Here is a 72,089-nt window from a genome sequence, read left to right as displayed (position 1 = left end):
TGGGAGCAGGTGGGTAAAGTGTCTTGCTCAAGGACACAACGGCATTGACTAGGATGGCGGAAGCGGGAATCGAACCTGCAACCCTCAAGTTACTGGCACGGCCGCTCTACACACCGAGCTATACCGCTATAAAAAGTTTTCCGTTTCGAATGTTAAATATCTTGACTTTGCAGTCTATTCAATTGAATATAGGTTGAAAAGGATTTGCAAATCATTGTATTCTTTTTTATTTACCATTTACACAACGTGCCAAATTCACTGGTTTTGGGTTTTGTAGAATGTATAAGCATTGAAATATGTCAGGAAAAAAGTAAACACATATTCATCAGTTGTATATATAGATTAAGTATAGAAACATTTGAAGATTGGATCAAGGCAAATTACATGGACAATGGTCAAAAAATAATGTTCTTATGTGGTGACTTTAATATTGACTCATTGAACCCTAACTAACAAAAGTCCATTGATGACTTCATTGATACAATGTACAGCATCAGTTTATATCCTAAAATCACAAAGCCAAGCAGCATCACAGGACACTGTGCCACGCTTATTGATCATATCTTTACCAATGATTTTGATAACAACATTACAAGTGGTCTACTTATAACCAACAATTGTGATCATCTGCCAGTTTTTACAATATATGATGGAAACTCCAAGAAGAAGAACATGGGGGCATCCTCAATAGCTTTATTAAAAATGGCACAAAGAGGGATAGGCCCTAATAATTCTTAGACACACTGATAGTAAACAATACAATGAATAATATTAAACAGGAGTTGAACATGATCAGTAAAAAGTCTGATTAAAAAGGTGTGTCCTTAGCCCTTTTAAAAAATATATCAACGATCTCGAGTGGGGGAAGAGTGGATGGTGAGATCGACAGGCGGATCGGTGCGGCGTCTTCAGTAATGCGGACGTTGTATCGATCCGTTGTGGTGAAGAAGGAGCTGACCCGGAAGGCAAAGCTCTCAATTTACCGGTCGATCTACGTTCCCATCCTCACCTATGGTCATGAGCTTTGGGTCATGACCGAAAGGATAAGATCACGGGTACAAGCGGCCCAAATGAGTTTCCTCCGCCGTGTGGCGGGGCTCTCCCTTAGAGATAGGGTGAGAAGCTCTGTCATCCGGGAGGAACTCAAAGTAAAGCCGCTGCTCCTCCACATGGAGAGGAGCCAGATGAGGTGGTTCGGGCATCTGGTCAGGATTTAGGGCACGTCCAACCGGTAGGAGGCCACGGGGAAGACCCAGGACACGCTGGGAAGACTATGTCTCCCGGCTGGCCTGGGAACGCCTCGGGATCCCCGGGAAGAGCTAGATGAAGTGGCTGGGGAGAGGGAAGTCTGGGCTTCCCTGCTTAGGCTGCTGCCCCCGCGACCCGACCTCAGATAAGCGGAAGATGATGGATGGATGGATGGATCAACGATCTCTGCAGTCCTGCGGCTCTCTGGCAGGCTGTTCCACAGGTGGGGGCCATAAGAGAATATAACACCCACTCTCTGTCAAATAGTCAAAAACCCATCAATCAAAATGGTTTATGACCTCTAAGCCACGCCCCCGGATTTTGATGTGATCAGTAGGTCACTGACAGTATGATTTGACTGATCCATCCATTAAAGATGACCATGTATTTTACAGTCTGATACTAACTGTCTGATTTGTCAGATGTCAGTTGTTTTGAAAATCTATGAAGGACTTGTCTGTCATCTCTGTACATCTAATATATTTCATTTAACAGTAGTGTGTATGTCAACTATACACTCTATAAAACTCTTAAAAAATGGAGAGGCTACTATGTTAGACATGTTAATGTGTGTGTGTGTGTGTGTGTGTGTGTGTGTGTGTGTGTGTGTGTGTGTGTGTGTGTGTGTGTGTGTGTGTGTGTGTGTGTGTGTGTGTGCGTGCCCACCCAGGAAGGATAGAAAAATGTCTTGTGCTACCATGAGGGTTTGTGTGGGCTCAGTTTGTTCCTTGCGTGCAACTTCAGAGTTGAAACAAACACATTAGGAAAAGTTCTGTTTATTTCTCATAAAAGTCATTATAATGTGTCTTGCAGACGTCTGTGAAGAACATCTTCTCTCTGAGCAACAGGAGTGGAGCTCCAGGATGGTGAAGGAGGAGCCTCAACCCTCTTACTTGAAAGAGGAAGACAAGGACCCACTCTTCCTCCATTTTAAAGAGGAAGAGGAGGTACCAGAGACCCCACACTTTATAAAGAAAGTGAATGATCCACTGACCCCCAACATTAAACTGAACATGGAGGAGCCACTGACCGACCACTTTAAAAAGGAAGAAGAGGCGCCACAGATCTCACACATTAAAGAAGAAGAGGAGGAACACAGCGTCAGTCAGGAGGGAGAGCATATTGAAGGACTGATGTTCCCAGTGACTGGTGTCCCTGTGAAGAGTGAAGATGATGAGGTGAAAGGTGAAAGTGAGGAGAGGGGAGGGGGGGAGCCTCCAAGCAGCAGCTCAACACAACACATGACAACAGAAGCTGATGGAGACCACTGTGGAGGATCACAAGCAGACAAGCTCTTAGCTCCACTATCAGATAGTGAGGACACAACGTCACACTCTCCTGACACTGATGATGAAGACTCTAAAGATGATAAGACATGTCACACTGACAACACTCACTTCACATGTCCTCACTGTCACAAAACTTTTAAATACCGTCATAGTCTGAAAAGACACATGAGAACACACACTGGAGAAAGACATTTTTTGTGTTCAATCTGCGGTAAAGATTTTACTCAAAGGTACATTTTGAAAATACACATGAGAATACACACCGGAGAAAAACCTTTTTCCTGTTCAACCTGTGGTAAAGGTTTTACACAAAGTCAGAGTTTGAAAAGACACATGAGAACACACACTGGTGAAAAACTTTTTTCCTGTTCAACCTGTGGTAAAGGTTTTACAAGAAGTACAGATGTGAAAAGACACATGCAAATGCACACTGGTGAAAAATCACTTTCCTGTTCAATCTGCAACAGAAGTTTTCGTCATCGATCAACCCTTGTAGCACACACATAAGAAGACACCCAGGAGAGAAAGTGTTGAGTTGCAGTGTGTGTGGTGAAAGATTGTCTTCTAAGTACCAGTGTAAGAAACACAAGTGTGCTGGTGAGAACAGCAGCAGCAAATGAAACTGCAGGATTTGAAATAAACTGTCCAGACTTTCATTTTGACTTTCTAACAACATCAGCACATATAACATGTGTGGCATTGTTGTTTGTCTAACACAATCTTGTTAACATGCTTCTATATTTATACAACATTTTAGCAGCCCATTGTATGCATTATTGTGCAACATTGTTTAGTTTTATATTGACATACATTTTTGCAAGAGGAACAATTTTACTAAAATGGTCAGTAAATCCAAAACAGTATAAAACATGTGATACATTCAAATTCCATTTAATGTACAAACAATTTATACAAAATTATTCCCTTTTAAAATGTGTGACTGTATGTGTAACATTGTTGTTTGTGTAACAATATTTTAATATGATTCTACATTTAAAGATTAGATATTTTGTATTAGTGTTTTTTTAGTCGAGTACCTGCATTAATATGCAACATTGTGTACTTTCATAAAAAATTGAACAGAACAATTTGACTGAAAAGGTGAGAGTAAACAGTACAAGACATATTTTACATACATTAAAAAAAATGTAAGTGTATATATATTCATCATACAACATTAGACTTATTCATAATAGTGTTTTTATAGGTGTTTGAAATATTGAAGTTTGACATATTTGTATTTGTAATTGTTAATAATCCCATAGATTATCACCTTTATATGATATACATATGTACTGGTTCACATCTGAAACATCTTCTGGACCACTTCAGGAAGCATATTATTATTTACTTTATACATCATTTAAACAGTTGTCTTTTATACAATTTTAAAATGTGTGACTTTATGAATTATTTGTTGGGTCTCTATAGTTAATGTTATTAATTATCTTTATTACTCTCTTTTGTAATATGATAATTGTGTTGTGATTGTTTTAAATGTATGTCCCCAGACCTTTATGCAATATAAAAGTGAGAGAAAATGACTGAATTGTTTGTGGAAGGATGGTTTTGTTTTTACTTACATTTGTGGATAAAATCAAGCATTCCATTATTGTCTCTTAAACATGTTGTACATTTTTTTTTCTTTTTTAACATCCCGAAAACATTATTAATTTCAGTAAACAAGTTTGGAGTGTCAGGCAAAAGCCGATATTGTACATCATCCAGCTGATATTTCCTTTGCATACATTCTTATAATAAACACTTCATTTTGTTTTGCTATCACAGAAAGAACGAATGTTGTCTTCAATGGCAAAACTTCTTAAAAATTATTTTAAGTGGTGAATTCCGTTTTTTTTTTTTGTTTTTTTTATGAACTCCTTTGCCTTTGGAAGAATGAAAAATTTACAGTTATTTGTATTTTTGTTTGTTTTTTTGTTCTAGAGAAAATACAGCAAATAAGAAATATTAAATAATTGTCTAATTTCAGAGTTTCAAATCTGTAATATTGTGTCCATCCACCAAAAGCCCGGAACATTTAGAAAAGAGCTCTGAAAAACATTACATGCTGTATTTAGAATATTTTGAACCTTTATATTTGTTTTTAAATATGTTTGTCTATTTACAGGTCGTACTTACTGAAATCTTGAAATATTATAATACTTTTATCACTCAATAAGTGCATCAGCAACCAAATGCCTTTTTCAAACCACTTGGGTTGCCAGCACACAGCCTTTGAAATAAGGGACATCTCGCGGGTGGTTGGAACATTTTTGGTGTCCCTTATAAAACTTGGAAGTCCCCTATTTCAGTCCGGGCCTGAAAAAATGCTTAGAAAATGCTTTAAAAATGCAATATCTGTGCCAGTGCAGTTTGCAGAGGAAGTCCTCCCAGAAAGAATCATGAATGGGTATTTAAGCTTCTACTTTAGAGCTTACGTGCCACCCCTAGTACCTTGTTTTAAGTGCCAACGCTATGGGCACATAGTAGTGTGTGTCATGCCAAGATGAGATGTGGACGGTGTGGAGGGGAGCATGAATATGGACAATGTGGAAGTCATGAACAGGTCAAGTGTTGTAATTGTGGCGGGAATCACACAGCAGCGTGTGGGGGCTGCATCATAAGGAAACAGGCAACAGGAGTACAGCAAATCAGAGTTGAAAGAAATATTACATACGCAGAGGCAGTTAAAATAAGAAATCAAAAAAGTGCAGAACAGGACAGAAGTGAGAATATTTCAAGAAATAAAAAACAAGAGGCAGCAAATACAGGAATCTCCATGGACAAACTAGTTGTATTCCTGGCTTACGTAATAAACTGTACAGAACAGGCTAGAAACAAGACTGAGAAGATCAAAAATAATTGTCAAAGCAGCAGCAAAGTTTTTAAATGTAAAAGAACTATCCTGGGAACAGGTGCAAGGTGAGCTACAGAGAGGAGACGAGACCGAGTCATGTGACCACAATCCAACACCATGTTCATTGTTCAGTGGAATGCCAGAAGTTTGATAGCAAACGGACAGGAATTAAAGGGATATATTAATAATATGAAAAGTAAACCACAAATAATATGTTTTCAAGAAACATGGCTGAAGCCAAAATGAAACTTTATAATAAAAGGATATATAACGATACGTAAAGATAGGAATGATGGGCAAGGAGGAGGATGTGCCATATTTATTAAGGAAGACATGCAATATTCAATATTAAAAGTAAAACAAGAACTAGAGATAGTAGGAGTAGAAGTATGGAATAATAAAGAAAGATACAAAGTACTAAACTTCTATAATCCATGCAAGGAATTAGAAATTCACCAACTAGAAACAATAATGGAGCACTGGAGTGGCAATATTATTTGGTGTGGTGACTTTAATGCACATAGCACAATGTGGGGTGAAAGGGATGACTGGAATGGGGAAACATTGGAAGCACTTTTGGAGGAAAAAGAAGTGGTGTGTGTGAATGATGGGTCGGGAACAAGGTTAGATGTCGTCACGGGTAAAGAAACAGCAATAGATTTAACACTAGTGTCACAAGGGTTAGCAGGAAAGGTGGAGTGGGAAGTAAATAAATACAGCACAATGGGAAGTGATCACTATCCAATCTTCATTCACATAAACATAAATCATAGGACAGAAAGCACTAGGATAGAAGGAAGATGGAAGTATAATCATGGTGACTGGGGGAAATTTAGGGAAATTACCGACATAACTTTAAAGGAAGTAGATATAAATCAAGATATTGAACAATTAAATACAGATATTACGGGGTGCATAATAGAAGCAGCCGAACAGAGCATACCAAGGAATAGTATAGGGAGAAGAAGGAAGATAGTGCCGTGGTGGACACAAGAGTGCACAGATGCAATACAAGAACGGAATAGAGCATTTAGAATATTGAGAAGAACACATCATTTCCAAGACATGATCCAATATAAAAGGCATCAAGCTAGAGTAAGGTATGTTATTAAAAAAACAAGAAAACACCATTGGAGAACTTTTTGTGAAACACTAAATAGAACTACTCCTTTAAGCCAGGTGTGGGGAATGATCAAGAGAATGTCAGGGCTCAGAAAAGAACATAATAATCATGTGATGAAAGATGGAACGCGGAGTGTGGGAGGAAATAAAGAAAAAGCAGAACTTTTAGCAAAAACCTTTGTTAAAGTGCACAGTAATGATCATTTGAGAAATGTAGAAAAACAAAAGAGAGAAGAAACAATTAGTTTAAATATTGAGGATATGAAGGAAGACAACGATAATAGTTTTACCAACACTATGGATATGACATTTTCTTTGGATGAAATGGTTCCAATTTTAAAAAAAGTTAAAAATACGACGCCAGGGAAAGACCTGGTGAGTTATCAAATGATCAAAAATGTAGGTAGCATCGGCAAAGAAGTGGTCTTGAAATTATATAATAGGATATATGAAGAAGGAAAATGAGCAGCTGAGTGGAAAACAGCTGTAATAATTCCAATATGCAAGCCAGGGAAAGATCCGGAAGAGGCAGGAAATTATAGGCCGATAGCATTGACCTCAAATTTGGGCAAAGTAATGGAAAAAATGATTAATGAAAGATTAATACATTATCTAGAGTCAAAAGAAATGATAAAAAACTACCAAATAAATAAAGAAATTATAATTGCGGTATTTTTTGACATAGAGAAAGCGTATGATATGTTGTGGAAACAGGGGTTGCTGATGAAACTAAATAAGATTGGGATTAGAGGAAGAATGTACAGATGGATAAAAGACTTTTTAACAAGTAGAACATTATTAGTAAAAATAGAGAATGAATATAGCAGAGAATACGAAGTGGAAAATGGGACCCCACAAGGGAGTATAATAAGTCCACTACTATTTTCCATCATGATAAATGAAGTTTTTAGTGAAGTGGAAGGGTTAGTGGAGGTGGCATTGTTTGTGATGATGGAGTGATGTGGAAGAGAGGTAGAAATACAAATCATATAGAAAAGAAGATTCAAAGAACGGTAAATAATGTTCAAGACTGGGGGACGGCTTGGGGTTTAAGATTCTCTGTTGGAAAGACAAAAGTCATACATTTTACGAAGAGGAAAGTACAAAACAAGCTCCAAATAAAACTCTATGGAGAAAACATAGAAGAGGTACAAGTATTTAAATATTTAGAAATATGGTTTGATAAAAATATGAACTGGTCAACCCACATCAGCAAGATAGTGGAGAAAAGTAAAAAGGTGTTAAATATAATGAGGGCTTTGAGGGGTAAAGATTGGGGGGCTGATAGGTTGACATTGAAAACAATATATATCACTTTAATTCCATCTGGTATCGACTACGGATGCATTATTTATCAATCTGCTTCAAAAACACTACTTGGGAAAATAGACCGGATCCAGTCGCAGGCGTTAAGGTTATGTTGTGGAACTACTAAATCTACTCCAGTGGCAGCATTACAAGTAGAAATGAATGAAAAACCTTTGGACATGAGGAGAGATCAACTCTCAGCAGTGTATTGGGCAAACTTAAAAGGATCCAAGCAAGGACATCCAACCCGTCAAGTGCTAATAAACTGTCAAGAAAAAGGGAAGAAAAAAATGAATAGTTTTGGGTGGATAATAGGAGATATATGTAACAAAACACAAATTGACAATATTAAAGTTAGCCCTACAGTACCAATTCCTGCAATACCACCGTGGATGCATGACAACCCAAAGGTAAACATGCAGTTACTGAAGAATAGACATTTAAATAGTTACCAAATAGAACAATGGATTGAGGAAATGTTTTTTGACAACATCATGATATTCACAGATGCATCAAAAACTATAAATAGTAAAGTAGGAGCTGCTGCAGTTATCCCACAAGGAAATATAGTGTTGAATAAAAGAATTAGTGATAAACTATCTGTTTTTACGGGGGAATTGGTAGCAATTTATATGGCAGTTAACTGGATACAGGAAAACAAAGCAAGGAAAGTAGTCGTGTGCTCGGACTCCAGCAGTGCATTGACGAGCATAAAAAACATAGCATCAGAAACAAGACAAGATATAGTTTATGAAATAGTTCAGGCAATCTACAGGATGAATAAAGCGGGAGGTGTGGTAACATTTCTCTGGGTTCCTGCTCATGTAGGAGTTGAGGGAAATGAGTTAGCTGATAGATACGCAAAACAAGTAAGCACTAAAACAGAAGTAAACATGGAAATGAAGCACAGTAAAGAAGAAGTGAAGAACATCATTAAGATAGAACACAATAAAAAGTGGCAGGATAATTGGAATAAGGAAACAAAAGGTAGAGAGTTTTACAAAGTCCAGAGGAGAGTAGGTGTCATGAGAGGAGGAATAGAAATAGGAAGGAAGAAGACATTATTACTAGAATGAGATTAGGACATACATATGTAAATAGTTCACTAAAATTGATTGGAAACATAATACAGGGCTGTTTGATTTTTGCCATCAGATAAAAAATAATGACCATGTTTAAATTAATTAAGAAATACAATAGAGGAAGTGATCAATACTGGAAAGTAGGCTGGCGAAAGAAAATATTAGGTTAGCAGTGGGAGATATATTAGGATTTAATTCAGAACACATAGGATATAAAGCAATATAAACATATTTAAAAAAACACTGGGTTAAATAAAAGAAAATACAGTAGGGATCCATCTCGGTCCACACTCCATTACAGTAGGTGGCGCTAATGCACACCACAAGGTTGCTTGCCAACCGCCATAAAAACATAAGAAAAAGGAGTGATGGGATCAGCAGTTATTTTGACTATACTGAATAACTAGAATCATTTCCTGAGATTGATTCGTTCAAAAAATTCGATCACTGAATCACTTCTGCAGCAGCAGTTCTGTGTGCAGGTCGGCGAATCATGAGTCAGTCAGTAACAGCTTCCCCAGCGGCAGATCTCGGTGTGTGTCAGTTGGCGAACATCACAAGCCCTCGGCACCCAATGAACGACACAAGCCCTCGGCGCCCAATGAACGACACAAGCCCTCGGCGCCCAATGAACGACACAAGCCCTCGGCGCCCAATGAACGACACAAGCCCTCGGCGCCCAATGAACGACACAAGCCCTCGGCGCCCAATGAACGACACAAGCCCTCGGCGCCCAATGAACGACACAAGCCCTCGGCACCCAATGAAGGACACAAGCCCTCAGCGCCCAAAGAACAACACAAGCCCTCGGCGCCCAAAGAACGACACAAGCCCTCGGCGCCCAATGAACGACACAAGCCCTCGGCGCCCAATGAACGACACAAGCCCTCGGCGCCCAATGAACGACACAAGCCCTCGGCGCCCAATGAACGACACAAGCCCTCGGCGCCCAATGAACGACACAAGCCCTCGGCGCCCAATGAACGACACAAGCCCTCGGCGCCCAATGAACGACACAAGCCCTCGGCGCCCAATGAACGACACAAGCCCTCGGCGCCCAATGAACGACACAAGCCCTCGGCGCCCAATGAACGACACAAGCCCTCGGCGCCCAATGAACGACACAAGCCCTCGGCGCCCAATGAACGACACAAGCCCTCTGCTCCCAATGAACGACACAAGCCCTCGGCGCCCAATGAACGACACAAGCCCTCGGCGCCCAATGAACGACACAAGCCCTCGGCGCCCAATGAACGACAAAAGCCCTCGGCGCCCAATGAACGACACAAGCCCTCGGCGCCCAATGAACGACACAAGCCCTCGGCGCCCAATGAACGACACAAGCCCTCGGCGCCCAATGAACGACACAAGCCCTCGGCGCCCAATGAACGACACAAGCCCTCGGCGCCCAATGAAGGACACAAGCCCTCGGCACCCAATGAAGGACACAAGCCCTCGGCACCCAATGAACGACACAAGCCCTCGGCACCCAATGAACGACACAAGCCCTCAACACCCAATGAAGGACACAAGCCCTCGGCACCCAATGAACGACACAAGCCCTCGGCACCCAATGAAGGACATAAGCCCTCGGCGCCCAATGAACGACACAAGCCCTCGGCGCCCAATGAACGACACAAGCCCTCGGCGCCCAATGAACGACACAAGCCCTCGGCGCCCAATGAACGACACAAGCCCTCGGCGCCCAATGAAGGACACAAGCCCTCGGCACCCAATGAAGGACACAAGCCCTCGGCACCCAATGAACGACACAAGCCCTCGGCACCCAATGAACGACACAAGCCCTCAACACCCAATGAAGGACACAAGCCCTCGGCACCCAATGAACGACACAAGCCCTCGGCACCCAATGAAGGACATAAGCCCTCGGCGCCCAATGAACGACACAAGCCCTCGGCGCCCAATGAACGACACAAGCCCTCGGCACCCAATGAAGGGCACAAGCCCTCGGCACCCAATGAACGACACAAGCCCTCGGCACCCAATGAACGACACAAGCCCTCGGCGCCTAATGAATGACTCGCACAGTGACTGAACGAGAACCTCAATGTGACGTCATCCTCCGCGACACAGTCAGTTCTCTGTGTCAGTAGGTCCGCAAATCCTGATTCTGAATAAGTGAGTGAGTGCAGCGCGAACGTGAGTCACGTCCTCAGCGACAACCAGTCAGTTCTTGTAGGTCCGTGAAGCGAGCCTGAATCACTCAGCTACGGTTCTGTGGGCCAGAGAGCGACAAACTTGAATCGCTCTCTGCAAAAGCAAATATTAAATTAAGAAACCCTTAACAAATGCCAACATAAAAACTAAATGTTCCGTAGCAAAGAAAATGTAAACTTAAATATGCAAACAAAACATAAATATATACCTTCAAAATAAAACAAATAAATTAAGAGACATAAATGCCAACATAAAAACTAAATGTTCTGTAGCCTAAGTTTAAAAATATAACAAAGAAAATGTAAAGTTAAATATGCAAACAAAAAAAATACCTTCAAAACAAAACAAATGAATTAAGAGGCAGAAATGCCAACATAAAAACTAAATCTTCTGTAGCCTACGTTTAAAAATATAACAAAGAAAATATCAACTTAAATGTGCAAACTAAAATAAAAGGCCACCTTAAATAAAACAAAACAAATATTAAACCAAGTGCCCGAAATGCCAACATAAAAACAAAAAATTCTGTAGCTTACATTTAAAAATATACAAATCGAAATATTGCCTTCCGCCCGATTGTAGCTGAGATAGGCGCCAGCGTCCCCCGCGACCCCGAACGGGAATAAGCGGTAGAAATGGATGGATGGATGGATGGATATCAACTTAAATATGCAATAAAAATGTTATGTGTTGAGATGTGGCTTGAGTCAACATTAGCCGTTATCTTGGAGAATGAATGGAGAAGGGATGCCAATGGCATGAAACATATCTTGGAGAATGAATGGAGAAGGGATGCCAATGGCATGAAACATATCTTGGAGAATGAATGGAGAAGGGAGGTCAATGGCATGAAACATATCTTGGAGAATGAATGGAGAAGGGATGCCAATGGCATGAAACATATCTTGGAGAATGAATGGAGAAGGGAGGTCAATGGCATGACACATATCTTGGAGAATGAATGGAGAAGGGATGTCAATGGCATGAAAAATATCTTGGAGAATGAATGGAGAAGGGATGCCAATGGCATGAAACATATCTTGGAGAATGAATGGAGAAGGGAGGTCAATGGCATGAAACATATCTTGGAGAATGAATGGAGAAGGGATGCCAATGGCATGAAACATATCTTGGAGAATGAATGGAGAAGGGATGCCAATGGCATGAAACATATCTTGGAGAATGAATGGAGAAGGGATGCCAATGGCATGAAACATATCTTGGAGAATGAATGGAGAAGGGAGGTCAATGGCATGAAACATATCTTGGAGAATGAATGGAGAAGGGATGCCAATGGCATGAAACATATCTTGGAGAATGAATGGAGAAGGGATGTCAATGGCATGAAACATATCTTGGAGAATGAATGGAGAAGGGATGCCAATGGCATGAAACATATCTTGGAGAATGAATGGAGAAGGGATGCCAATGGCATGAAACATATCTTTGAGAATGAATGGAGAAGGGATGTCAATGGCATGAAACATATCTTGGAGAATGAATGGAGAAGGGAGGTCAATGGCATGAAACATATCTTGGAGAATGAATGGAGAAGGGATGTCAATGGCATGAAACATATCTTGGAGAATGAATGGAGAAGGGAGGTCAATGGCATGAAACATATCTTGGAGAATGAATGGAGAAGGGATGCCAATGGCATGAAACATATCTTGGAGAATGAATGGAGAAGGGATGCCAATGGCATGAAACATATCTTTGAGAATGAATGGAGAAGGGATGTCAATGGCATGAAACATATCTTGGAGAATGAATGGAGAAGGGAGGTCAATGGCATGAAACATATCTTGGAGAATGAATGGAGAAGGGAGGTCAATGGCATGAAACATATCTTGGAGAATGAATGGAGAAGGGATGTCAATGGCATGAAACATATCTTGGAGAATGAATGGAGAAGGGAGGTCAATGGCATGAAACATATCTTGGAGAATGAATGGAGAAGGGATGTCAATGGCATGAAACATATTCCCGCGACGGGAGGACAATCACTTGCGGCATTTGGGCAAGCTGAGCAGAGAGCGAGAGAGTTGTCGTTCACTGAGTGATTCATGTCGTTAATCCGCGGTGAACGAATCGTTCGCTCAGTCCCTCCCCCGCCCACATGACGAGTAGCTGGCTGCGTCGTTCGCCGACGTCGAGGGTTCAGTGAGTCACAGAATGCGGAAGTTCCACTCATACCGGCATGGTTGCGGCGGAGCTCAACTGAACTGAGAAAAGAACGAATCAGTTCATGAAGTGATTCGGTTCAGTACGTTCACTCAAAAGATTCGTTCGTTTGAACGAATCGTTCGTGAACGACACAACACTAGAAGGCGGCCGAACAGAGCAATTCGAAGGAGAAAGACGTGAGCCATACGCTAATAAGTCAGTCTTACTATTTGTTATCCAGTTTGAAATATTTACGTCGTATAAAATACATATTTGATTCTTGATTTAAGGATAAAGTGGTCTCGGTGCGCTAGAAGCACTGTGCCGCTTCTCCTGCTATCTTTGCTTGTTAGTTAGCTTAGCTCGCTAGTTAGCTTAGCTTGTTAGCTGCTAACAGAAGACACAGAAGTTATCAACACATCGCTAAGTAGAGATCAAGTGTGAGAGTAAAGTGTTGTGATTGTGTGAAAATGTCTACATTACAAATGTTGAGAGCGTTGGTGGATCAGCGACTAACTGCTGCTGTTGAAGAAATATTTGTAGTGTTAGAAAGAACGATAGCAGAATACCAGGCGGAACTTTCTAGAACAAAAGAGGATTACAATCAACTACTGGACGCTGTTTTCAAGAAACATCAAGTTGTGTCACACAGAACAGGTTTGTTGACTTCTTACTCTCACATCTTTAATAACTTTATATTTGATTAATAACAGGAAAAATACATTTGGAATATATAATATAATCACGATGAGCAGTGGAACTGTGTCTTCTTACATCACACCTTCAACCATCCTCCATTGCAGCAAATACATTACATTTCCTACAGGTATTATTATCACTGAAGGACTGTAGAACATGTCTAAACATGTTACACACAAAGGACGGACAAGCTAATAGTTAAGCTAGCCGCTAAAGTAGCTTGAAACAAGAATAAATACGTGCTTAGTCATTTTTCCCGTACAACATGAATTGGCTGTTTTTCAAACTTCCACTTTTTTCAAGTGACTCAAATCATTCCATCTTCTACATGTTTCACTAAACCTGGACATTCAAACTATCATTTTTCCAAGTTAAATTATTTTCGAAGAATGCCCAAAATTCCCGTTTTTTCATACCCTTTTTTCACCCTTTTTTGTGTCGACCACATTTTTCAACCCACTTCAACCGTTCCACCAGCAAATCATTCCTCTTAATGATGACAAAAAACAAAGATGTTTTTTTCTCTGAAAAAATTATTGGTTTTCCCAAAAATCCGGGAATTCCATAATACTATTTCTCAACAAAAAATGTTACTACTTCAACATTTCTCGACTGATTTGAAAAATTCCAACACCAACCATTCACTCCTTCAGAACATTCACAAATTTTAGCATTTTCTAAAAACCCCGTTTCCATATGAGTTGTTAAATTGTGTTAGATGTGAATATAAACGGAATACAATGACTTGCAAATCATTTTCAACCCATATTCAATTGAATGCACTTCAAAGACAAGATATTTGATGTTCAAACTCATAAACTTTTTTTTTTTTAAAATAATAATTCACTTAGAATTTCATGGCTGCAACACGTGCTAAAGTAGTTGGGAAAGGGCATGTTCACCACTGTGTTACAAACCCCAATTCCATATGAGTTGGGAAATTGTACATCCATCCATTTTCTACCGCTTATTCCCTTTTTGGGGTCGCGGGGGGCGCTAGCGCCTATCTCAGCTACAATCGGGCGGAAAGCAGGTTATACCCTGGACAAGTCGCCACCTCATCGCAGGGCCGACACAGACAGACAGACAACATTCACACTCACATTCACACACTAGGGACCATTTAGTGTTGCCAATCAACCTATCCCCAGGTGCATGTCTTTGGAAGTGGGAGGGGCTTATCCCCAGGTGCATGTCTTTGGAAGTGGGAGGAAGCCGGAGTACCCGGAGGGAACCCACGCATTCACGGGGAGAACATGCATACTCCACACAGAAAGATCTCGAGCCTGGGATTGAACCCAGGACTGCAGGACCTTTGTACTGTGAGGCAGACGCACTAACCCCTCTCCCACTGTGAAGCCGTTGGGAAATTGTGTTGGATGTAAATATAAACAGAATACAATGACTTGCAAATCCTTTTCAACCCATATTCAGTTGAATGCACTACAAAGACAAGATGTTTGATGTTCAAAATCATAAACTTTATATTTATAGATCCAGATACAAATGTTTTCTCCCACATCGGTAATAAATAGTTTTTATTATCCAGATGAACAATATAATGAAATAGAATAATATAGTAAAAAGAGAATACAATGATTTGTTAATTATTTTCAACTTATATTCAATTGAATAGACTGCAAAGACAAGATATTTCATGTTCAAACTGAGAAACTTGTTTTTTTTTTTGCAAATAATAATTAACTTTGAATTTCATGGCTGCAACACATGCCAAAGTAATTGGGAAAGGGCATGTTCACCACTGTGTTTCATCACCTTTTAACAACACTCAATAAACGTTTGGGAACTGAGGAAACTAATTGTTGAAACTTTGAAAGTGGAATTCTTTCCCATTCATGTTTTATGTAGAGCTTCAGTCATTCAACAGTCCGGGGTCTCCGCTGTCCTATTTTACGCTTCATAATGTGTCACACATTTTCCATGGAAGACAGGTCTGGACTGCAGGCGGGCCAGGAAAGTACCCGCACTCTTTTACTACGAAGCCACGCTGTTGTAACACGTGGCTTGGCATTGTCTTGCTGAAATAAGCAGGGGCGTCCATGATAACGTTGCTTGGGTGACAACATATGTTGCCCCAAAACCGGTATGGACCATTCAGCATTAATGGTGCCTTCACAGATGTGTAAGTTACCCATGCCTTGGGCACTAATACACCCCCATACCATCACACATGTGTAAGTTACCCATGCCTTGGGCACTAATACACCCCCATACCATCACACATGCTGCCTTTTGAACTTTGCGCATGTAACAATCCGGATGGTTCTTTTCCTCTTTGTTCTGGAGGACACCACGTCCTCTGTTTCCAAATATAATTCGAAATGTGGATTCGTCAGACCACAGAACACTTTTCCACTTTGCATCAGTCCATCTTGGATGAGTCCTGGCTCAGCCAAGCCAGCGGCGTTTCAGGATATTGATAAATTAGTTTGGCTTTGCATAGTAGTTTTAACTTGCACTTACAGATGTAGCAACCAACTGTAGTTACTTACAATGGTTTTATGAAGTGTTCCTGAGCCCATGTGGTGATACCCGTTACTCACTGATGTTGGTTTTTGATGCAGTACCGCCTGAGGGATCAAAAGTCTGTAATATCATCACTTACGTGCAGTGATTTCTCCAGATTCTCTGAACCTTTTGATGATTTTATGCACCGTAGATGGTAAAATCCCTAAATTCCTTTCAATAGCTCGTTGAGAAATGTTGTCCTGAAACTGTTCGACATTTTGCTTACAAATTGGTGACCCTCACCCCATCCTTGTTTGTGAATTACTTAGCATTTCACAAAAGCTGCTTTTATACCCAATCATGGCACCCACTTGTTCCCAATTAGCCTGCACACCTGTGGGATGTTCCAGATAAGTGTTTGATGAGCATTCCTCAACTTTGTAAGTATTTATTGCCACCTTTCCCAACTTCTTGGTCACGTGTTGCTGGCATCAAATTCTAAAGTTAACGATTATTTGCAAAAAAAAATGTTTATCAGTTTGAACATCAAATATGTTGTCTTTGTCGCATATTCAACTGATTATGGGTTGAAAATGTATTCTGTTTATATTTACATCCCACACAATTTCCCAACTCATATGGAAACGGGGTTTGTAAAAGAATTCCGCTTTTCCCAAAATTCCCAAATTTTCCTGAAATTCTCATTGAAAATAATGGTACATTTTTCAAAGTTCCACAACCTCAACATGTTTCATCGGATTCACTCCTTGCCAACCTCAAACTGTTCAGCCTATTCGGAAATCACGGGCTTTCCCTTGACCAATTCCAAAAATTCCCAGAATTACACGTTTTCCGTGACATTTTTCCCCATTCAAAATGAATGAGCCATTTTTCAAAATGCCACCATTTCCACATTTTTACACCGATTCAAACATATTCCACTAATTCTGGAAATTGAAATTACAACATTTTTCAACCCACTTCCACAGTTCCACCGTCAAATCATTCCTTTCCATCAGGACAGAAAACAAATTTGTTTTTTGAATTGAAAAAAATCCTGGTGTTCCCAAAATTCAAGGAATTCCATAAAACCATTTCTCAATTAAGTATGTTACGACTTCAACATTTCTCAACTGATTTGAATAATTCCAACACCAACCATTTCAACTCATTCAGAACATTCACATTTTATAGCATTTCCCAAAAAATTCCCGCTTTCCCCGAATATCTCCAAAAATTCCATGAAATTCCCATTGAAAGAAATAAAATGAAAGTTCCACAACTCCCACATTTTTCATCTGATTCAAACCGTTCCAACTTCAAAATATTCAGTGTGTTCAGGAATTGTGTGCTCCCTTTCAACACTTATTAAAAGAGATTCCCGGATTTTCTGGAATTCCCCGTTTTTAGGGACATTTTCCCCATTCAAAATTAATTATCCATTTTTCAATTTTCCACAATTCCCACATGTTTCAAACCATTCCACCTTCAACACAATAAATTCATCCTGGAAATTCAAACAACCAGTTTTCCACATTCAACAAATTTCCAGGAATTCTCATATTTTTCTGACCTTATTTCCAACCTTGTTTAGTGCAATGACTCCTTTCACATTGTTCAACCCATTTCAACCGTTCCACTGTCAATACATTCCTCTGAGTCAGGACAAAAAAAGCATGTTGGTTTAAGAACTTAAAAAAAATCACGGTTTTCCCGAAATTCAAACTCTACAAAATCAAATCGTTCCAACATTCAAACTATTCTTACGTTCATACTACATTCTGTCAACCTTTCAGTTCAACTTCAGCATTGGAGCATTCACACACAATTCTTTCAGGAATTGCTTCATCTACTTATTAGTATTATTTTACTTAAAAGTAGCTTACCACATTGAAAGCGTGGACTGTATGAATGGTGCCTTTCCAGTTCTCACACTAATGCAATTTGAGTGTCTAGAAACACACTAAATTAATATTTTTTATAATTATTATTAATAATAATAATAATGATGGTTTAGATTTATATCGCGCTTTTCTATTGTTAGATACTCAGAGCGCTCACAGAGAAGTGGGAATCCATCATTCATTCACACAAGGTGGTGGTAAGCTACATCTGTAGCCACAGCTGCCCTGGGGTAGACTGACGGAAGCGTGGCTGCCAGTTTGCGCCTACGGCCCCTCCGACCACCATCAATCATTCATTCATCATTCATTCACCGGTGTGAGTGGCACCGGGGGCAAGGGTGAAGTGTCTTGCCCAAGGACACAACGGCAGCGATTTGGATGTCAATAGGTGGGAAGCGAACCTGCAACCCTCAGGTTTCTGGCACGGCCGCTCTACCCACTACACCATGCCGCCCCGGAATAAGGTAATCAAGTTATATTTTGAAGGAGTAGTCAGTAATCTGATTACTTCTTCCCAGTTTAACTGTGGTGACACTATCTAAATGAAAGCAAAACAGATGTCATTGTTTTTGGCCACCATGTTGATTGTGCTCAAGTGGTTTTTAGAGCAGACATGTCTCTAAAGATGAATGTGAAAATGACAGTAATTATTGTCCACCAGCAGGGGGAGCTCATCACTAGTACTACTGCGTGGAGGCTGGCATGTGGTACATTATTTCCTGTGTGTGTATGACTTATTCAGAGGGACAACAGCACACTAGTATGGATTGCAGGAATTAATTTGAAGATGTTTTTATATGAATAAGGTGGTTTGGATGTTAGCCTGGGAAGGCATTCCCCTGGAGGTCTTCTTCATGTGTCAGCTGGAAGTACCCTGACTGCTGTGAGGGGAAACTGATGAGATTGTGAGATCATATGTTGGTGCAGGGCAACGTCTCATGTGACTGAGCAAAGCTGGACTTTTCTCAAGAATGTTTGTTTTCTCCTGTTTCACAGACCTAAAAGAAGCGCATCTTCCCAATGAGCAGGAGGAGGAACCACAGTCCCCCAACATACTTGAGGAAGAAGAGGTACCACACTCCCAACACATTAAAGAGGGAGGAGAGGAACCACAGCCCCCCACATTAAAGAGGAAGACGAGACGCCACAGACCCATAATGTTAAACTGACCCTTCACAATAAGAAGGGAGAGGAGGACCCACTGACCCTCTACTTTAAAGTGGAAGAGGAGAACCAAGAGCCACCGTACATTAGAGAGGAAGAGGAGGAAGAGGGCATCAGTCAGCCTAAATGGTTGGAGGAGTTCCCAGTGACTGGTGTCCCTGTGAAGAGTGAAGATGATGAGGTGAAAGGTGAAAGTGAGGAGAGGGGAGGGGGGGAGCCTCCAAGCAGCAGCTCAACACAACACATGACAACAGAAGCTGATGGAGACCACTGTGGAGGATCACAAGCAGACAAGCTCTTAGCTCCACTATCAGATAGTGAGGACACAACGTCACACTCTCCTGACACTGATGATGAAGACTCTAAAGATGATAAGACATGTCACACTGACAACACTCACTTCACATCTTCTCACTCTCACAAAACTTTTAAATACCGTCGTAGTCTGAAAAGACACATGAGAACACACACTGGAGAAAAACCTTTTTCTTGTTCACTCTGTGGTAAAGGTTTTGCACAAAGTTCAAGTTTGGTAAAACACATGAGAACGCACACTGGTGAAAAACCTTTTTCCTGTTCAACCTGTGGTAAAGGTTTTACAGAAAGTCAGAGTTTGAAAAGACACATGAGAACACACACTGGAGAAAAAACTTTTTCCTGTTCAAACTGTGGTAAATGTTTTACACAAAGTCAATATTTGAAAGTACACAAGAGAACACACACTGGTAAAAAATCACATTCCTGCAACAGAAGCTTTAGTGAGCGATCAACCCTTGTAAGACACATGAGAAGACACCCAGGAGAGAAAGTGTTGAGTTGCAGTGTGTGTGGTGAAAGATTGTCTTCTAAGTAGCAGTGTAAGAAACACAAGTGTGCTGGTGAGAACAGCAGCAGCAAATGAAACTGCAGGATTTGAAATAAACTGTCCAGACTTTCATTTTGACTTTCTAACAACATCAGCACATATAACATGTGTGACATTGTTGTTTGTGTAACAATCTTTTAAATTTTCTTCTACATTGATAGATTAGACAGTTTGAAATATAAAAGTATTACTTATTTGTACTTGTAGTTGTTGATAACCCCATAGATTATCACCTTTATATGATATACATATGTACTGGTTCACATCTGAAACATCTTCTGGACCACTTCAGGAAACATATTATTATTTACTTTATACATCTTTTCAACTGTTGTCATTTATACAATTTTAAAATGTGTGAGTTTATGAATTATTTATCTGTAATCCATTTTATTAATTATCTTTTTTACTCTCTTGTATTATGATTGTGTTGTGATTTGTTTTATACTTTAACTTAATATGTATGTACTTATACCTTTATGCAGTAAAAAGTGAGAAAATGTCTAAATTGTTTGTGGAAGGATGGTTTTGTTTTTACAAACATACATTTATGGATTAAAAAACATCCATCCATCCATTTCCTACCGCTATTCCATTTGGGTTTACGGGGGGACATGCACCTATCCCCAGGTGCATGTCTTTGGAGGTGGGAGGGGCCTATCCCCAGGTGCATGTCTTCGGAGGTGGGAGGGGCCTATCCCTAGGTGCATTTCTTCGGAGGTGGGAGGGGCCTATCCCCAGGTGCATGTCTTCGGAGGTGGGAGGGGCCTATCCCCAGGTGCATGTCTTTGGAGGTGGGAGGAAGCCGGAGTACCCGGAGGGAACCCACGCAGTCACGGGGAGAACATGAAAAACTCCACACAGAAAGATCCCTTATTGTGTTTTAGATATTTTTTTTTTCTTTTTTTTTTTCTTTTATAACATCCCCAAAACAATATCAATATCAATCAAAGTTTGGAATTTCAGGCAAAAAAGCCGATATTGTACATCATCTTACAGTGATTTCATTCATTCATTTCATTCATAAAATAAAATGTTTATTTTGTTTCCCTATCACAGAACGAACAAGTGTTGTCCTCAATTGCAAAACAACATCTTAAAAAGTATTTTAAGTTGCCAATCCGGGTTTTTTTTTTTTAAATTAACTCCTTGGCGTTTGGAAAAATGGAAACTTTAAAATTATGAGTATTTTTTTTTTTTTTTGTTCCAGAGAAAATACAGTAAAGAATAACTGGTAAAGAAGTAAAAAAAAAAAAAAAAAGATTTACTGGAATTACAATATTTTGAACAAAAGCCTTTATAATTGTTTAAAATATTGTGTCTGTTTGCAGGTCGTACTTAATGAAACATTCAAGTAATAAAATAGTTTTATCAGTCAATAAGTGCATCAGCGACCAAATGCCTTTTTCAAACCATTGCTGTACAAAGATGGATTTGTTTCTCATTTTAATATAAGAACAATTCCATAGTGGAGTATTGTGTGTGATGAAGTTGTGTTTGTAAATTAGTTTCCAGTACAACAACACTTGCTGGTAGGGATGGGTACTGTTCACTTCTAATTCCATGTTTTATGTGTTATATATGTCAATATATTGTGTGTTTGTATTTTGCCAACATGGTAGAATCACATGATAGGCAGGTTGTATCATGTTTTTCTGTCAGAAGAGCAAGGTTTTGTTTGGACGAGCAATATGTAGCTGTATTGACAAGTATGGCAAGTTCCTGTAAGCGTTGTAAGAAAAGCAAAAGGGTGCATTGCCAAAGGCGTAAAGCACATGGTATTCCCGCTCACTCTCCCATCCAAATACTAACCAGGCCTGACCGGGCTTACATTCTCAGAGCTGACCAGATCCGGCATGCTCAGTGTAGTCTGGCCGTAAACTGAGCAAATAACCTCAACATCAGATTGTTAAATGTGACAAGCTGCTTGACAGGACCTTTCTGCAATGAGCAAGGTGCGTGTGATACAATAATCACTGCTCTTTTTCTCAGCCTCTCCAACTCTGGACGTTTACGCCACTGCTAGCACTGAAGTGCCTTGATGGCACGTGGGTCACTGTTGGTGATACTGCAAACCTTGCAATCAATCTCAAAGCCGGTCAAAAGTAAACAAACATGTATGAGTTGAAAGTGAGAGTAGTAAAGCGGGGCTCAGTGTGACGTGAGGGTGCATCCAACACACTTACAGTCCAAAGTAAACAAACATGTATGAGTTGAAAGTGAGAGTAGTAAAACTGGGCTCAGTGTGACGTGAGGGTGCATCCAACACACTTACAGTCCAAAGTAAACAAACATGTATGAGTTGAAAGTGAGAGTAGTTAAGCGGGGCTCAGTGTGACGTGAGGGTGCATCCAACACACTTACAGTCCAAAGTAAACAAACATGTATGAGTTGAAAGTGAGAGTAGTAAAGCGGGGCTCAGTGTGACGTGAGGGTGCATCCAACACACTTACAGTCCAAAGTAAACAAACATGTATGAGTTGAAAGTGAGAGTAGTAAAGCTGGGCTCAGTGTGACGTGAGGGTGCATCCAACACACTTACAGTCCAAAGTAAACAAACATGTATGAGTTGAAAGTGAGAGTAGTAAAGCGGGGCTCAGTGTGACGTGAGGGTGCATCCAACACACTTACAGTCCAAAGTAAACAAACATGTATGAGTTGAAAGTGAGAGTAGTAAAGCGGGGCTCAGTGTGATGTGAGGGTGCATCCAACACACTTACAGTCCAAAGTAAACAAACATGTATGAGTTGAAAGTGAGAGAAGTAAAGCGGGGCTCAGTGTGACGTGAGGGTGCATCCAACACACTTACAGTCCAAAGTAAACAAACATGTATGAGTTGAAAGTGAGAGTAGTAAAGCGGGGCTCAGTGTGACGTGAGGGTGCATCCAACACACTTACAGTCCAAAGTAAACAAACATGTATGAGTTGAAAGTGAGAGTAGTAAAGCGGGGCTCAGTGTGACGTGAGGGTGCATCCAACACACTTACAGTCCAAAGTAAACAAACATGTAAGAGTTGAAAGTGAGAGTAGTAAAGCGGGGCTCAGTGTGACGTGAGGGTGCATCCAACACACTTACAGTCCAAAGTAAACAAACATGTATGAGTTGAAAGTGAGAGTAGTAAAGCTGGGCTCAGTGTGACGTGAGGGTGCATCCAACACACTTACAGTCCAAAGTAAACAAACATGTATGAGTTGAAAGTGAGAGTAGTAAAGCTGGGCTCAGTGTGACGTGAGGGTGCATCCAACACACTTACAGTCCAAAGTAAACAAACATGTATGAGTTGAAAGTGAGAGTAGTAAAGCTGGGCTCAGTGTGACGTGAGGGTGCATCCAACACACTTACAGTCCAAAGTAAACAAACATGTATGAGTTGAAAGTGAGAGTAGTAAAGCGGGGCTCAGTGTGACGTGAGGGTGCATCCAACACACTTACAGTCCAAAGTAAACAAACATGTATGAGTTGAAAGTGAGAGTAGTAAAGCTGGGCTCAGTGTGACGTGAGGGTGCATCCAACACACTTACAGTCCAAAGTAAACAAACATGTATGAGTTGAAAGTGAGAGTAGTAAAGCTGGGCTCAGTGTGACGTGAGGGTGCATCCAACACACTTACAGTCCAAAGTAAACAAACATGTATGAGTTGAAAGTGAGAGTAGTAAAGCGGGGCTCAGTGTGACGTGAGGGTGCATCCAACACACTTACAGTCCAAAGTAAACAAACATGTATGAGTTGAAAGTGAGAGTAGTAAAGCGGGGCTCAGTGTGACGTGAGGGTGCATCCAACACACTTACAGTCCAGAGTAAACAAACATGTATGAGTTGAAAGTGAGAGTAGTAAAGCGGGGCTCAGTGTGACGTGAGGGTGCATCCAACACACTTACAGTCCAAAGTAAACAAACATGTATGAGTTGAAAGTGAGAGTAGTAAAGCGGGGCTCAGTGTGACGTGAGGGTGCATCCAACACACTTACAGTCCAAAGTAAACAAACATGTATGAGTTGAAAGTGAGAGTAGTAAAGCGGGGCTCAGTGTGACGTGAGGGTGCATCCAACACACTTACAGTCCAAAGTAAACAAACATGTATGAGTTGAAAGTGAGAGTAGTAAAGCGGGGCTCAGTGTGACGTGAGGGTGCATCCAACACACTTACAGTCCAAAGTAAACAAACATGTATGAGTTGAAAGTGAGAGTAGTAAAGCTGGGCTCAGTGTGACGTGAGGGTGCATCCAACACACTTACAGTCCAAAGTAAACAAACATGTATGAGTTGAAAGTGAGAGTAGTAAAGCGGGGCTCAGTGTGACGTGAGGGTGCATCCAACACACTTACAGTCCAAAGTAAACAAACATGTATGAGTTGAAAGTGAGAGTAGTAAAGCGGGGCTCAGTGTGACGTGAGGGTGCATCCAACACACTTACAGTCCAAAGTAAACAAACATGTATGAGTTGAAAGTGAGAGTAGTAAAGCGGGGCTCAGTGTGACGTGAGGGTGCATCCAACACACTTACAGTCCAAAGTAAACAAACATGTATGAGTTGAAAGTGAGAGTAGTAAGTCCCTCTTCAAACCTGATTTGCCCAACATCTAAGAGAACAGCCATATTGGCAACCTCAGATGAACGTGAATTAGTTAGGATGTTCAGTGACAAGCTGGGAACTGTCAAAGCTCAACTCACCAATTGCTTGAACACCAACCTCATTATTGACAATTAAGACACTTTTACATCCTCATCAAGTAAGAAGGTTTTGACCAAAAAAGAAGCTACTCTCCCGAAGTTGGAGCCAAATGCCTTGGGGACACAAGTTTAATAGTCAGTTGAGACGAATAGTCAGCTACTTTTGTTAAAGTCCAATTAACAGCAACATGGCTGAACAAGGTACACAACAGGGTATTCAAACAAGATGGTTTCAAAGGGTTTCAGGCAGGTTAACTGAAGTTTAATTGTATGCAATATTCCTAACATTTATGGTAGTAAAACATTCTTCAATGACGTGGCCTCATTTTGGTATATTTTTAATTACATCTGCGGTCCCCTCCAAGGTTTCTCATTGTCATCCCATTGGGTTGAGTTTTTTCTTGCCCTGATTTGGGATCTGAGCCCAGGATGTTGTTGTGGCTTGTGCAGCCCTTTGAGACACTTGTGATTTAGGGCTATGTAAGTCAACTTTGATTGTTTGATACTAAAGTGACTCAAACATCAGAGTTAGTATGAGGTGATACTAACCTTCGATAGCTCAGTTGGTAGAGCGGAGGACTGTAGTTGCTCATGCTGGAATCCTTAGGTCGCTGGTTCAAATCCGGCTCGAAGGATTGCTCTTTTTTTAAAATGATTAAATCAAGATAAACAACACAAGATACACTTACAATTAGTGCACCAACCCAAAACATCCCTCCCTCATTCTCACTCATTCATACATTACATTTCTGTGTGACGTGGTTCAAATAAGAATCCAAATAATGTCTTACATCCTGAGGATGTAAACTGTGTGTTGTTTTGGCGTAAGATATTTACGAAACACAACCTGTCCTACAGTAAGATGTTTCTTTCTGTAGGGATAGTGATGCAATGGATTATGTGTCTCACTACGGACTAGAAGATTCTAGGTTCAACTCCTAGCCAGCGTGCTGTTGTTTGTTAACTCAACTGAAACAATATTCTGTACAATTTTAGGGGGAGTTTATTTTGCTTTTTTTTTTTTTTTTGTTTAAATCTATTAACTGAAACATGTGTTTTTTTTCTCTTTATTATTGCGAATGTATAACTGGTAGTTGTATCTGTTCTTATACCATTTAAACTACCTTTCTTCTAAGCAAGGTTCATCTACACTTGAAGAATTAATTATTAGCCTGCTAAGAACTTTTGAACATTTCTGAAAAATCTGCCAAATGTTTGCAGTAATCATAACATTATCGGTAGTAAAACATTCTTCAGAAGCATTTTGGTACATTTTTTAGAGACCCTGACATGCTCAGTCATGGAGCGTAAGACATTCTTTTTGAGCTTCCGGGATTCAAGTACCTGTTCTGCTGACCAATACTAGACTTTGAGACCCCTTGGAAAGACCTCTTTCCACCCCTCAAAAGTCACCAATAGGGCAGACCTTGGTTACATTTGAATATGTAAACCCAAGGCATTCGTATAGATGAAATAGCTCAGTTGGGAGAGCGTCAGACTGAAGAACTGAAGGTCCCTGGTTCGATCCCGACTTTCAGCACAACTCGCTGAGTTTCTGAATCAAATCTTCTTACTAATAAGCCTTCTGTGGCTCTTACAATACTGAAATGGTCTCCCTGGCCTGCCAGCCTTGCTGGAAGAATTCTAGTATCAGTAGTTACACACCTTTCCTCCGTTTTTAATTTGGACAACTGTTATTTTGTTTAACGGTGTATCGTTCCTTAAGCCAATGTTTGGTCTTTAACTGAGCCTTACATCGGGCTGTTTCAAACACAAATTTGTTGCCTTAGGGGTTTGTCTTGGACTGTATAACTTGAAACTGAGAGTAATAAAGCTAAGCTCAGTGTGAGGTGAAGGTGCATCTAACACACCTACAGCAAAATATTAACCACAACTTTTTCATACAGATACACTGTCTTAACTATTTGAGTTTAAGGTATTGCGGTTAAACCTTCAGATGATCACACTAACGCTCTCCCATCCCTCACATCCACTTGTTGAATTACAGTTTTTCAAATTGAATAGAGGAAAAACAATCATTGTTGAAAACTGTTTAAATTAAATATAGATTCGAAGGACTGCTGCAGGGGGGCAAAGGGACATTTTTTGAGAAATGTATGGAGGTCAGCATCAGCCACTTAAACAGGGACTTGAACCCTGGACCCTCAGATTAAAAGTCTGATGCTCTGCCGACTGAGCTACCCAGGACCTTTGATATGCTGATATGTCCAACATCTGAGATAACATCCATATTGGCAATCTCAGGTGAAAGTGAATTAGTCAGCATGTTCAGTGACAAGCTGGGAACTGTCAAAGTTCAAGCTCCCCAAGTGCTTGAACCCAAAGCTCATTTTTGACAGATAGGCCAGTTTTACATCCTCATCAACAAAGAAGGTTTTGACCAAAAAAGAAGCTCCTCTCCCGAAGTTGCCAACTCTGAGCTGCATTTAACTTGGATGCTCCCCAAAATTTTGCCAGAAGCATTTTATTTTAATTTTTAGTGGAGGTTAGCTGCAACAGGTAGAGCTGCTGAAGGCCCAGGCTGCAACAAATAGAAGGTCACTAGATTTTAAAGTCCAACATAAGCAGTCAGTAAAGCCCTGTTTTGGTAGTAAGCCTCATGTAAACTGTGTGTTCCTTTGGAGTAAGATGTTTACAATATACAACTTGTACTACAGTAAAATCAGGCTTCACATAGGGCTAGTGGTGCAATGGATAACGCGTCTGACTACGGATCAGAAGATTCTAGGTTCAACTCCTGACTAGCTCGTTGTTTTTTGTTAATTGAACTGAAACAAAATTCAGTGCAATTTCTTCAGGAGTGTTTTTTTGCATTTAACATAAATATCTACTAACTGGAACATGCATTTTTTTTTTTTATTATCATTGTGAATAGATATCTGGAAGATGTATCTGTTGGTATACTTGGGACATTCAATCAGAATAAAGTGGGTGAGGAAAAAGGTGAAACAATACAAATCTTACCTGAGCACGGCTTCCTCTTGTTAGAGTAAAACATGTTGGGGCTTGGTCACTAGCATTCAAACTAGTTGTGACTATTCTGTCTATGAACATGAACAGGGAAGCAAACACATTATCATTCAGGATGGTTTGTTACAGCTGTGATGGTATAGTGGTTAGTACTCTGTGTTGTGGCTGCAGCAACCCTGGTTTGACTCCGGGTCATGGCACCATACCCTTCCTGTACTTTTTTGATGATTTTTGAAAAAAGAGCTATCTTGTTCCCTCTGGTAAGTGGTTGAACAAGATGTGAAACCAACCAGGTACTCTGGTGAAATTAAAAATATCTATTTGATGTCATTACAGTATTGTCCATGATGCATCATTTAATATGACTGATGTGTGCTTTGTGCTGTTACTTTATCACTTGGTAATACTGCATTATAAACTCAGTCAATCGATCAATACTTTCTTTCTTTTATTTCTTTCTTGTGTTTATTCCGAACATGAACATACTTACAACATAATACATCAGACACTTTAATACCATTTCACATTACATCATGTCCGAAAAGGAGTAGGAAGAAGCAAAGCTTATTTAATCCTACCCCTTTCCCACTTCAGAGCGTTTACAAATATATACATTCATTTACTGACCTTTTTTGTAGTCAAATGACATCCGTGAATGAGTAATACAACAGTTTTGTAATATGTAATTCATTAATTCAGTCATTATTAGCATACTGAGATGAAGAATATCTTATTTTCAATTATGTTGAAGTTTTTCTCATAATTCCTCTTCTTTGTACTTTGTAAGCACTATTAATTGGAACAACCTCTTAAACTGGATCATATCAGTACAATTTTTAACTTCATTACTTAATCCATCCATCAATCCATCCATCTTCTTCCACTTAACCGAGGTCAGGTCACGGGGCCAGCAGCCTAAGCAGGGAAGCCCAGACTTCCCTCTCCCCAGCCACTTCGTCTAGCTCTTCCCGGGGGAACCCAAGGCGTTCCCAGGCCAGCCGGGAGACATAGTCTTCCCAACGTGTCCTGGGTCTTCCCCGTGGCCTCCTACCGGTTGGACGTGCCCTAAATCCTGACCAGATGCCCGGACCACCACATCTGGCTCCTCTCCATGTGGACGTGCAGCGGCTTTACTTTGAGGTCCCCTCGGATGACAGAGCTTCTCACCCTATCTCTAAGGGAGAGACCCACCACCCAGGCAGAGGAAACTCATTTGTGCCGCTTGTACCCGTGATCTTGTCCTTTCGGTCATAACCCAAAGCTCATGACCATAGGTGAGGATGGGAACGTAGATCGACCGTTAAATTGAGAGGTTTACCTTTCGGCTCAGCTCCTTCTTCACCACAACGGATCGATACAGCGTCCGCATTACGATCCGCCTGTCGATCTCACCATCCACTCTTCCCTCACTCGTGAACAAGACTCCGAGGTACTTGAACTCCTCCACTTGGGGCAGGGTCTCCTCCCCAACCCGCAGATGGCACTCCACCCTTTTCCGGGCAAGAACCATGGACTCAGACTTGGAGGTGCTGATTCTCATCCCAGTCGCTTCACATTAGGCTGCGAACCGATCCAGTGAGAGCTGAAGATCCTGGCCAGATGAAGCCATCAGGACCACATCATCTGCAAAAAGCAGGAACCTAATCCTGCAGTCACCAAACCCGATCCCCTCAACGCCTTGACTGCGCCTCGAAATTCTGTCCATAAAAGTTATGGACTTGAATCCTGGAAGTCAGAATGAAAGTCTGATGTTCTTACGACGGAGCAATTCAGGGTTTCTTCACAACACGTAAAAATAAATAAAAATGAAGCAAGATGCTTCTGGCAACAGTTTGCTTGCATATTTGACCCCGTTCTTGGAAACACTGGTAGATTTGATTGAAATGTGTTGCTTTCTTGACACAGAGCCAGTTCAAAGCAATGTTCTCAAATGTTTAGCAGGGTTAAGGTCCAGTCTCTGGAACGGACATTCCAGAAACCTGCCTGAAACCCTTTGAAAACAGTTTTTATGTGTGTTTAATATTGTTGTCTTGCTGGAAAAGCTGCTTGTGTACAAAGATCAGCCTTTTCACTCTTGATTGGAGGTGAGGCAAAGTCTCATCTGACCAGTAAACTTTTCTCCCAAAACTGCCTTGGGTTCAAGCACTTGGTGGGCTTGAAGTTTGACAGTTTCCACTCTGTCACTAAACATCCATCCATCCATTTTCTACTGTTTATCCCTTAAAACCGGACAGTTCAAGGCATGAGCCGACTACAGCAGTGATGAACAAACAATATGAAAGTAGGTTTGAGGTTCTAGGTCACATGACTAAAGCTACTGACATTTGAAATCTTCTTAGTTGTAGGGACGGCGTGGCGCAGTGGGAGAGTGGCCGTGCGCAACCTGAGGGTCACTGGTTCAAATCCCACCTAGAACCAACCTCGTTGTGTCCTGAGCAAGACACTTCACCCTTGCTCCTGATGGGTGCTGGTTGGCGCCTTGCATGGCAGTGTGTGAATGGGTAAATGTGGAAGTAGTGTCAAAGCGCTTTGAGTACCTTGAAGGTAGAAAAGCGCTATACAAGTACAACCCATTTATCAGTTATTTAGTGAGCCAATGTCAAGTACTTTATTGACGGTCCCTTAAACTAAAGCACTTGTCAGCAGGGACTGACAGACGTGGCATGAGTTTTCAGTGCCGGGAACAAACAGTCAGCCTGGCTGTATGTTGAATGTCTGTTGAATATCCAATTTGAAACTCATTTGACCTCTGTTTGGCATTTGGAGATCACCCCAGCAGCACTGAGAGCAGTCTGAGTCAAACTACGTTTAGGTAAATGTTGCAATTGTCGATGCCAACAAAGAAATGGACTCAAAAAAACGCTATAAAAGTTATGGTAGCTTGATGCTAATATACATTGGCTTAGCTATTGACATGCTACTGGTTAGCATTAGCAATTTCTCATGACGTTAACACCCACCAAATGAGGTAATTAAAACTATAACTAAGATGAATGTTAGAATCAAACAGCTGGTGCATAATAAATCCAATATTTACAGTATTAACACTTTTTTGGGCGCAACAAAACACATTATGCATTTACACTACAGCCATCTAGCGTACTGGACTTGCAAATGTAAATAAAGCTACATGTAAATGATGATATGAAAACCAAAAAAAACAAAGGGTAGCAAAAGGACCACAGTTATCAATAATAATCTTGTTTTTAAATGTTGCAATACAAATTTATCACAAAAACAATCAATATTATTAACTCACACAAAAGTACCAAGAAGTCGTGCTGTTGAGGCTTGGTATTGATTTGGAGGTAGTGGAACACTTGATGCATATAATTCCGGTTGAACTTCCGGTTCTGGGTCAACGTGAATGACTGCTCGCTGACTGCTCTTGTTGCAAAAAAGCAAAGTATCGTTCTATTTGTGTGCTTTTAACTGTTTTGCAGCTTTATTTACAACTTCTCGAACATATTTAATATTTCAATTTAACTTGCAAATCACCCGATCTCTGTCTCACCACTCCGCCCGGAGAAAGGCAGCGCCGGTCTGAAGGAAGCTACTCCCCCGCCACCGTGACCGCCACTTCCCGAAGACAGCTGGCACTCCACTCGGCGACGGAAAGTTTCTGTGAGTATGGCTTCCTGCGCTTCGTGCACTTTACTCATGGATAGGTCAGGGGCGTCGCCAGACATATTTTACTGGGGCACGTGCCCCACTGTTGATCTGCAGTGCCAGAGAACACTTGTTCGTTTTTGTGATAGGGAAACAAAATAAACAGTTTATTTTATGAATGTATGCAAAGTAAATCTCTGTGGGATGATGTACAATATTGGCTTTTGTCTGACACTCCAAACTTTGACTGATATTGATGTTTTGGGGATGTTAAAATAAAGCAAAAAAACATAAAAAATATTTAAAACACAATACTGGATTTATTTAATATATCCACAAATGTAAGTAAAAACAAAACCATCCTTCCACAAATAATTCAGTCATTTTCTCTCACTTTTATATTACATAAAGGCCTGGGGACATACATATATAACAATCACAACACAATCATCATAATACAGAGTAAAAAATATAATGAATAAAATAGATTAAAGAGACCCAACAGATGATTCAAAAAGTCACACATTTTAAAATTGTATTGTTGAAATGATGTATAAAGTAAATAATAATATGCTTCCTGAAGTGGTCCAGAAGATGTTTCAGATGTGAACCAGTACATATGTATATCATATAAAGGTGATAATCTATGGGATTATTAACAATTACAAATACAAATATGTAATACTTCAATATTTCATATGAATAAGTCTAAAATTATATCTGGAATATACACAATATATATATATACACACACACATATAAAATGTTTATTGCATGTAAAATATTTCCCGTACTATTTACTCCCACCTTTTTACTTAAATTGTTCTGTCCGTGTTTTAATAAAAGTACACAATGTTGCATATTTATGCATGTATTTGACTGAAAAAAGCACTGTCATAAAATATCTCAGCAATAAATGTAGAAGAAATTTAAAAATATTGTTAGACAAACAACAATGTCACACATGTTATATGTGCTGATGTTGTTAGAAAGTCAAAATGAAAGTCTGGACAGTTTATTTCAAATCCTGCAGTTTCATTTGCTGCTGCTGTTCTCACCAGCACACTTGTGTTTCTTACACTGGTACTTAGAAGACAATCTTTCACCACACACACTGCAACTCAACACTTTCTCTCCTGGGTGTCTTCTCATGTGTCTTACAAGGGTCGATCGGTCACAAAAGCTTCTGTTGCAGATTGAACAGGAATGTGATTTTTCACCAGTGTGTGTTTTAATGTGTACTTTCACATATGTACATGTTGTAAAACCTTTACCACAGATTGAACAGGAAAAAGGCTTTTCACCAGTGTGTGTTCTCATGTGTACTTTCAAATTGTGACTTACAAGAAAACGTTTACCACAGGTTGAACAAGAAAAAGGTTTTTCACCAGTGTGTGTTCTCATGTGTACTTTCGCATATGTACTTCTTGTAAAACCTTTACCACATATTGAACAAGAAAAAGGTTTTTCTCCAGTGTGTGTTCTCATGTGTCTTTTCAAATCGTGACTAAGTCCAAAACCTTTACCACATTCTGAGCAAGAAAAAGGTTTTTCTCCGGTGTGTCTTCTCATGTGTCTTTTCAGATTACGACGGTATTGAAAGGTTTTGTGACAGTGAGAACATGTGAAGTGTGTGTTGTCAGTGTGACATGTCTTATCATCTTTAGAGTCTTCATCATCAGTGTCAGGAGAGTGTGACGTTGTGTCCTCACTATCTGATAGTGGAGCTAAGAGCTTGTCTGCTTGTGATCCTCCACAGTGGTCTCCATCAGCTTCTGTTGTCATGTGTTGTGTTGAGCTGCTGCTTGGAGGCTCCCCCCCTCCCCTCTCCTCACTTTCACCTTTCACCTCATCATCTTCACTCTTCACAGGGACACCAGTTTGAAAATGCTAAAAAAAAATGTGAATGTTCTGGATGAGTTGAAATGGGGGGTGTTGGAATTTTTCAAATCGGTTGAGAAATGTTGAAGTCGTAACATACTTGATTGAGAAATCATTTTTGGGAATTCCTTGAATTTCAAGAAAACTGGGAATTTTTCCAATTCAAAAAAACAACTTTGTTTTCTGTCCGGATTAAAAGGATTGATTTGACAGTGTGGAATAGTTTGAAGGTGGAATTGTTTGAATCGGTTGAAAAATGTGGAAATGGTGGCATTTTGAAAATTGGCAAATTAATTTTGAACGGGGAAAAATGTCACAGAAAACGTGGAATTCTGGGAATTTTTGGAATTGGTCAAGGAAACCCCGTGATTACCGAATAGGCTGAACAGTTTGACAATGGTGAATCAGATGAAAAATGTTGGAGATGTGGAACTTTGGAAAACGTACCATTATTTTCAATGAGAATTTCATTAAAATTGGGAAATTTGGGAAAATCTAAATACTTTTAGAAAATGCTAAAATATATGAATGTTTTGAATGAGTTGGAATTTTTCAAATCGGTCGAAAAATGTTGCAGTAGTAACATTTTTTTGTTGTGAAATAGTATTATGGAATTCCTGGAATTGTGGGAAAATCAGGAATTTTTCCAGAGAAAAAAAAAGTTTTTTGTCCTCATTAGGAAGAATTATTTGCTGATGGAACGGTTGAAGTGGTTCTAAAAATGTGGTCAACACAAAAAAAGTAGAAAAAAGGGTTTGAAAAAACGGAAATTCTGGGTATTCTTGGAAATGTTTTGAACTTGGAAAAATGATAGTTTGAATGTCCAGGTTAAGTGAAATTTGTTGAAGATGGAATGATTTGAATCACTTGAAAAAAGTGGAAATGGTGGAAGTTTGAAAAACAGCCAATTCATTTTGAATTGGGAAAATGACTAAGCACTTATTTATTCTTGTTTCAAGCTACTTTAGTGGCTAGCTTAGCTCTTAGCTTGCCCGTCCTTTGTGTGTAACATGTTTAGCCATGTTCTACAGTCCTTCAGTGATAATAATACCTGTAGGAAATGTAATGTATTTGCTGCAATGGAGGATGGTTGAAGGTGTGATGTAAGAAGACACAGTTTGCTGTCGTGACAACTAATTCCTCTGCTCGGCCAACTGAACATCAAAAATACAAATCAGCGGTTAAAAATCTGGACGTTTGGGGTCTTTGTGAGTGGAAAAAATGTAATTTCACAATTTCGCGACACAAGAAGACCTGGCAATAATGTCCCATACTAAATCAGAGTTTGAAGATTTGATGGGCATGAAGGCCTAGTAGTACAAAGTTTAGTTTCTACACAGTTTGGTGAATATATGTATGTAAGTAAAAATGCCTGCGATGAGGTGGCGACTTGTCCAGGATGTACACCACCTCTGTTGTGATCCGATTCCCGGATCACATCTTTTGTCTATATTTGAGTCTTTTGTGTTTCTTGTTTATGGTTTGATTCTTCCGATTTTTAGTTAGTGCACTTCCTAGTTTGTATTGGTCACCATTTGTTCCAACTGCACTGGCGCCCGGCGCACACATGTCTTTGATGACCATTTCTGTATTTATACCTGCCTTTGTTGGGTCTGAGTTCTTCACTTGCTTTATGCAACACTCACGTTTGGTTAAGTTTGTCCTGTTCTGGCTTGCTACGTTCCTTCTTAGCTTCTGTGCGCTCGACACGCGCTTCTGTGGACTTTTTACTCAGTGTTAGCGTTTAGCCTAGCTCCCCGTGCGTTGCACGCGCTTTCTTTTGCCTTTGTATCAGTGTTCTTTTATTATTTTATATATCAAATCCAGCTCCTACCTGCTAACTTGCTTGTCTGGTCCCGTGCATCTTGAGTTGACATCCCCACGCATCACAATGTGTTCCGAACGTGACAACCTCCTGCCTGATTGCAGCTGAGATAGGCTCCAGCGACCCCCGGATGGAAAATAGATGGATGGATGGATGGAAGAACAATTCATCTGTTGACTGTTGTCTTATGTCACTTTTGTTAAACTAAAATATTACTTGTTAAACCTTTGTACAAATTTAAAACGATCGCAATGCTAATTTTTGTTAGCCTATCAATGTGGTCGTCCATTGTAGGTTAGCATTAAGCTAGTGGCGCAAAAGCCAACTTTTTTCCTTTATGGTTGTATTGTTTTTTGTTTTTTTTAGGTTTATACCAAACCGTATTGTTGATTGAACAAGATTGTTACATGTATGTGCAAGTCTTTTGCAGGCTCCTCAAACACACGGCGGAGAGAGCGTGGCGTCACTCCGGTGGGTGTACGGATGTGTCCAAGGTACGTAGACACAGAAAACTCCCCCACAATAGTAATAAACTTCCTCGTCCTCTACACGTCACAACGACTATTACTATGAAACATGCAACCGTCCCGTCCTTGAGGCGCCCATTTCTAGCGCATCCAGACGATGTTTATCCTTGAATAAAGAATCAAAGATGTATTTTATACGACGTAAATATTTCAAAGTGGAGAACAAAAATAAGACTGACTTATTAGCGTCCTGCTCACTTCTTTCTTCGTCGAAGTGCTTTCACGACAGTTAGCACACTTGACGTTAAAAGGCAGTGGGATATATATGAGCAGTACTGCCTTGTAACATCAAGTGTGCTAACTGTCGTGACAGCACTTTGACGGAGAAAAAAAGACAGGACGCTAATAAGTCAGTCTTATTATTTGTTCTCCAGTTTGCAATATTTACGTCATATAAAATACATCTTTGATTCTTTATTTAAAGGCCTACTGAAAGCCACTACTACCGACCATGCAGTCTGATAGTTTATATATCAATGATGAAATATTAACACTGCAACACATGCCAACACGGCCTTTTTAGTTTACTAAATTGCAATTTTAAATTTTGTGGATGCCCATAATATTGTTTGTGTGTTTGTCCTATAATAATGTTTATTTTGTGTATGTCCTATAATCATGTTTATTGTGTGTATGTCCTATAATCATGTTTATTGTGTGTATGTCCTATAATCATGTTTATTGTGTGTATGTCCTATAATCATGTTCGCGTATAAAAATATCATAGTTAAAGGTCAGTTATTTTCATGTTGTTGCTGACATTTAAACGTGTTCTCTTAAACCAGGGCACTTTTTTTTTTTTAAATGGAGATTTAATTGGATTTTTCTTATATTAATTTCAAGGCTTTAAATTTTGTTATTGTCTCAAAACCCCTCTTAGTTTGGGATCCTATAATACAAAACCTACTTGTCTTTCTTGTTGGTACCTGTTTTTGTGTATTTGGATTCAGGAATGATCTTTTTTTAGAATGCTTTTTGATCCGAAACGATACAGTTAGTTAAAAATTCAGTGCATCAAAATTCAGTAAAAAAATGCAGTGCTGAAAAATGTACTGCTTCAAAAAGCAAGACTCACTTCCGTTAAAAGAAGACTGTCAGCCAATGAGGTGTCAAGTTTGAAGTCATGTGACACGGGTCTTGCAAAACAGCACAAACAAGGCAATTAACTTTGCTGCCTGGGGATAAAACAACATAATTAACACTTAAATGCTGCCTGCTGGTTGTTTTCAAACTATAGAAATGATTCCAATGGTTCAAATCTGCACTTTTGAGTTAGTAGGTGTCATGGCATGCAGTTCAAGTGACTGTGAGCAGCAGTTGGTGCTGGATGATGATGTTCAAGTAAACGTAAGGAAGAAGACACAAGCGCTGTTTCAAGCCTTTGAGCATCCACTCGGCGCAGACGTGATCCCATCTACAAATATTGCCACATGCTAATTTAGCCGCTATCAAACAACAACCAGCCCGTCACTGCTGATTTCATTTCAACAATTAAAAAAAGGAACTTGATAGTAAATAAAGCAACGTTTCCACTGCTGGACGCTGTGTTCAATGGTGACGATTATGCTTGAACGTTTGGGGACGTGCTGTAATGAAATAAATCAAACATATTCCAGTGTTGGTGGTCAATGTCACTACTCCATAGGTACTGGAAGACTACGTCACTTCCTAGACTAGATTATGCTTGAACGTTTAGGGACGTGCTGTAATGAAATAAATCAAACATATTCCAGTGGTGGTGGTCAATGTCACTACTCCATAGGTACTGGAAGACTACGTCACTTCCTAGACTAGATTATGCTTGAACGTTTGGGGACGTGCTGTAATGAAATAAATCAAACATATTCCAGTGTTGGTGGTCAATGTCACTACTCCATAGGTACTGGAAGACTACGTCACTTCCTAGACTAGATTATGCTTGAACGTTTAGGGACGTGCTGTAATGAAATAAATCAAACATATTCCAGTGGTGGTGGTCAATGTCACTACTCCATAGGTACTGGAAGACTACGTCACTTCCTAGACTAGATTATGCTTGAACGTTTAGGGACGTGCTGTAATGAAATAAATCAAACATATTCCAGTGGTGGTGGTCAATGTCACTACTCCATAGGTACTGGAAGACTACGTCACTTCCTAGACTAGATTATGCTTGAACATTTAGGGACGTGCTGTAATGAAATAAATCAAAGATATTCCGGTGTTGGTGGTCAATGTCACTACTCCATAGGTACTGGAAGACTACGTCACTTCCTAGACTAGATTATGCTTGAACGTTTAGGGACGTGCTGTAATGAAATAAATCAAACATATTCCGGTGTTGGTGGTCAATGTCACTACTCCATAGGTACTGGAAGACTACGTCACTTCCTAGACTAGATTATGCTTGAACGTTTGGGGACGTGCTGTAATGAAATAAATCAAACATATTCCAGTGTTGGTGGTCAATGTCACTACTCCATAGGTACTGGAAGACTACGTCACTTCCTAGACTAGATTATGCTTGAACATTTAGGGACGTGCTGTAATGAAATAAATCAAACATATTCCGGTGTTGGTGGTCAATGTCACTACTCCATAGGTACTGGAAGACTACGTCACTTCCTAGACTAGATTATGCTTGAACGTTTAGGGACGTGCTGTAATGAAATAAATCAAACATATTCCGGTGGTGGTGGTCAATGTCACTACTCCATAGGTACTGGAAGACTACGTCACTTCCTAGACTAGATTATGCTTGAACGTTTAGGGACGTGCTGTAATGAAATAAATCAAACATATTCCAGTGTTGGTGGTCAATGTCACTACTCCATAGGTACTGGAAGACTACGTCACTTCCTAGACTAGATTATGCTTGAACGTTTGGGGACGTGCTGTAATGAAATAAATCAAACATATTCCAGTGTTGGTGGTCAATGTCACTACTCCATAGGTACTGGAAGACTACGTCACTTCCTAGACTTACACATTTTTAACAAAGGTGATTTTGAAACCTCACATTCTGTGATATTTGAAAATGTATAAGAACTAACTACATATTCAGTGTTTTGTATAAGAACTAACTTACCTTGGAGTGAAAGGGAACAAGAATATAAACATGATTTAAAAAATCAGGGAGTATTATGGCCACGATTTCAATCACTTTCACTCTTCTGTCATTGCAATGAATGACGCGAGGGGGCGCCATTGACTCCCATCATGTGACTTATTTTTGAAATGCTGATGTTTTTTTTTAAACAAGCCACTTATTTTTAAATGATCAGTATGTCATCTTTTATATGACATTGTTATTCAAATAAAGATTGCAAAAAAGAAAACTATGGTAGTGACAACATGCAGGAACATAACTGACTCAAAACAAGTAAAAAGGAAGTTAAAAAGTTAAAGTAGCAATGATTGTCACACACACACTATGTGTGGTGAAATGTGTCCTCTGCATTTGACCCATCCCCTTGATCACCCCCTGGGATGTGAGGGGAGCAGTGGGCAGCAGCGGTGCCGCGCCCGGGAATCATTTTTAGTGATTTAACCCCCAATTAAAAACCCTTGATGCTGAGTGCCAAGCAGGAAAGGAATGAGTCCCATTTTTATAGTCTTTGATATGACTCGGCCGGGATTTGAACTCACAACCTACCGAGTGACGTTGTCTTTGTGCACGCATACATTGATCATGTCTTCCTGAACCAATCGTGCATTCTAAAACTGTGGTAGTTGTACCACTAGTGGTACACGGGCATCACCTAGTGGTACGCCAAATATTATTTCATTATTTAGTACAGTGTTTTATTTTCTTACATTCAAACACAGTGTTACTGTTCAAACTGTGTGTAATGTTACAGTAACTAAGAATATCAAATATACTTGTTAAATAATGTGCCTTCTGTGTTTTTTATGAATAATTAAGGCCTACTATGCTACTGTACTTTAATGCTGTTCATGATGGTGGTACTTGGAAATCCAAGTATTTTCTGAGGTGGTACTTGGTGAAAAAAGTTTGACAACTACTGATGTAGTGACGTTGTAAACTACATTGGCAGCCACCATTTTGTTGTACCCAAACGGCGTCTGCTCATACATCGCGCTTCCAACGAGATCCCCCCCCCCCCGAGTAAAAAGGTTCCACAACTGTTCACGTTATACCCATCCATCCATTTCTACCGCTTATTCCCTTTGGGGTCACGGGGGGAGCTGGTGCCTATCTCAGCTACAATCGGGCGGAAGGCGGCGTACACCCCGGACAAGTCGCCACCTCATCGCAGGGCCAACACAGATAGACAGACAACATTCACACTCACATTCACGGACTAGGCACCATTTAGTGTTGCCAATCAACCTATCCCCAGGTGCATGTCTTTGGAGGTGGGAGGGGCCTATCCCCAGGTGCATGTCTTTGGAAGTGGGAGGAAGCCGGAGAACCCGGCGGGAACCCACGCAGTCACAGGGGAACATGCAAATTTCACAAAGGGATTGAACCCTGACTACTCAGGACCTTCGTTTTGTGAGGCAGACGCACTAACCCCTCTTCCACCGTGAAGCCCTCACATTATACCATCTTATCTTATTGTCCATCATGTGAATGTTTGAAGTGGAACTAAATGTGATCTCTGAAAGGGGTACACATTATTACCAAAGCAGGGCCCCCGTCCACATATACAATACTACTACATATCTGATGAAAAACAACATTATTTTTGTTTTTTTAATCATAAGTGTGCCAAATCACCTCTATTTGAACATTATCTAATGCAGGGGTGTCCAAAGTGCGGCCCGCAGCTAATTGTTTACCGGCCTGCCACACATTCTGCTTAAATTGCAAAATTGATAGTATTGCAAAAATTTAAAAAAAAAAACATCTAAAAAATGTGGAATGAGGTGAAATCTAATGAGAAAAAGTGGCAATGTTGACACAAAGCTGCCATGCAGGCAGTTTTTTTTCCCTTTTGTCTTTATTTTCTTTTTTTTTCCATTGCTCAAAAAAAAGGACAAAAAAAATCTGTCATAATGAATTATTACTTAAAAATTATCATTTTAAAATGTTTTATGTGGAAAAAATATTGCGTATGTTTTGTGGTTGCCATATAAAAACATCAAATTTTGACAAAAGAGCATAAAATAAACAAAATAATAGTTCAAACTTAAAATCAACAGATATATCGGAAGTTGATCTTGAAATTTAAGTGTTTAAAGTTTAAAAAAAAAACTAATAAAAATGCATCATTTTATGAATGGGGAACGTTTCGGATCTCAATTATATTTAGTAGGATTTTATTTAACTTTTCACTGTGATTACTCAAAAAAATTAAATAATTCAAATCAATGATGTCCTGCATTATTGATCTTTGAGAGGTTTAATTGCTAAATAAAGGAACTCTCCTGAAGGAATCAATAAAGTCCTATCCATCTATCTATCTATTTATATATCTATCAATCTAAATACTTCATAGTTCAGTTTTCCTATAAAAAACTAAGTTGTCTTTGACAGAAAAGGCATAAAACCTTATTTGTTTTACTGTATATCAACCTCAAGTTGATATAGAGATTTACTGTAAGCATTAAATAAAAAATAATAATAATTTGACTTTTTTTTAACATTTTACTGACTGAGGCCCTTTATGCTCCCCAGGAGCCCTAAGGATTAAAATAAAATCCATATATTTTGTTATGGTTTGAAAATGAAAAATATCAAAATGGCCCCTGCATGCTAACATTTTTCCGTGTTCGGCCCTCTGTGGAAAAAGTTTGGACACCCCTGATCTAATGGAAATGACTGCTGCAAACACGTCATGTTCATGATGAAATATAAAGTTAGTAAAAATGTGAGAGTAAGAAGTAAACAAACCTGTTCTGTGTAACACAACTTGAGGTTTCTTGAAAACAGCTTCCAATAGTTGACGTAGTCTCTCGTTCTCTTCTTTTGTCCGAGAAAGTTCCTCTTTGTACTCTGCTATCGTTCTTTCACACATTTTCACACAACAAAGTTCCTCCTTATACTTTTCTATCGTTCTTTCGCACATTTTCACACAATCACAACACTTTACACTCACACTTGAGCTTAACTAAGCGATGTGTTGATCAAATCCGCGTCTCTTTGTTAGCGGCTAACAAGCTAAGCTAACTAGCATGCTAAGCTAATTGGCGCGCTCAAACAACTATCAAGCTAAGCGGGCCTAATAATCTCCAAATTTGGCTGAGACGAGTGGAGTTTATCCTGACACGGAGGATGAATAAAGTGTAGTTAGTAGCGATGTGAGGAGATGTGCCGAGGCTTAGAAGCGTGTGTGGAGAAAAGGAGGACTTTGCCACAAAGCGCATGTCTTCCAAGCAAGCGTCCGTAGGGGCGGGGCCAAAGAGTCATAGTTGTGATGTTTTGAGCTAGGGAGTTTTCAGAACTACACTACCCAGCATGCAACAGTGGTGACGAGCATGCGCGGTAGCCCCGTGAAGTGGTGTCGTATGTCGCCATGCAGACAGCTAGAATGTGGTTATGAGCACGCTGTGTGAGTCAACGTTGAACACGCCTCGTCTGCATTTATTACAATTAGACAGACAACACAATAAGCGCATTAAAAACAGTACTAGTTAGTTATTTTCATACATACATGATTTAAAGGCCTACTGAAATTAGATGTTCTTATTTAAACAGGGATAGAAGTTCCATTATATGTGTCATACTTGATCATTTCACGACACTGCCATATTTTTTACTGAAAGGATTTAGTAGAGAACATCCACGTTAAAGTTCGCAACTTTTGGTCGCTAATAAAAAAGCCTTGCCTTTACCGGAAGTAGCAGACGATGTGCGCGTGATGTCACGGGTTGTAGGGCTCCTCACATCCTCACATTGTTTATAATCATAGCCTCAAGCAGCAAGAGCTATTCGGACCGAGAAAGCCATGATTTCCCCATTAATTTGAGCGAAGATAAAAGATTTGCGGATGAGGAAAGTTAGAGTGAAGCACAAAAAAAAAAGCAACACATCCGGCCGGCAGCAGTGGCAGGGTTTCAGATGTAATCAGACACATTTACTAGGATAATCCTGGAAAATCCCTTATCTGCCTATTTGTGTTAATAGTATTTTAGTGAGATTCTAAAGTCATACCAGAAAGTTTGATGGCTGTGGTGAACGCCAGTGTCTCTGAGAGGAGCCAAGATCACAACTGCCTTTTTGACAGCTGCAGGAGGAGGTCCCATAATCCACTGAAGTCTCCGGTAAGAGCCGACTTAATATCACAATTTTCCCATCCGAAAACTTGCTGGTTGATGTAGAGAAACATGTTCGCTTGACCGCTCTGTGTTAAAGCTTCACAACAAACAAATAAACACCGGCTGTGTTTCAGTGCTAAAGGCAGCTGCAATCCACCGCTTTCCACCAACAAAATTCTTAATTATAGTCTCCCTTTTTACTTGTACAAATTGCAAAAGATTCAGTAACACAGATGTCCAAAATACTGTGTAATTATGCAATGAAAAGAGACAGCTTTTAGCCGTGTGTGGTGCTGGGCTAATATGTTCGCTACAACACGAGACGTCACAAAACACGCGTCATCATTCCGCGACTTTTACAACAAGAAACTCCGCGGAAAATTTAAAATTGTAATTTAGTAAACTAAACCGGCCGTATTGGCATGTGTTGCAATGTTAATATTTCATCATTGATATACAAACTATCAGACTGCGTGGTCGCTAGTAGTGGCTTTCAGTGGGCCTTTAATTATTTTCATACATACATGATTTAAAGTAAAATACGGTTTATATATTTGAAATATCATTTGTTGCCATGTTTTGTGTGGGCACCATGAAAACATACATTTTGAATGGTTTGTTCACGACTTGCCCATCACTATGACTCGTTGGCCCCGCCCCTAAGTGACGCATGCGTGGAGGATATGTTCTTCGCAGCAAAGTCCTCCTTTACTCCACACACGCTTCTAAGCCTCGGCACATCTACTAACTACACTTTATTCATCCTCCATGTCAGCATCAACTCCACACGTCTCACTCAACTTTGGACATTATTAGAAACATCAAGTTGTGTTACACAGAACAGGTTTGTTCACTTCTTACTCTCACATCTTTACTAACTTTATATTTTATCATTAACATGAAAATGATGTGTTAAAATAATTTGATCAGTATGTGTACTCAGACACATGATTGTTATTGTGTTATTAATGTGATAATCAGACAGAAGTCATTTCCTCCATTCATCACTCGTCTTCCGTGGGGTCGCGGGGACAGCAGCCTAAGCAGAGAAGCCCAGACTTCCCTCTCCCCAGCCACTTCGTCAAGCTTTTCCCATTCATCACATTTGCTATGAGGAACTTAATTATTAATATATTCTGTTCTTGTTACTTGGGGCGGTATAGCTCAGTTGGTAGAGTGGCCGTGCCAGCAACTTGAGGGTAACAGGTTCGATCCCAGCTTCTGCCATCCTAGTCACTGCCATTTTGTCCTTGGGCAAGACACTTTACCCACCTGCTCCCAGTGCCACCCACATTGTTTTAAATGTAACTTAGATATTGGGTTTCACTATGTAAAGCGCTTTGAGTCAGTAGAGAAAAGCGCTATATAAATATAATTCCCTTCACTTCACATGATATCTTGTTATTCTATTTTCTAATTTCAAGGGGAACTGCACTTTTTGGAATCATTCACAGTCCCTATGTAAGTTAAAGTTAAGTTCCCAACGGTAGTCACGCACTAGGTGTGGTGAAATGATCCTCATCCCCAAGTTCACCCCCTGGGAGGTGAGGGCAGCGGAGGCCGCACTCGGGAATCATTTGGTGATTTAACCCCCAACCCTTGATGCTGAGTGCCAAGCAAGGAGGCAATGGGTCCTGTTTTTATAGTCTTTGGTATGACTCGGCCAGGATTTGAACTCACGACTCTCCAGTCTGAGGGCAGACACTCTAACCCAAGGGAATAGGTTTGATTTTGAGATTGGTGGGGACACAAAAGTGCTCCAAGGCAGCACTCTGAAAGTTTTATTTATTTTTTTACATTAGCAATCATAATTTCACATCATGCAGATGTTAAAGGGTAAAGCAACTAAAATGAAAGCAAGGGAGACAACTTGGAAGAGTTCTCATCTTTCCTCTTTAGTGTAGGGCTGTAGTGCAAGTGTGCATCATACTGTCAATCAACATAGCCTACTGTCCATCAACAACATCAGAAATACATTCATGCAATACAACATTGTAAATGAACATAAATTACTGTAATAATCTTTTCCCCAACTTGTGTTTAAATCACTCACAATTTTTCCCTTCAACTACTTCTTTCTATTGCTGCTTTTGTACTATAAATATGTTTGTCACTAATACTCAAATACAAGCAGATTAGTGTCCACTGGTTGTTCCTATTGGAAAGAGCCAAACACATGCCTCCGCCGCTCTGTAACAGAAATGAACTGCTGGCCAAAAATATGTTGATGCATGACAGATACATTAAGGACAATGACCATAGAGCTTGATGGTACAGTTACTGCCTGAGCAAAAAGGCTTTTACTAAATATGAATATTATTTCATATTAATTAATTATATTTTAGCATTGTAAAATCACATGATCATCTAGTGAGGGTTTATTGTATTTCCACCACTTTGGTATTTCCAAACCGTTGCTCACTCCAACACAAATACATGAAACTAAAAAATAATTTCCAAAATAAAACGGAAAGGTGAAATCTGGCGATCTGATTGGCTGTTAACCGTGGTTTAAATATTCTAAAGCCTTATCACAGTAGGCTATCACTACGCCTCAGGCACGCATGACTGCTATGAATGGAAGTTGTTGTCATGTATCCATGACAACGGACTGTTGCAGTCCATAGTAAAAGACAACTGATGTTTTTACGATGTTAAAAAACGGACTAAAGTAGTTGAATTCACACGTTTAAGGTTAACTTTTACCCACGGGGAGGGTCAACAATGGTAGAGGGGACTGAGCATTGACTTTCACCTGAAAAAAAGCGGAGGAAAAGACGAGATGCAGAGCTAATTTGGAGCTAACGTCTGGATAGGAGGGACTATTTTTTCCCAGTCAGGCTATTTTATTGGATAATCTGTATTTCTGGTTGAATAAAACTACATTAAATTGATTGAGTATTCCTATTTTATAATGCCTTTATTGGTAACCGTTTTATAAAAGCAATATATCACTCCAGTCCATGGTATATGCTCATTATAGCACTCTGAGGGGCGTGACTGGAGTGATATATTGTTTAATTATTCAATATTGTTGAGCCTCTATACACCCTTGAAGTAACTTACAGTTTGACTCCTAAAGAAGTCTCTTATATCCAGTTTTCTTTTCATTGACATCCCTTAAAACCTACAGCACACACGCACGCAAACAGACACAAACACAATGTAAATCACACCACTGATATTAAAATCCATCTAGCTAACGTGTGCCAGGAACAGCAAATGCTGAACATGTTGACAACTTACACTTACTTACAACTTACACTTACTTACAACTTACACTTACTTACAAGTTAGAACTTACAACTTACACCGAGTTGCACTTGTCACGCCAAATTTTTTCCCCCCTGCAAAAACCTCCCCCCCCCCCCCATTTACTTCCTGGGTCATGATTATACAGACGTTTTGTTAACGCTATATTATAAAAATATAACACTATATTATAAAAATACAGACGTTTTGTTAACATTATATTATAAAAAATACAAATAAAAAAAATAAAAAAATTTACAAACACAAACTTTGGGATGACGGATTTACTTCCGGGTTTACAATTCCTCATGTTTCCTCTTACGTCATCCCATAGCTTGTGTTTGTAAATTGTTTTTTTTAATTTGTTCTATTTTTTTATTATACAGCGTTAAAAAAGTCTGTATTTTTATAATACAGCGTTATATTTTTATAATATAGCATTAACAAAACGTCTGTATTAATCATGACCACGGAAGTAAAGGGAGGGGGGAAGGTTGTTGGCGTGACACACTGCCTCTCGTCCGCTTGCTAGCAGCTAGCATGTAGGCGACTTCAATACTGTCATTGACAATTCACTTGATAGATGGCCACCAGGCTCTCAAAGTAGTGTCAGCTCAAATCTGAAGTTATTAGTGCAAAGGTTTGATTTAATTGATGCCTGGAGATATACAAATCAGAATAAGACATCCTTTACCTGGTCCAATAAATCAGGTTCAAAAAAGTCTAGAATAGACATGTGGTTAATTTCTAAATCACTTCAAAACTGTGTTACTCTCCACTCCTTTGACTGATCATAGGGCTATTCAGATTCACATCTCTTTACATCCCTCTCACAATCCTTCAAAAAGCTCATACTGGAAACTCAACAGTTCAGTTTTATGTCATGAAGCAGTTAAAATTAGGATTAAAGATCTAATAAAAATTTTTCTTAATAAAGCCAAATCCCAAAATAATTATTGTACTAATTGGGAACTCCTTAAATATGAGGTAGGTAAATTTATTAGAAAATATTGCAGCAATCTAGCTAAGAATAAGCGTTCTGAGGAGGAAAATGTGATTTCCATCATTACTGCATTATCCTCTATATGTCCAGATAATATGTCAGCAGAAGAAAAAGAAAGTCTCTTAGAAAACCAAAATAAATTTGACAAAATGTATCAATCAAAAGCAGAAGGAGCTTTTGTAAGATCTAGAAAACAATGGCTGGAGGAAGGTGAACAAAACTCTGCGTATTTCTTTCGTTTAGAAAAATGTCAGACTCAAAATAACACCATTGATCAATTGAAAATAAATGATGTGGTTTGCAATGACGCAAAACAGATTGCAAATTTTTGTTCTGAATTTTACAAAACATTATACAATAGTCAATACTCTGAAAGTGATGCTGTTAAGTTTATGGATACCTTAACTGAAACTAAATCAATCAGCACAGCTGACCAAGTATTCTGTGAGCGTCCAATATGTCTCAAGGAAGTAGTTAAATCAATTAATCGTTTAAAAAATAACAAATCTCCTGGAGTGGATGGTATTACATCTGAATTCTATCAAATATTTTCAGAAGAGCTAGCTCCTTTCTTACGAGAAGTATTTTGTGAAAGTATTGATAGAGGTGCCCTTCCTCCAACTTTAACACAGGGCCTTATTACCCTTATACCCAAGCCAAACAAAGACTTACTAATCATTGATAATTGGCATCCAATTAGCCTTCTAAACAATGACTATAAAATTGTAGCTATTATTTTTGCTAAACGTTTAAAATTGGTTCTGGATGACATAATTGATGAGACACAGTCAGGTTTTATGAGAGGAAGACACATATCTAATAATATCAGGCTTGTACTTGACATTCTGGATTACCCAGAGGTCATTCATGATGAAGGCTTCCTTCTTTTCCTGGACTTTTACAAACCTTTTCACTCCATCGAACATGAATTTATATTCAGGACACTTGAGAAATTTGGCTTTGGCAATTTTTTCCGCAAAACAATGAAGACTTTGTACTGCAATGGTAATAGTTCTATAAAGCTCAAATCTGGTACATCTCCAAGATTGGAGTTAAAACGTGGGATACGGCAAGGTTGTCCTATTTCTCCATATTTATTTCTGTTAGCCACCCAACTGTCATCGGTTCATATAAAAAATAGTCATTTAAAGGGGATTTCTGTATTAGACAGAGAAATAATTATCAGCCAACTGGCTGACGACACAACACTCTTTTTGAAAGACTCTTCTCAAATTCCCCGAGCCTTGGATGTCATTCATGTTTTTTCCTTGGCTTCTGGTCTCCGTCTAAATGTGAATAAATGTGAACTAATGGCTGTGAAGAGATGTGAAATGATGTCTGTACCTCAAATTCCAGTTAAGGATAGTATTAATTACCTAGGAATACATATCACTAAAAATCAAAACTCTAGATCGGCGTTGAACTTCAATCCAATTGTAGAAAAAACTAAGAAAAGATTTAAGCAATGGCTACAGAGAGATTTATCCTTAAAAGGCAGAACCTTACTTTCCAAAGCAGAAGGTATCTCCAGGCTTACGTATGCAGCTATTTCTTTAGATGTTAACCAAAAAATATGTAAAATTATTGACAAAATATTGATTGACTTTATTTGGAAAAACAAAATTCATTATATTAAGAAATCTGTTATAATGAACAATTACAATCAGGGTGGTCTAAACTTTCTTGACTTCACTACACTAAACAACACCTTTAAAATTAATTGGATAAGACACTACCTGAAAGACCCTACCTCAATTTGGAACTTTATTTCTCATCATGTATTCTCTAACCTTGGAGGCCTAACATTTTTGCTATTGTGTAATTCTAACATTGACAGGATTCCTGTTGCACTCTCAAACTTCCACAAACAAGCCCTTCTAGCATGCTCTCTTTTATACAAGCACAATAATTTTTCACCTACCAAATATTTCATTTGGAACAATAAAGACATATGTTACAAAAGGAAATCTCTTTTCCTCAACAATTGGTTTAACAATAACATTATTTTAGTGAGTCAGCTTTTCAATAAGGAAGGTCAACTTTTTAATTACCAAGAATTTCTCAACCATTTTAAGATACCTGTGACTCCCAAACAATTTGCTATTGTATTTGATGCCATTCCAACACCTGTTATTATGTTGTACATTCCAACACCTGTTATTATGTTGTACATTCCAACACCTGTTATTATGTTGTACATTCCAACACCTGTTATTATGTTGTACATTCCAACACCTGTTATTATGTTGTACATTCCAACACCTGTTATTATGTTGTACATTCCAACACCTGTTATTATGTTGTACATTCCAACACCTGTTATTATGTTGTACATTCCAACACCTGTTATTATGTTGTACATTCCAACACCTGTTATTATGTTGTACATTCCAACAGGTGTTATTATGTTGTACATTCCAACACCTGTTATTATGTTGTACATTCCAACACCTGTTATTATGTTGTACATTCCAACACCTGTTATTATGTTGTACATTCCAACAGGTGTTATTATGTTGTACATTCCAACAGGTGTTATTATGTTGTACATTCCAACAGGTGTTATTATGTTGTACATTCCAACACCTGTTATTATGTTGTACATTCCAACACCTGTTATTATGTTGTACATTCCAACAGGTGTTATTATGTTGTACATTCCAACACCTGTTATTATGTTGTACATTCCAACAGGTGTTATTATGTTGTACATTCCAACACCTGTTATTATGTTGTACATTCCAACACCTGTTATTATGTTGTACATTCCAACACCTGTTATTATGTTGTACATTCCAACACCTGTTATTATGTTGTACATTCCAACAGGTGTTATTATGTTGTACATTCCAACACCTGTTATTATGTTGTACATTCCAACACCTGTTATTATGTTGTACATTGCAACACCTGTTATTATGTTGTACATTCCAACACCTGTTATTATGTTGTACATTGCAACACCTGTTATTATGTTGTACATTCCAACAGGTGTTATTATGTTGTACATTCCAACACCTGTTATTATGTTGTACATTCCAACACCTGTTATTATGTTGTACATTCCAACACCTGTTATTATGTTGTACATTCCAACAGGTGTTATTATGTTGTACATTCCAACAGGTGTTATTATGTTGTACATTCCAACAGGTGTTATTATGTTGTACATTCCAACACCTGTTATTATGTTGTACATTCCAACAGCTGTTATTATGTTGTACATTCCAACACCTGTTATTATGTTGTACATTCCAACAGGTGTTATTATGTTGTACATTCCAACAGGTGTTATTATGTTGTACATTCCAACAGGTGTTATTATGTTGTACATTCCAACACCTGTTGTTATGTTGTGCATTCCAACAGGTGTTATTATGTTGTACATTCCAACACCTGTTATTATGTTGTACATTCCAACAGGTGTTATTATGTTGTACATTCCAACACCTGTTATTATGTTGTACATTCCAACACCTGTTATTATGTTGTACATTCCAACAGGTGTTATTATGTTGTACATTCCAACAGGTGTTATTATGTTGTACATTCCAACAGGTGTTATTATGTTGTACATTCCAACAGGTGTTATTATGTTGTACATTCCAACACCTGTTATTATGTTGTACATTCCAACAGCTGTTATTATGTTGTACATTCCAACACCTGTTATTATGTTGTACATTCCAACACCTGTTATTATGTTGTACATTCCAACACCTGTTATTATGTTGTACATTCCAACAGGTGTTATTATGTTGTACATTCCAACAGGTGTTATTATGTTGTACAGGGCTTACACACCTCCTCTTTCTGCTGTAAAAATTGTGAATGATCCACTTGACACTCATGTGGGGAAACTTTGCTTTGATCAAAAAAATAACAGAAAAATCCGCAGCTTATTCCAAAATGATTGTGTGTCTGTCTCCTATGTCATTTCCTTATGGAATAATGTTGTAAATGACATCTGTTGGACCAAAACGTGGTCCCTTCCTAACAGGTATTTACTTCCCAACAAAGTCAAAGAGATATCATTTAAAATCATCCATCGCTATTACCCTGTAAAGACTGTGATGGTTAGATACAAAAAGGACATTGATGTTATGTAACATGCACCCAGAGACTGTTAACCACTTGTTTTATACTTGTGAAAACACTCCATCACTATGGCAGGCATCTGTCGCTTCATCCTGGACAATATTTAGGACAAATTTGTGCTTTGCTTTAAAGATGTGATTTTTGGTTTTACACTTTATGAACAAAAATTTGAAAAGGAATTCTACCTTTGCAACCTCATTATTTTATTGGCTAAGTTTTATATTCATAAATGTAAGTTTCTTAATACCCGTCCTATCTTTTGTGCCTTTAAAAAAGATCTGGAACTTTACATTAAAACACTCTCTACCTCTAACAACAAAAAAGCTGTGAAAACGATGATGCTGTGTTCCAAATTTAAGTTGTTTGATGAATCTGAATAAGCCTACGGCTTTGCATTTTGTTTATTATTTATATATATATATGTTTGTGTTCTTTTTTTATTATTTTGAACTTACAACCCCCTGGCGCTGTTTTGTACTGTTTTCATAATGTTTTATAATGTTGTATATTGTTGTTTGTCTTACTGTTTAGGAGCCCCGAAGCCAAACATCAAATATTAACTCTTGAAAATGTGAATGATTGTGCCCCTCGCCCCAGATTCACGTATCGCCACCAACATCACCAGCGGCGTCTATCATGACAGGAGGAACGTAAAAGTCTCAAGAAGCCATATTTGAGAGCCAAAAGAAAGTCAGCCATTTTGGTTTCCATCAGCCATGTTGAAGTCAAAAAGGGGTGGTACTTGAACAAACTCCTCCTCGGGACTTTGACCAAACTTTGACCTGATGGCTCGCCACACAACTTTACACATTTATAACTCGGCTCCACAAACTGAGATTGTACTCAGAGTTGGTACAAATGATGATGATGACACCCTGTCGTGCAGAATGGGTCAGTACCTGTTGGTACCCATTGGTGGTGGGCGGAGCCTGGCGGCCAAAACTGCCCCTCGCCATCAACCATCAAGTTGTCTTTACTTCTCTTTAGATGATGGGATCTCCTTGCAAACTGATATGAGGCCTTTAGGTTGGGGTCTGATCATAACTAGTCATTGATATCGACACCAACATCGCCCCCTTGTGGTGGAACATTTTAACAGTCATAACTTCCTTCCACATTCTCCAATCTTCCTGATTTGTTTATTTATGGTGGGTCGAGATCATAGTCATTCAACATCCTGTACGCAAATACAAAATGACCTTTTTCATACTCGGCACATTTTCTAACAGAATCTTGTTAATATGCTCAATAAGGTTCTATTAAAATGTAATACATGTAATACGTAAGACTTTATTTGCACACTTAAGTAGATAAGTTTCCAGGTGAAAAAGATGCCACCTCACTAAAAAGATTAATTGTTTATCAATTTATTTTCCATGAATTAATTTAGATCCAGAACACACATTGTTATATATCTTATTACATTATAATGATTATTATAATTGAACTTAAGTTTATGTAAAATATTTTCACACAACAAAGTGTGAATACATGTTGTAAAGTGTGGGGTTGAGTTCTAATTGATATAATACAATTAGGTATGGCAAATGCATTTTGTTTACTCGCCAACTATTGAAAATATATTTAATATACATATTGATATGTCATGTAATAAGACTTCAACATTACTTATGTTATTATAAGAGTTTATTTGCTAACGAGTTCTACTTGTATTTATTTTATTTTTTTTATTGAACGATTAAACATACATAAACAATTTTAAGGTACTTTAGATGCAATATGACAAAAAAAATTTTCAATATTTTACTCAGCAATATAATAAACATTACTTTAAATCCAATCCTTCTACTAACAAAACCTGTTAAAGAAAGTAAAAGTAAATATGAGAGACTATAACAATAACATTGAATAAAAAAATACACAAATAAATAAACTTGTACATGAACGTACTCATTTAAAACCACTTAAATTATTTCAGTAAATAGAGCGACTTTTGTTTATGACAGCTAATGTCTCACCCTTTACAAAAATTGAAATTAATTCATGACACGATTTGTTTTATGACGGACCTCGTGACATCACATTCTGTGATATTTGAATGGTTTTTTTTTATGTTTTGTATAAAATAGATTAGGACTAAAAGGGTACAACAATAAAAACACGTGGAAGGGTAAATTTAAATAATTCAGGCAGTAATATCGCTACAATTTCTAGCACTTTCACTCTTGTCATTGCAATGAATGTCGCACGGGGGCGCCACTGAACCCCAACATTAAAGCTTTGTTTGATATACTTTGAATTTATTTTTGAAAAACAAGACACTCTTTTACATCACGTTGTATTTCAAATAAATATTACAGGTTATAAAAGCATGGTAACAGAGACAGCAGGCAAATAAGTCAGTCTTATTATTTGTTATCCAGTTTATAATATTTACGGCGTATAAAATACATATGTGATTCTTTATTTAAGGATAAAGTGGTCTCGATGCGCTAGAAGCACTGTGCCGCTTCTCGTGCTATCTTTGCTTGTTAGTTAGCTTAGCTCGCTAGTTAGCTTAGCTTGTTAGCTGCTAACAGAAGACACAGAAGTTATCAACACTATCCGTGAATCTCAGTAAAACTAAAATAATGCTATTTGGTAAAAGTAGAAAAGAAAGTCAAACACAAATACAAATAGACGGAATAGAAATTGAAAGAGTAAATGAAACCAAATTTCTAGGTATAATGATTGATGATAAATTGAACTGGAAATCTCATGTAAAAAATATACAACATAAAGCAGCAAGAAATACATCAATAATGAATAAAGCCAAATATTTTCTAGACCAAAAATCACTTTATATTCTCTACTGCTCACTAGTGTTACCATATCTGAGTTACTGTGTAGAAATATGGGGAAATAATTACAAAAGTACACTTCATTCACTAACAGTATTACAAAAAAGATCAGTTAGAATAATACATAATGTTGGATATAGAGAACATACAAACCCTTTATTTATTGAATCAAAGATACTGAAATTCCAGGACATAGTGGAATTGCAAACAGCTAAGATTATACACAAAGCAAACTATAACCTGCTTCCCAAGAATATACAACAATTCTTCTCAACAAAAGAAGAGAAATATAATCTTAGAGAAAAATGTAATTTAAAACATTTGTATGCACGTACAACACTTAAAACCTTCAGTATATCAGTATGTGGAATTAAATTATGGAATGGATTAAGCAAAGCAATCAAACAATGTACTAATATGATCCATTTCAAGAAACTCTTCAAACTGGAAGTGTTAACAAAGTACAAAAATGAAGAACCATGATAAACATTCTGATTTTACTCACTCATTCATTCTCAAAATAATCTGATTTATCTCATCGTATGGATTAAAATTTAAGCAATTATTTATTTATTTATTTATTTGTATTGTGATTACTTATTACTTATGGAGTATACATTGTGAATACATTGAGAACAGGAAGTGAACAAAAGTTTTAGCAACTGTTATGTAAAGAAAAGGGGTAGGATTAAATAAGCTCTGCTTCTTCCTCCTCCTTTTCAAACATGTTGGAAAGAGAAACTGGAAATTGTGATGTATCATGTTGTATGCTTGCATGTTCGAAATAAACTCAAACTCAAACTCAAACACATCGCTAAGTAGAGATCAAGTGTGAGAGTAAAGTGTTGTGATTGTGTGAAAATGGGCCAAAGAAGGATAGCAAAGTATGAGGAGGAACTTTGTCCAACCAAAAAAAAGAGGGAGCGACAACATCAACTACTGGACGCTGTTTTCAAGAAACATCAAGTTGTGTTACACAGAACAGGTTTGTTTACTTCTTACTGTCACATTTTTACTAACTTTATATTTGATGAATAACACAATGCTTAATATATTGTGTATAAGAAGTTGTGTTGTCTTGTGAGGATGATGCATTCCGTCTGCTACTTGCAACGTGGTCTTGCAACCACGTGGTTGTCTGTGTTCTGTGGAATGTAACTACTAAAGAGGAGTTACATATCCCAGTCTATTTCTACAATAAAAAAGTCAGTGGTGGAACAAGCATGAGTTGGGCCATGACGGGCCCCCTTAACACCAATAATAATAAAGCTAATTCTAACATCATTTTACAACATACACATGCCTCTCTGGGTTTATGACCAACCATCTCTAACCAAGTTTTTAAAAGTTTTCCAGCCATTTTTGCTGATACTTGCTTTTTCTTGACATGTATTTATTTTCTCACTTTCACCATAGCATCAGCCCGTTCACAGGATGTAGAAAAAATATTAAAAGGGATTTGATTTTTTTTTTATTATGCTAATCATTCACAATCCATATGTAAGACCATAGTGTTTTTATATTTTGTGCATGTTAAGTCCTAAACAAACGTTAGCAAAATCTTAACTATCCTAATTCTAACAGTGGAGTCAATGAGAGTGCTTCTATTCCACTCACTAGTTGATCAATATAATATACGCAGAAGTCATTTTTTAAATGCTATCTCTTTAAAACATGCTGTAATAATGCATATTCTCTGGAAATATGCCTTATAATATCCAAAAAGTGGAGGAAACATTTTTCATTAGGATATTTAGATACAATCATAACTAAATTATACCCTCAACTCCCCCCAAAATGGATTAACTCGCTGGAATAAAAAAGACAATACAACATACATCCATAAACGTGGGCGCATGTGAATAAAAAAAGTGCAATATATTTATCTGTACAGTAATCTACTTATTTATTATATATATATATATATATATATATATATATATATATATATATATATATATATATATATATACATATATATATATATGCACCTTATTGCTTTTTTTATCCTGCACTACTATGAGCTTATCCAACAAAATTTAGTTCCTTTCTGTGCTGTAAAGTTCAAATTTGAATGACATTAAAAAGGAAGTCTAGTCTTATTTAAATAAATAGTGTAAAGGTTTTATGGAATTTTCCAGGGTGAACCCCGCCTTCTGCCCCCCTATGATCCCAAAAAGGACAAGCGGTAGAAAATGGATGGATGAGAAAAAGGCACATCATAGAGAGTCCTCGAATTTTTACTTTTTAAGGTCAAGACAAGTGTTGCCTTAAAGGAGGGCTCATATTTTAGGGCACCAAGGCAAACGTTATATTCTTTCAATGCAGGATTTTTTATTTATTTTTTGTCCTGTCCAGCTTCTCAGGCAAATCATATAGTTGATGTAGATGCCCATATCGGCTGTTCACATTTACTTTAAAAAAGAGAAGTGTAGGATACTTCTCTTGTTCCCTTATTTGAATTTGACTTTATTAAATGTATTTATATTATCATTTGGTGCAGCCGGGCCGGAGCAGGAGGGGATAGAAAGAGAAATAAAGGAAGACAGAAGGGGGAAATTCTGGGGATAAGAGGGTGATTAGACAGAGAGACAAAAACAACAACAGCAAACACAACAAAAACAACAACAATAGAACAATACGATATGTACAAATATGATGGTAAAAGTGATAGCAAAGAAGCAGTTAGTGAAATAAATAATACTATAGAAATGACAATGAGCATTTTTAGACTAAAACTGGAGCAATACAAATACCAATAGAAAAAGTGCTATTGATCATGAACAATACCAATAGTTTACCTCTATTATCAACAATACAGTTGTTCAAATGCAACAATACGTATACATAATGATAACTAGAAAGGTAAAAAAAAAAGGAATACCAAAAGATGGGGGGGAAGAGAGAGAGGCAACCTATATTAATTTTGTAGATTGTTATAGTAACAATGGGTTAAGCTTTGTCAGTGTGCCATGTTACCCAGTTTCCCCTAGGGCAGGGGTAGAGAACCTATGGCTCTAGAGCCAGATGTGGCTCTTTTGATGACTGCATCTGGCTCTCAGATAAGTCTTAGCTGATGTTGCTTAACACGATAAGTAATGAATGATTACGCTGGTAATCACAGTGTTAAAAATAACGTTCAAATCCTAAAACATTCTCATGCATTTTAATCCAACCATCCATTTTCTATCGCACCTGTTCAAGAAGTTGCATTAATGGTAAGAAGTATTATGTCTATTATTGGTTAGCTTTAGAATAAAAATGTTATTAAAAATATTAAGAGACTTAAATAAAAATGTTATTAATAAGAGACTTATTATACTCTAAAAATGTTGGTCTTACTTAAAAATGCATGCATGTAATTGTATTCAGTATTAAAAAGAATATTATATGGCTCTCACGGAAATACATTTTGAAATATCTGGCTTTCATGGCTCTCTCAGCCAAAAAGGTTCCCGACCCCTGCCCTAGGGCAACAATGTTATGTTTGAAACGTGATTATGTGCCTGAATGTATGTATGTATGTATATGTACACGTACTTGTGTATATGAATGTTTGTACAGTAATTGTATATGTACAGTATATGTATGTTTGTACAGTGAATGTATATGTACAGTATGTACATATTCAAGGCAGGATATATAATCATTTAATAATTTGCCAAAAGTATTTGGCCACCCATACAAATTATGACAATCAGGTGTCTTAATCACTAGGCCTGGTGACTGACTCTACAAACATTTGTGAAAGAATAGCCACTCTGTGATTTCCAGCGTGGAACTGTCATAGGATGCCACCCGTGCAACAAATCCTGTCGTGAAATTTCCTTGCCCCTAAATTTTCCAAAGTCAACTTTATCATAAGAAAAGTGAAGATTTTGGGAACAACAGCAACTCAGCCACCAAGTGGTAGGCCACATAAACTGAGAGAGAGGGGTCAGTGGATGCTGAAGCGCGTAATGCAAATACTTTCTGCACAGTCAGTTGCTACAGAGCTCCAAACTTAATGTAGCCTTTCAATTAGACCAGGTACAGTACGCAGAGAGCTTCATGGAATGGCTTTCCATGGCCGAGCAGCTACATCTAAGCCATACGTCACCTAGTCCAATGCAAAGTGTCAGATACAGTGGTGTAAAGCACGTCGCCATTGGACGCTAGAGCAGTAAAGATGCCTTCTCTGGACTAATGAATCACTCTTTTCCATCTGGTAATCTGATGGACCAGTCTGGCTTTGGAGGTTGCCAGGACAATGCTACATTTCGGACTGCATTGTGCCGGGTGTTAAATTTGGTGGAGGAGGAATTATGGTGTGAGATTGTTTTTCAGGAGTTGGGTTGGGCCCCTTAGTTCCAGTGAAAGGAACTTTGAATGCCCCAGGATACCAAAACATTTTGGACAATTCTATGGGATGCCACTTCAAGTTCATATGTGAGTAGAGGCGGGTGGCCAAATACTTTTATCAACATAGTGTATATATTAGTGTTCATGTATGAGATCCAGGGCTGCCAACTATGGCCAAAGTAATAATTAAGATTATTGTTATCAGTATTGAAACTGTTAGTTAAAGCATTGTTGGAGTGTAAACTTAATACCATCTTGTCATTTTTAATGTCTAATAAAATGACTATAGATAAACGTTATCAATATACTTATCGACAAATATTAGTTTTTTTTATTCTTTAATAACATGAACTTGCCAGCTTTTTGTCATTTCATGATGCCTTTATCTCTATCTTTACATTTTGATAGAGAGACTTTCTCTGTTTTTTAAAGTTATGTACATCATATAAATGATGTATTGGGACGGATTCATTGAGTTTGAGCAGAAGTATGTCGTATAGAAATTAACTACACACAATAACACATTAACAAAATGATGTCACATGAATGATTTTTGAAGTGACATGAAAAAAAACACAAGTAATGTAAACAAAACCTGGTATTTACATTTTGATATCAAAATAAAACACAAAGCAGTTTGGTTAATGAAGATGAAGTCTAATAAACAAGCTTTGTTCTTCTCCAACACCTCCCAAGTGTTTCAGTACAACAGTTTGGCCAACAACAACAAAAAAAAAGTGATACCTCACACATCAAATAAACAATCTTCACCCTCTGAGTTCAATTCAATGAGATGACAAAACATTTGAGCTAGCATTGATGTTATTTGAACATTGATACAATGACATAAAGGAGTGAACATGCCAGTAAACAAAGTAAAGACTTTCTAAACAAGTTGTAACAACATTCACAACACATCACCTGCTGCAAAACATCAAATAGTTTTCTCCTTCGCTGTATACTTTTAGTGTGGGGACAAGTGTCTCCAGTATTGTCCACACCTGTCTCCATCCAAACACAGCAGTGTCTCTTTAAATGCACGGCGGGAAGTGAGGGAAAATGAAGTTAAACCAAGCGCTGGGCTCCGTTTACTCCGAGGGGAAATCTCCGCAGGAAAGTCTGTGTCGTTGGTCCGCCATGATTATCCAGCCAAACCACGCTAGTGCACATGCACCTGTCTGTGTTGACAACAATGCATTAATATCATTATTATTATTATCCAGCCAAACCACGCTAGTGCACATGCACCTGTCTGTGTTGACAACAATGCATTAATATCATTATTATTATTATCCAGCCAAACCACGCTAGTGCACATGCACCTGTCTGTGTTGCCAACAATGCATTAATATCATTATTATTATTATCCAGCCAAACCACGCTAGTGCACATGCACCTGTCTGTGTTGACAACAATGCATTAATATCATTATTATTATTATCCAGCCAAACCACGCTAGTGCACATGCACCTGTCTGTGTTGCCAACAATGCATTAATATCATTATTATTATTATCCAGCCAAAGCACGCTAGTGCACATGCACCTGTCTGTGTTGACAACAATGCATTAATATCATTATTATTATTATCCAGCCAAACCACGCTAGTGCACATGCACCTGTCTGTGTTGCCAACAATGCATTAATATCATTATTATTATTATCCAGCCAAACCACGCTAGTGCACATGTGCCTGTCTGTGTTGCCAACAATGCATTAATATCATTATTATTATTATCCAGCCAAACCACGCTAGTGCACATGCACCTGTCTGTGTTGCCAACAATGCATTAATATCATTATTATTATTATCCAGCCAAACCACGCTAGTGCACATGTGCCTGTCTGTGTTGACAACAATGCATTAATATCATTATTATTATTATCCAGCCAAACCACGCTAGTGCACATGCACCTGTCTGTGTTGCCAACAATGCATTAATATCATTATTATTATTATCCAGCCAAAGCACGCTAGTGCACATGCACCTGTCTGTGTTGCCAACAATGCATTAATATCATTATTATTATTATCCAGCCAAACCACGCTAGTGCACATGCACCTGTCTGTGTTGACAACAATGCATTAATATCATTATTATTATTATCCAGCCAAACCACGCTAGTGCACATGCACCTGTCTGTGTTGCCAACAATGCATTAATATCATTATTATTATTATCCAGCCAAACCACGCTAGTGCACATGTGCCTGTCTGTGTTGCCAACAATGCATTAATATCATTATTATTATTATCCAGCCAAACCACGCTAGTGCACATGCACCTGTCTGTGTTGACAACAATGCATTAATATCATTATTATTATTATCCAGCCAAACCACGCTAGTGCACATGCACCTGTCTGTGTTGACAACAATGCATTAATATCATTATTATTATTATCCAGCCAAACCACGCTAGTGCACATGCACCTGTCTGTGTTGCCAACAATGCATTAATATCATTATTATTATTATCCAGCCAAACCACGCTAGTGCACATGCACCTGTCTGTGTTGACAACAATGCATTAATATCATTATTATTATTATCCAGCCAAACCACGCTAGTGCACATGCACCTGTCTGTGTTGCCAACAATGCATTAATATCATTATTATTATTATCCAGCCAAAGCACGCTAGTGCACATGCACCTGTCTGTGTTGACAACAATGCATTAATATCATTATTATTATTATCCAGCCAAACCACGCTAGTGCACATGCACCTGTCTGTGTTGCCAACAATGCATTAATATCATTATTATTATTATCCAGCCAAACCACGCTAGTGCACATGCACCTGTCTGTGTTGCCAACAATGCATTAATATCATTATTATTATTATCCAGCCAAACCACGCTAGTGCACATGTGCCTGTCTGTGTTGCCAACAATGCATTAATATCATTATTATTATTATCCAGCCAAACCACGCTAGTGCACATGCACCTGTCTGTGTTGCCAACAATGCATTAATATCATTATTATTATTATCCAGCCAAAGCACGCTAGTGCACATGCACCTGTCTGTGTTGCCAACAATGCATTAATATCATTATTATTATTATCCAGCCAAACCACGCTAGTGCACATGCACCTGTCTGTGTTGCCAACAATGCATTAATATCATTATTATTATTATCCAGCCAAACCACGCTAGTGCACATGTGCCTGTCTGTGTTGCCAACAATGCATTAATATCATTATTATTATTATCCAGCCAAACCACGCTAGTGCACATGTGCCTGTCTGTGTTGCCAACAATGCATTAATATCATTATTATTATTATCCAGCCAAACCACGCTAGTGCACATGCACCTGTCTGTGTTGCCAACAATGCATTAATATCATTATTATTATTATCCAGCCAAACCACGCTAGTGCACATGCACCTGTCTGTGTTGCCAACAATGCATTAATATCATTATTATTATTATCCAGCCAAACCACGCTAGTGCACATGCACCTGTCTGTGTTGCCAACAATGCATTAATATCATTATTATTATTATCCAGCCAAAGCACGCTAGTGCACATGCACCTGTCTGTGTTGCCAACAATGCATTAATATCATTATTATTATTATCCAGCCAAAGCACGCTAGTGCACATGCACCTGTCTGTGTTGCCAACAATGCATTAATATCATTATTATTATTATCCAGCCAAACCACGCTAGTGCACATGCACCTGTCTGTGTTAACAACAATGCATTAATATCATTATTATTATTATCCAGCCAAACCACGCTAGTGCACATGTGCCTGTCTGTGTTGCCAACAATGCATTAATATCATTATTATTATTATCCAGCCAAACCACGCTAGTGCACATGCACCTGTCTGTGTTGCCAACAATGCATTAATATCATTATTATTATTATCCAGCCAAACCACGCTAGTGCACATGCACCTGTCTGTGTTGACAACAATGCATTAATATCATTATTATTATTATCCAGCCAAAGCACGCTAGTGCACATGCACCTGTCTGTGTTGCCAACAATGCATTAATATCATTATTATTATTATCCAGCCAAACCACGCTAGTGCACATGCACCTGTCTGTGTTGACAACAATGCATTAATATCATTATTATTATTATCCAGCCAAACCACGCTAGTGCACATGCACCTGTCTGTGTTGCCAACAATGCATTAATATCATTATTATTATTATCCAGCCAAACCACGCTAGTGCACATGCACCTGTCTGTGTTGCCAACAATGCATTAATATCATTATTATTATTATCCAGCCAAAGCACGCTAGTGCACATGCACCTGTCTGTGTTGCCAACAATGCATTAATATCATTATTATTATTATCCAGCCAAACCACGCTAGTGCACATGCACCTGTCTGTGTTGCCAACAATGCATTAATATCATTATTATTATTATCCAGCCAAACCACGCTAGTGCACATGTGCCTGTCTGTGTTGCCAACAATGCATTAATATCATTATTATTATTATCCAGCCAAACCACGCTAGTGCACATGCACCTGTCTGTGTTGCCAACAATGCATTAATATCATTATTATTATTATCCAGCCAAAGCACGCTAGTGCACATGCACCTGTCTGTGTTGACAACAATGCATTAATATCATTATTATTATTATCCAGCCAAACCACGCTAGTGCACATGCACCTGTCTGTGTTGACAACAATGCATTAATATCATTATTATTATTATCCAGCCAAAGCACGCTAGTGCACATGCACCTGTCTGTGTTGCCAACAATGCATTAATATCATTATTATTATTATCCAGCCAAAGCACGCTAGTGCACATGCACCTGTCTGTGTTGCCAACAATGCATTAATATCATTATTATTATTATCCAGCCAAACCACGCTAGTGCACATGCACCTGTCTGTGTTAACAACAATGCATTAATATCATTATTATTATTATCCAGCCAAACCACGCTAGTGCACATGTGCCTGTCTGTGTTGCCAACAATGCATTAATATCATTATTATTATTATCCAGCCAAACCACGCTAGTGCACATGCACCTGTCTGTGTTGACAACAATGCATTAATATCATTATTATTATTATCCAGCCAAACCACGCTAGTGCACATGCACCTGTCTGTGTTGACAACAATGCATTAATATCATTATTATTATTATCCAGCCAAACCACGCTAGTGCACATGCACCTGTCTGTGTTGCCAACAATGCATTAATATCATTATTATTATTATCCAGCCAAACCACGCTAGTGCACATGCACCTGTCTGTGTTGCCAACAATGCATTAATATCATTATTATTATTATCCAGCCAAACCACGCTAGTGCACATGCACCTGTCTGTGTTGCCAACAATGCATTAATATCATTATTATTATTATCCAGCCAAACCACGCTAGTGCACATGCACCTGTCTGTGTTGCCAACAATGCATTAATATCATTATTATTATTATCCAGCCAAACCACGCTAGTGCACATGCACCTGTCTGTGTTGCCAACAATGCATTAATATCATTATTATTATTATCCAGCCAAACCACGCTAGTGCACATGCACCTGTCTGTGTTGCCAACAATGCATTAATATCATTATTATTATTATCCAGCCAAACCACGCTAGTGCACATGCACCTGTCTGTGTTGACAACAATGCATTAATATCATTATTATTATTATCCAGCCAAACCACGCTAGTGCACATGCACCTGTCTGTGTTGACAACAATGCATTAATATCATTATTATTATTATCCAGCCAAACCACGCTAGTGCACATGCACCTGTCTGTGTTGACAACAATGCATTAATATCATTATTATTATTATCCAGCCAAACCACGCTAGTGCACATGCACCTGTCTGTGTTGACAACAATGCATTAATATCATTATTATTATTATCCAGCCAAACCACGCTAGTGCACATGCACCTGTCTGTGTTGCCAACAATGCATTAATATCATTATTATTATTATCCAGCCAAACCACGCTAGTGCACATGCACCTGTCTGTGTTGCCAACAATGCATTAATATCATTATTATTATTATCCAGCCAAACCACGCTAGTGCACATGCACCTGTCTGTGTTGACAACAATGCATTAATATCATTATTATTATTATCCAGCCAAACCACGCTAGTGCACATGCACCTGTCTGTGTTGCCAACAATGCATTAATATCATTATTATTATTATCCAGCCAAACCACGCTAGTGCACATGCACCTGTCTGTGTTGACAACAATGCATTAATATCATTATTATTATTATCCAGCCAAACCACGCTAGTGCACATGCACCTGTCTGTGTTGACAACAATGCATTAATATCATTATTATTATTATCCAGCCAAACCACGCTAGTGCACATGCACCTGTCTGTGTTGACAACAATGCATTAATATCATTATTATTATTATCCAGCCAAACCACGCTAGTGCACATGCACCTGTCTGTGTTGACAACAATGCATTAATATCATTATTATTATTATCCAGCCAAACCACGCTAGTGCACATGCACCTGTCTGTGTTGACAACAATGCATTAATATCATTATTATTATTATCCAGCCAAACCACGCTAGTGCACATGCACCTGTCTGTGTTGACAACAATGCATTAATATCCATCCATCCATCCATTTTCTACCGCTTATTCCCTTTCGGGGTCGCGGGGGGCGCTGGCGCCTATCTCAGCTACAATCGGGCGGAAGGCGGGGTACACCCTGGACAAGTCGCCACCTCATCACAGGGCCAACACAGATAGACAGACAAAACTCACACTCACATTCACACACTAGGGCCAATTTAGTGTTGCCAATCAACCTATCCCCAGGTGCATGTCTTTGGAAGTGGGAGGAAGCATCATTATTATTATTATCCAGCCAAACCACGCTAGTGCACATGCACCTGTCTGTGTTGACAAAAATGTATTAATAAATGACGGTTTTTCGGTCATTATAAAAAATTAAACGGTATTACTAACCGTCGGGAATTATCGCCAATTATCATTATATCGTTCACTGTTACATCCCTCCTCCATTAACAAGTTAAAAAGTCAAGGGCGGTCACGGCATGTTCTTGCCGCGAATGTTAGTCCATTTTTGGGGCATTACAGCAAATGACAAGGGTGGTAGCAGATTTTGCAGAGGTGCCGCGGTAGAATTCGAGCGCTACATAGAATTATATTTATATCCTTCAGGTGCATGAAAGATAAACTTGAGTTAATGAAACATGTAGAATAGATTGTTTTATACCCTCTGTTGTTTAAAAAGGGTACAGTCGGGGCTGGACCATTATGGCTAAAATATTAATCATTTTGATTGATATTGTAATCATGATTAATTACACCAATTAAAAATAATTTAAAAACACCAGTATTTATTTTACCACCAAAACTCATTTTTAACTATTGTTTAAAAAAGCGGATATTAGTAACAAATAAACTACAACAAGTAAAATAATAGTACAAATACATTTAAATAGCAATGGCAATATAAAAAAACAATTACGTTTTATTTTTTATTTTTTTAGTCAAATTTTTTTACCTTTTACACTTATTTTGTTACCATTTAAGTATGTGCTTTTTGTGTAAAACACGAATGGGACGGCGTGGCGCAGTGGGAGAGTGGCCGTGCGTAACCTGAGGGTCCCTGGTTCAATCCCCACCTAGTACCAACCTTGTCACGTCCGTTGTGTCCTGAGCCAGACACTTCACCCTTGCTCCTGATGGGTGCTGGTTAGCGCCTTGCATGGCAGCTCCCTCCATCAGTGTGTGAATGTGTGTGTGAATGGGTAAATGTGGAAGTAATGTCAAAGCGCTTTGAGTACCTTGAAGGTAGAAAAGCGCTATACAACCCATTTATCATTTATAAATGTATAAAATGTTTGTTCAGTAAATGCAGAATCTCTCACATTTATTTGTGCAATACATCTTTGGACAATTTTGACCCGTACTTTGGGTCAAAGCATAATAATTGTGTAAATGCATCAATAAGTTCATTATGCTTTTGTAAGGTGCTTTTTTTGAAGCCTTTATTTTCTTAGCGCAGTCAGACCTATTATTGTGAAGGAGGAAGTGTGCTGCTGTTCTCAGCTTGATGCTGTCCTTTTTCTACATTATTCCTACATGGATGATGTCGTTCACAACAACACAAGCAGATGAGATGTGTTGTGGGTAATGGATTTTCCTTGCTAGCTTTAGCTTCATAGTTTAGTCGCTTTTTGGAATGACCGCCTCGAGGACATGACAGTTGCGTGTTTAGAGGATGAATGAGTGGTCCAGAACATATTATTTTCCCTAAAAAATGTTGCTTCTCCTCACAATGACTAATGGCTAATAATGATTATTGTTATTGTTGTTGTTGTTGTTATTATCATCATCATCATCTTCATTATTTTATATGTATTATTGTCATCATCTATTGTCATTGCTATTGATATTGTTCATATTGTTATTATTATTGTTATCATTATTGATATTATTATTGTTTAGTCATTGTTGATATTATCATTATTATTATTACTTCTATGACATCACCCAACTAGTTAAACTATATGAATTAGTATCAACAAGAGGAATACATTGAATTGTGTGTGTGTGTGTGTGTGTGTGTGTGTGTGTGTGTGTGTGTGTGTGTGTGTGTGTGTGTACAAACAATCCTATATGCAATTTGAGTAATACTAATTTTCTGCAAATGTAAAAACAAATATGAATTCTGACTAAAGAATTGGTGCCGGTGGAAACTAAGAAAAGGGATTTGGGTCCACTATCTGGAGTACAGGGCAGGCGAGTGGGGGATCTTATGTTGGTGGATAACTCCTCTGGCAGGGGGCTCCCCTCGTCTCTTTTAATGCACAGCATAGGACACATAATAAGTACACTATCTGGAGTACAGGGCAGGCAAGTGGGGGATCTTATGTTGGTGGATAACTCCTCTGGCAGGGGGCTCCCCTCCTCTCTTTTAATGCACAGCATAGGACACATAATAAGTCCACTATCTGGAGTACAGGGCAGGCGAGTGGGGGATCTTATGTTGGTGGATAACTCCTCTGGCAGGGGGCTCCCCTCCTCTCTTTTAATGCACAGCATATGACACATAATAAGTACACTATCTGGAGTACAGGGCAGGCGAGTGGGGGATCTTATGTTGGTGGATAACTCCTCTGGCAGGGGGCTCCCCTCGTCTCTTTTAATGCACAGCATAGGACACATAATAAGTACACTATCTGGAGTACAGGGCAGGCAAGTGGGGGATCTTATGTTGGTGGATAACTCCTCTGGCAGGGGGCTCCCCTCGTCTCTTTTAATGCACAGCATAGGACACATAATAAGTACACTATCTGGAGTACAGGGCAGGCAAGTGGGGGATCTTATGTTGGTGGATAACTCCTCTGGCAGGGGGCTCCCCTCGTCTCTTTTAATGCACAGCATAGGACACATAATAAGTACACTATCTGGAGTACAGGGCAGGCAAGTGGGGGATCTTATGTTGGTGGATAACTCCTCTGGCAGGGGGCTCCCCTCGTCTCTTTTAATGCACAGCATAGGACACATAATAAGTACACTATCTGGAGTACAGGGCAGGCGAGTGGGGGTTCTTATGTTGGTGGATAACTCCTCTGGCAGGGGGCTCCCCTCGTGTCTTTTAATGCACAGCATAGGACACATAATAAGTACACTATCTGGAGTACAGGGCAGGCAAGTGGGGGATCTTATGTTGGTGGATAACTCCTCTGGCAGGGGGCTCCCCTCCTCTCTTTTAATGCACAGCATAGGACACATAATAAGTACACTATCTGGAGTACAGGGCAGGCCAGTGGGGGATCTTATGTTGGTGGATAACTCCTCTGGCAGGGGGCTCCCCTCCTCTCTTTTAATGCACAGCATATGACACATAATAAGTACACTATCTGGAGTACAGGGCAGGCAAGTGGGGAATCTTATGTTGGTGGATAACTCCTCTGGCAGGGGGCTCCCCTCGTCTCTTTTAATGCACAGCATAGGACACATAATAAGTACACTATCTGGAGTACAGGGCAGGCCAGTGGGGGATCTTATGTTGGTGGATAACTCCTCTGGCAGGGGGCTCCCCTCCTCTCTTTTAATGCACAGCATAGGACACATAATAAGTACACTATCTGGAGTACAGGGCAGGCAAGTGGGGGATCTTATGTTGGTGGATAACTCCTCTGGCAGGGGGCTCCCCTCGTCTCTTTTAATGCACAGCATAGGACACATAATAAGTACACTATCTGGAGTACAGGGCAGGCAAGTGGGGGATCTTATGTTGGTGGATAACTCCTCTGGCAGGGGGCTCCCCTCGTCTCTTTTAATGCACAGCATAGGACACATAATAAGTACACTATCTGGAGTACAGGGCAGGCGAGTGGGGGTTCTTATGTTGGTGGATAACTCCTCTGGCAGGGGGCTCCCCTCGTCTCTTTTAATGCACAGCATAGGACACATAATAAGTACACTATCTGGAGTACAGGGCAGGCAAGTGGGGAATCTTATGTTGGTGGATAACTCCTCTGGCAGGGGGCTCCCCTCGTCTCTTTTAATGCACAGCATAGGACACATAATAAGTACACTATCTGGAGTACAGGGCAGGCAAGTGGGGGATCTTATGTTGGTGGATAACTCCTCTGGCAGGGGGCTCCCCTCGTCTCTTTTAATGCACAGCATAGGACACATAATAAGTACACTATCTGGAGTACAGGGCAGGCAAGTGGGGGATCTTATGTTGGTGGATAACTCCTCTGGCAGGGGGCTCCCCTCGTCTCTTTTAATGCACAGCATAGGACACATAATAAGTACACTATCTGGAGTACAGGGCAGGCGAGTGGGGGTTCTTATGTTGGTGGATAACTCCTCTGGCAGGGGGCTCCCCTCGTCTCTTTTAATGCACAGCATAGGACACATAATAAGTACACTATCTGGAGTACAGGGCAGGCAAGTGGGGAATCTTATGTTGGTGGATAACTCCTCTGGCAGGGGGCTCCCCTCGTCTCTTTTAATGCACAGCATAGGACACATAATAAGTACACTATCTGGAGTACAGGGCAGGCAAGTGGGGGATCTTATGTTGGTGGATAACTCCTCTGGCAGGGGGCTCCCCTCGTCTCTTTTAATGCACAGCATAGGACACATAATAAGTACACTATCTGGAGTACAGGGCAGGCAAGTGGGGGATCTTATGTTGGTGGATAACTCCTCTGGCAGGGGGCTCCCCTCGTCTCTTTTAATGCACAGCATAGGACACATAATAAGTACACTATCTGGAGTACAGGGCAGGCAAGTGGGGAATCTTATGTTGGTGGATAACTCCTCTGGCAGGGGGCTCCCCTCGTCTCTTTTAATGCACAGCATAGGACACATAATAAGTACACTATCTGGAGTACAGGGCAGGCAAGTGGGGGTTCTTATGTTGGTGGATAACTCCTCTGGCAGGGGGCTCCCCTCGTCTCTTTTAATGCACAGCATAGGACACATAATAAGTACACTATCTGGAGTACAGGGCAGGCAAGTGGGGGATCTTATGTTGGTGGATAACTCCTCTGGCAGGGGGCTCCCCTCCTCTCTTTTAATGCACAGCATAGGACACATAATAAGTCCACTATCTGGAGTACAGGGCAGGCGAGTGGGGGATCTTATGTTGGTGGATAACTCCTCTGGCAGGGGGCTCCCCTCCTCTCTTTTAATGCACAGCATATGACACATAATAAGTACACTATCTGGAGTACAGGGCAGGCGAGTGGGGGATCTTATGTTGGTGGATAACTCCTCTGGCAGGGGGCTCCCCTCGTCTCTTTTAATGCACAGCATAGGACACATAATAAGTACACTATCTGGAGTACAGGGCAGGCAAGTGGGGGATCTTATGTTGGTGGATAACTCCTCTGGCAGGGGGCTCCCCTCGTCTCTTTTAATGCACAGCATAGGACACATAATAAGTACACTATCTGGAGTACAGGGCAGGCCAGTGGGGGATCTTATGTTGGTGGATAACTCCTCTGGCAGGGGGCTCCCCTCCTCTCTTTTAATGCACAGCATATGACACATAATAAGTACACTATCTGGAGTACAGGGCAGGCAAGTGGGGAATCTTATGTTGGTGGATAACTCCTCTGGCAGGGGGCTCCCCTCGTCTCTTTTAATGCACAGCATAGGACACATAATAAGTACACTATCTGGAGTACAGGGCAGGCCAGTGGGGGATCTTATGTTGGTGGATAACTCCTCTGGCAGGGGGCTCCCCTCCTCTCTTTTAATGCACAGCATATGACACATAATAAGTACACTATCTGGAGTACAGGGCAGGCCAGTGGGGGATCTTATGTTGGTGGATAACTCCTCTGGCAGGGGGCTCCCCTCGTCTCTTTTAATGCACAGCATAGGACACATAATAAGTACACTATCTGGAGTACAGGGCAGGCAAGTGGGGGATCTTATGTTGGTGGATAACTCCTCTGGCAGGGGGCTCCCCTCGTCTCTTTTAATGCACAGCATAGGACACATAATAAGTACACTATCTGGAGTACAGGGCAGGCCAGTGGGGGATCTTATGTTGGTGGATAACTCCTCTGGCAGGGGGCTCCCCTCGTCTCTTTTAATGCACAGCATAGGACACATAATAAGTACACTATCTGGAGTACAGGGCAGGCAAGTGGGGGATCTTATGTTGGTGGATAACTCCTCTGGCAGGGGGCTCCCCTCGTCTCTTTTAATGCACAGCATAGGACACATAATAAGTACACTATCTGGAGTACAGGGCAGGCAAGTGGGGGATCTTATGTTGGTGGATAACTCCTCTGGCAGGGGGCTCCCCTCGTCTCTTTTAATGCACAGCATAGGACACATAATAAGTACACTATCTGGAGTACAGGGCAGGCAAGTGGGGAATCTTATGTTGGTGGATAACTCCTCTGGCAGGGGGCTCCCCTCGTCTCTTTTAATGCACAGCATAGGACACATAATAAGTACACTATCTGGAGTACAGGGCAGGCAAGTGGGGGATCTTATGTTGGTGGATAACTCCTCTGGCAGGGGGCTCCCCTCGTCTCTTTTAATGCACAGCATAGGACACATAATAAGTACACTATCTGGAGTACAGGGCAGGCGAGTGGGGGTTCTTATGTTGGTGGATAACTCCTCTGGCAGGGGGCTCCCCTCGTCTCTTTTAATGCACAGCATAGGACACATAATAATTACACTATCTGGAGTACAGGGCAGGCAAGTGGGGAATCTTATGTTGGTGGATAACTCCTCTGGCAGGGGGCTCCCCTCGTCTCTTTTAATGCACAGCATAGGACACATAATAAGTACACTATCTGGAGTACAGGGCAGGCGAGTGGGGAATTTTATGTTGGTGGATAACTCCTCTGGCAGGGGGCTCCCCTCGTCTCTTTTAATGCACAGCATAGGACACATAATAAGTACACTATCTGGAGTACAGGGCAGGCCAGTGGGGGATCTTATGTTGGTGGATAACTCCTCTGGCAGGGGGCTCCCCTCGTCTCTTTTAATGCACAGCATATGACACATAATAAGTACACTAT

At 39.3% G+C, this 72,089-nt stretch overlaps 2 non-coding genes across 2 annotated transcripts; one reads left to right on the top strand and one right to left on the bottom strand.

Moving 5' to 3' along the window:
• The first annotated feature begins 25,566 nt into the window (after positions 1-25,566).
• trnay-gua (transfer RNA tyrosine (anticodon GUA)) lies at positions 25,567-25,653 on the top strand. The gene is given in 2 exon segments: positions 25,567-25,603; positions 25,618-25,653. It is a non-coding gene; the product is annotated as a tRNA-Tyr (tRNA).
• Positions 25,654-27,153: 1,500 nt separating this feature from the next.
• Positions 27,154-27,226, bottom strand: trnak-uuu (transfer RNA lysine (anticodon UUU)). The gene has a single exon. It is a non-coding gene; the product is annotated as a tRNA-Lys (tRNA).
• Positions 27,227-72,089: the final 44,863 nt, after the last annotated feature.

Source organism: Nerophis ophidion, unplaced genomic scaffold (genome assembly GCF_033978795.1).
Source record: "Nerophis ophidion isolate RoL-2023_Sa unplaced genomic scaffold, RoL_Noph_v1.0 HiC_scaffold_277, whole genome shotgun sequence".
NCBI classification, from domain to species: Eukaryota; Metazoa; Chordata; class Actinopteri; order Syngnathiformes; family Syngnathidae; genus Nerophis; species Nerophis ophidion.
The sequence above is the reverse complement of the archived record's forward strand: the minus strand, read 5'-3'. Positions and strand labels throughout refer to the sequence as shown.